Below are 72,089 nucleotides of genomic sequence, written 5' to 3'. Positions count from 1 at the left end.
ATTTTGAGCCTATGTATGTCTCTGTGTGTGAGATGGGTCTCCTGAATACAGCAGACTGATGGGTCTTGACTCTTTATCCAGTTTGCCAGTCTGTGTCTTTTTTTTTTATTTTTTATTTTTTTATTATTTTTATTTTTTTTATTTTTTATTTTTTTTCTTTTCTTTTTTTTTTTTTTATTATTATACTTTAAGTTGTAGGGTACATGTGCATAACGTGCAGGTTTGTTACATATGTATACTTGTGCCATGTTGGTGTGCTGCACCCATCAACTCATCGTTTACATCAGGTATAACTCCCAATGCAATCCCTCCCCCCTACCCCCTCCCCATGATAGGCCCCAGTGTGTGATGTTCCCTTTCCTGAGTCCAAGTGATCTCATTGTTCAGTTCCCACCTATGAGTGAGAACATGCGGTGTTTGGTTTTCTGTTCTTGTGATAGTTTGCTAAGAATGATGGTTTCCAGCTGCAACCATGTCCCTACAAAGGACGCAAACTCATCCTTTTTGATGGCTGCATAGTATTCCATGGTGTATATGTGCCACATTTTCTTAATCCAATCTGTCACTGATGGACATTTGGGTTGATTCCAAGTCTTTGCTATTGTGAATAGTGCCGCAATAAACATACGTGTGCATGTGTCTTTATAGCAGCATAATTTATAATCCTTTGGGTATATACCCAGTAATGGGATGGCTGGGTCATATGGTACATCTAGTTCTAGATCCTTGAGGAATCGCCATACTGTTTTCCATAATGGTTGAACTAGTTTACAATCCCACCAACAGTGTAAAAGTGTTCCTATTTCTCCACATCCTCTCCAGCACCTGTTGTTTCCTGACTTTTTAATGATCGCCATTCTAACTGGTGTGAGATGGTATCTCATTGTGGTTTTGATTTGCATTTCTCTGATGGCCAGTGATGATGAGCATTTTTTCATGTGTCTGTTGGCTGTATGAATGTCTTCTTTTGAGAAATGTCTGTTCATATCCTTTGCCCACTTTTTGATGGGGTTGTTTGTTTTTTTCTTGTAAATTTGTTTGAGTTCTTTGTAGGTTCTGGATATTAGCCCTTTGTCAGATGAGTAGATTGCAAAAATTTTCTCCCATTCTGTAGGTTGCCTGTTCACTCTGGTGGTAGTTTCTTTTGCTGTGCAGAAGCTCTTTAATTTAATGAGATCCCATTTGTCAATTTTGGCTTTTGCTGCCGTTGCTTTTGGTGTTTTAGACATGAAGTCTTTGCCCATGCCTATGTCCTGAATGGTACTACCTAGGTTTTCCTCTAGGATTTTTATGGTATTAGGTCTAACATTTAAGTCTCTAATCCATCTTGAATTAATTTTTGTATAAGGAGTAAGGAAAGGATCCAGTTTCAGCTTTCTACTTATGGCTAGCCAATTTTCCCAACACCATTTATTAAATAGGGAATCCTTTCCCCATTTCTTGTTTCTCTCAGGTTTGTCAAAGATCAGATGGCTGTAGATGTGTGGTGTTATTTCTGAGGACTCTGTTCTGTTCCATTGGTCTATATCTCTGTTTTGGTACCAGTACCATGCTGTTTTGGTTACTGTAGCCTTGTAGTATAGTTTGAAGTCAGGTAGCGTGATGCCTCCAGCTTTGTTCTTTTGACTTAGGATTGTCTTGGAGATGCGGGCTCTTTTTTGGTTCCATATGAACTTTAAAGCAGTTTTTTCCAATTCTGTGAAGAAACTCGTTGGTAGCTTGATGGGGATGGCATTGAATCTATAAATTACCTTGGGCAATATGGCCATTTTCACTATATTGATTCTTCCTATCCATGAGCATGGTATGTTCTTCCATTTGTTTGTGTCCTCTTTGATTTCACTGAGCAGTGGTTTGTAGTTCTCCTTGAAGAGGTCCTTTACATCCCTTGTAAGTTGGATTCCTAGGTATTTGATTCTCTTTGAAGCAATTGTGAATGGAAGTTCATTCCTGATTTGGCTCTCTGTTTGTCTGTTACTGGTGTATAAGAATGCTTGTGATTTTTGCACATTAATTTGGATCCTGAGACTTTGCTGAAGTTGCTTATCAGCTTAAGGAGATTTTGGGCTGAGACAATGGGGTTTTCTAAATATACAATCATGTCATCTGCAAACAGGGACAGTTTGACTTCTTCTTTTCCTAACTGAATACTCTTGATTTCTTTCTCTTGCCTAATTGCCCTAGCCAGAACTTCCAACACTATGTTGAATAGGAGTGGTGAGAGAGGGCATCCCTGTCTTGTGCCAGTTTTCAAAGGGAATTTTTCCAGTTTTTGCCCATTCAGTATGATATTGGCTGTGGGTTTGTCATAAATAGCTGTTATTATTTTGAGGTACGTTCCATCAATACCGAATTTATTGAGCGTTTTTAGCATGAAGGGCTGTTGAATTTTGTCAAAAGCCTTTTCTGCATCAATTGAGATAATCATGTGGTTCTTGTCTTTGGTTCTGTTTATATGCTGGATTATGTTTATTGATTTGCGAATGTTGAACCAGCCTTGCATCCCAGGGATGAAGCCCACTTGATCATGGTGGATAAGCTTTTTGATGTGTTGCTGAATCCGGTTTGCCAGTATTTTATTGAGGATCTTTGCATCGATGTTCATCAGGGATATTGGTCTAAAATTCTCTTTTTTAGTTGTGTCTCTGCCAGGCTTTGGTATCAGGATGATGTTGGCCTCATAAAATGAGTTAGGGAGGATTCCCTCTTTTTCTATTGATTGGAATAGTTTCAGAAGGAATGGTACCAACTCCTCCTTGTACCTCTGGTAGAATTCAGCTGTGAATCCGTCTGGTCCTGGACTTTTTTTGGTTGGTAGGCTATTAATTATTGCCTCAATTTCAGAGCCTGCTATTGGTCTATTCAGGGATTCAACTTCTTCCTGGTTTAGTCTTGGAAGAGTGTAAGTGTCCAGGAAATTATCCATTTCTTCTAGATTTTCCAGTTTATTTGCGTAGAGGTGTTTATAGTATTCTCTGATGGTAGTTTGTATTTCTGTGGGGTCAGTGGTGATATCCCCTTTATCATTTTTTATTGCGTCGATTTGATTCTTCTCTCTTTTCTTCTTTATTAGTCTTACTAGTGGTCTGTCAATTTTGTTGATCTTTTCAAAAAACCAACTCCTGGATTCATTGATTTTTTGGAGAGTTTTTTGTGTCTCTATCTCCTTCAGTTCTGCTCTGATCTTAGTTATTTCTAGCCTTCTGCTAGCTTTCGAATGTGTTTGCTCTTGCTTCTCTAGTTCTTTTAATTGTGATGTTAGAGTGTCAATTTTAGATCTTTCCTGCTTTCTCTTGTGGGCATTTAGTGCTATAAATTTCCCTCTACACACTGCTTTAAATGTGTCCCAGAGATTCTGGTATGTTGTATCTTTGTTCTCATTGGTTTCAAAGAACATCTTTATTTCTGCCTTCATTTCGTTATGTACCCAGTAGTCATTCAGGAGCAGGTTGTTCAGTTTCCATGTAGTTGAGCGGTTTTGATTGAGTTTCTTAGTCCTGAGTTCTAGTTTGATTGCACTGTGGTCTGAGAGACAGTTTGTTATAATTTCTGTTCTTGTACATTTGCTGAGGAGTGCTTTACTTCCAATTACGTGGTCGATTTTGGAGTAAGTACGATGTGGTGCTGAGAAGAATGTATATTCTGTTGATTTGGGGTGGAGAGTTCTATAGATGTCTATTAGGTCTGCTTGCTGCAGAGATGAGTTCAATTCCTGGATATCCTTGTTAACTTTCTGTCTCGTTGATCTGTCTAATGTTGACAGTGGAGTGTTGAAGTCTCCCATTATTATTGTACGGGAGTCTAAGTCTCTTTGTAAGTCTCTAAGGACTTGCTTGATGAATCTGGGTGCTCCTGTATAATTGGAGCATTTAGTCCATTTACATTTAAGGTTAAGATTGTTATGTGTGAACTTGATCCTGCCATTATGATATTAACTGGTTATTTTGCTCGTTAGTTGATGCAGTTTCTTCCTAGCCTCGATGGTCTTTACATTTTGGCATGTTTTTGCAATGGCTGGTACCGGTTGTTCCTTTCCATGTTTAGTGCTTCCTTCAGGGTCTCTTGTAAGGCAGGCCTAGTGGTGACAAAATCTCTAAGCATTTGCTTATCTGTAAAGGATTTTATTTCTCCTTCACTTATGAAACTTAGTTTGGCTGGATATGAAATTCTGGGTTGAAAATTCTTTTCTTTAAGAATGTTGAAAATTGGCCCCCACTCTCTTCTGGCTTGTAGAGTTTCTGCCGAGAGATCTGCTGTTAGTCTGATGGGCTTCCCTTTGTGGGTAACCCGACCTTTCTCTCTGGCTGCCCTTAAGATTTTTTCCTTCATTTCAACTTTGGTGAATCTGGCAATTATGTGTCTTGGAGTTGCTCTTCTCGAGGAGTATCTTTGTGGCGTTCTCTGTATTTCCTGGATTTGAATGTTGGCCTGCCCTACTAGGTTGGGGAAGTTCTCCTGGATGATATCCTGAAGAGTGTTTTCCAACTTGGTTCCATTTTCCCCCTCACTTTCAGGCACCCCAATCAGACGTAGATTTGGTCTTTTTATATAATCCCATATGCAGGCTTTGTTCATTTCTTTTTCTTCTTTTTTCTTTTGGTTTCTCTTCTCGCTTCATTTCATTCATTTGATCCTCAATCGCAGATACTCTTTCTTCCAGTTGATCGAGTCGGTTACTGAAGCTTGTGCATTTGTCACGTATTTCTCGTGTCATGGTTTTCATCTCTTTCATTTCGTTTATGACCTTCTCTGCATTAATTACTCTAGCCATCAATTCTTCCACTTTTTTTTCAAGATTTTTAGTTTCTTTGCGCTGGGTACGTAATTCCTCCTTTAGCTCTGAGAAATTTGATGGACTGAAGCCTTCTTCTCTCATCTCGTCAAAGTCATTCTCCGTCCAGCTTTGATCCGTTGCTGGCGATGAGCTGCGCTCCTTTGCCGGGGGAGATGCGCTCTTATTTTTTGAATTTCCAGCTTTTCTGCCCTGCTTTTTTCCCATCTTTGTGGTTTTATCTGCCTCTGGTCTTTGATGATGGTGATGTACTGATGGGGTTTTGGTGTAGGTGTCCTTCCTGTTTGATAGTTTTCCTTCTAACAGTCAGGACCCTCAGCTGTAGGTCTGTTGGAGATTGCTTGAGGTCCACTCCAGACCCTGTTTGCCTGGGTATCAGCAGCAGAGGCTGCAGAAGATAGAATATTTCTGAACAGCGAGTGTACCTGTCTGATTCTTGCTTTGGAAGCTTCCTCTCAGGGGTGTACTCCACCCTGTGAGGTGTGGGGTGTCAGACTGCCCCTAGTGGGGGATGTCTCCCAGTTAGGCTGCTCAGGGGTCAGGGACCCACTTGAGCAGGGAGTCTGTCCTTTCTCAGATCTCAGCCTCCATGTTGGGAGATCCACTGCTCTCTTCAAAGCTGTCAGACAGAGTCGTTTGCGTCTGCAGAGTTTTCTGCTGTGTTTGTTATTGTTTACTGTGCCCTGTCCCCAGAGGTGGAGTCTACAGAGACAGGCAGGTTTCCTTGAGCTGCTGTGAGCTCCACCCAGTTCGAGCTTCCCAGCGGCTTTGTTTACCTACTTAAGCCTCAGCAATGGCGGGCGCCCCTCCCCCAGCCTCGTTGCTGCCTTGCCGGTAGATCACAGACTGCTGTGCTAGCAATGAGGGAGGCTCCGTGGGTGTGGGACCCTCCCGGCCAGGTGTGGGATATGATCTCCTGGTGTGCCTGTTTGCTTAAAGCGCAGTATTGGGGTGGGAGTTACCCGATTTTCCAGGTGTTGTGTGTCTCAGTTCCCCTGGCTAGGAAAAGGGACTCCCTTCCCCCTTGCGCTTCCCAGGTGAGGCAATGCCTCGCCCTGCTTCAGCTCTCGCTGGTCGGGCTGCAGCAGCTGACCAGCACCGATCGTCCGGCACTCCCCAGTGAGATGAACCCAGTACCTCAGTTGAAAATGCAGAAATCACCGGTCTTCTGTGTCGCTCGCGCTGGGAGTTGGAGACTGGAGCTGTTCCTATTCGGCCATCTTGCTCCGCCCCAAATTATTTCACTTTTTACACTATATGGGATGCTTTCTTCCCAAAACAGTATAATTTTTATAATTTTAGTCATATTTGAAGTGCCCTAAGATAGCTTCTCAATTAATTCCTTTAACACATTTTTTACTAAGCATCTATTATGTGCCAGACACTGTAGAACAGTGTGAAAGACAGACATGGTGTTTGCTCCCAAAAAACTCATGTGTTAGTGAGGACAGTAGGGAATAAATAATACAAATATAATATCATATCAGGAAGTGATAGAAAGAAAAATAAAGCAGATTAAAGAGTGATGACAGAGGCTTACTATTTTAGATAAGCTGGCTAGGCAAGGTCCCTGGCAGGGTGACTGAATTTTAGAATAACTACTCACATATGTATATAATATTTATTAGTTAACTTCTACTCTTAAGATTTTTCAGTATTTCAGCACATCATATTTTTTTATTCCTTTGCCTGATTTAACACAGATATCCTATTTTAAAAGTATTTATGATTCCAGCTTTTCCCATAAACCATATTTTAATGATTTTCTGTTTCGAACCCTTTGGGACAACCTTTTAAAATATATCATATTCCTTAGGTATTTCCATATTGTTAGATACTTAAATTATTTCTAGTTTCTTGCTATTATAGATAACATTGACGTGAACCTCATTTTTAAATAAATCTTCAAAAATGTTTGAAGTATTTCTTAGATTTCCAGAAGTGTGATTTACATATAAAAACTATTTAAAATAATAGTTTAAAATAATTTAAAATATATACATAATGAATCATTTTAAGGAATGAATATTTTCATAACCAAATACCCAATATTGCCTATCTATAAACCATCTGACTATGTCTGTGTAGACATATATGTATTTACCATCTATTTAGCTAGCTATTATTTGTATGACTGCATCAGTCCATCATCTACCTTTACCTATTATTTAAAAAAAATAGGCCAGGCATGGTGGCTCATGCCTGCAATCCCAGCACTTTGGGAGGCCGAGACGGGCGGATCATGAAGTCAGGAGATCGACAGCATCCTGGCTAACACGGTGAAACCCCGTCTCTACTAAAAAATACAAAAAATAAGCCGAGCGTGGTGGCGGGCGCCTGTAGTCCCAGCTACTCGGGAGGCTGAGGCAGGAGAATGGCGTGAACCCGGGAGGCAGAGCTTGCAGTGAGCCGAGATAGCGCCACTGCTCTCCAGCCTGGGCCACAGAGCGAGACTCCGTCTCAAAAAAAAAAAAAAAAAAAAAAAAGAAAGAAAGAAAGAAAGAAAAAGAAAAAAATAAGCTTGCTATGTCACTTGAAGATTTAAGTCTCAACACCTTCCAAATCCCTTAAATTATTTAAATGTTTAGGTATGTAATCCAACGTCTGTAATTTTGGTTCACATTTGATTAAGGAACTGTTTCTCCCAAAGTAATTCTCCTCCCTTATATTTCTTATATTGCTTTGTCAAATAAACATGAGGTTTCTCCACGAATCTTTTTTCAGTAACAATGCTCATTGCTGAGAAGATTTATGCATTGAACACAAAGAGAATAGCTGACCCTTCAGAGACATCTCCTGAAGCTGCCATGGTGAGGGATGAATCGCTGAATAACCACAGCTTGTCGGGGAGGATGCTCTCCACACTGCAGGACTTCACGTTTTTACCCATTGCATATCACTGGCAGGGGCTGCACTTGCATGGATATATTCCATTTGCATATGGAATCTATCATCTCCTTCCCTTAGCAGAGTCTGTACCAGGACAAATACACAGATCACACTTGAAATAGTAGCTTCTTATTTTAACAAATTTAGCTTGTAAACAAATGTGCACCAGGTCTTAATTTCCATTTATTAACTTTTCTACTCCCGCCATTATTATATCTTGAAGTTTCCAGCTTACAAAAAATCTACAATAAAACAATGAATATCTGTATGCCCATCACCTCAATTCACCAATTGTTAGCATTTTGCTACATTTGCTTCTCTATGTATGTGTATATGCACACACACATACATACCAGTATACATACATGTACATGCATGTTAACACATATACATACACATGCATGTATACACATACATATGCACATACAAATGTATACACACATATACATATATAAATGAACATGTGCACACACACCCATATATGTAAACTCATATATAATTAATACATATCCATATATTTAAAAAATGATTTGTAAGTTGTGGACATCATGATCCTTCACCAGGGCTAGGAACAGGATTAGGTGAATGAGGCAAAAAATTTAAGAGGGCAACAAAAAGTCATTAATGTGCATATTTTAGTGCACTGTTTCGAAAAGTCAATGTTAAGGCAAAAAGCCCATGATAGCCAAAATAATAAATTTTTTTTTTTTTTTTTTTTTTTTTTTTTGAGACGGAGTCTCGCGCTGTCACCCAGGCTGGAGTGCAGTGGCCGGATCTCAGCTCACTGCAAGCTCCGCCTCCTGGGTTCACACCATTCTCCTGCCTCAGCCTCCCGAGTAGCTGGGACTACAGGCGTCCGCCACCTCGCCCGGCTAGTTTTTTGTATTTTTTTTTTTAGTAGAGACGGGGTTTCACCATATTAACCAGGATGGTCTCGATCTCCTGACCTCGTGATCCGCCCGTCTCGGCCTCCCAAAGTGCTGGGATTACAGGCTTGAGCCACCGCGCCCAGCCCTATAAATTTTTAAAATAAAGACAGGCTTTTGTTGTTTATGTCCCTGCATTATTGTGCAATGAGAATAGTGTTTCCAATCAGCCCCTGGTTCTGGGATATGTGGCTGCTGGGTTTACGAGGAGTGACAATGCCGTGCAAACAGATTGGGCAACGCAGGCTTTATATATACTCATGTGTTTTGACTGCACAGCTTATATTAACTTTTTATACTTGGTGCAAAACATGCATAAAGGCATACATTTCCCTTTTGGCCTCTTGCTCCCATATGGTTCAGGACAGAGCAGTTCAGTGTGCATCTCCTAAGAACACAGAGATTCTCCTATGGAACTGTGGTGTAGTGATCACACACAGGAGGTTTGACACTGATGCACTACAACTATCCAATATATATCCAGATTTAAGTTCTCACACACGCTTGTGGCATTAATGATATCTTTTCTGTCATGTTCCACTGTTCAGGATCTCTTTGAGGATCACGCATTGAATGTAGTTACCAAGTCTCTTTATTCTCCTTTAATCTAGAAAGCAATGCCATTGGCATTTTTGAAGAGTCCAGCCCCATTGTTATGTGATTATCTCTCAATTTTGATCCACCTGATTTTTTCCTCAAGAATACTGCATAATGTCACATTTTTAAAAACACACATTCTTATTTGAATCTTATTGTACTGCTTGGCAGAGTAGGACTGACTGACTTCTTTCTAAAGCAGTAGAAGCAGAGTATTCCACGTTGTCAGAGCAGATGTATTCCTTTCAGGTGTTAAAGGTTTTGTGCTAGAAAAATTGCCAGCTGAAATAAGAAGAAGCTTCAGCTCCTGGACCAATTTTGACTGATTGGAAGTGACTTTAAAGTTTCCCCCAAGGTCTCAGTGTAACTGAGCATCCCAGCCTCAAAATGCATTTTAAACCTTTTTTTTTTTTCCTGTCTTGCTTTCAGCCTTGAAACATACTTTGAAACTCTTTGTTTCTCTCTTTTCCATGAGGCACTTTTGTGAACAATGCTCACTTATCTGATTATATGCTTGCTTAGAAATTCCAGGGGGCAATTTTGAAACAAAAAAGGCACAGAGACCCAGCAGCAGAATCCTCCTGCTTGGGGGAGTTATGAACAGTTAGCCCACCACTACCGCGCAGAAGTGAGGATGACAAAAACTGGACTTCCGGACTGGCAATTACTCAAGATAGCCATGGGCAAGAGACACACAGAGTTCTTCCCTCCCTTGATATTCCCGTATTTTCCCACACCTTTTTCCTGCATGAATCCCTTCACTCAGCCCAAAAAGTTGGAACGGTCTTTCAAAGGGGAGCCATTATCCAACTGGTAGTGTGTCCATAGTTGGTTCCATATTTGGTTCATAGTTGGTTCCTTCCAGTGGGTTCTTGGTCTTCTGACTTCAAGAATGAAGCCAGGGACCTTTGTGGTGAGTGTTATAGCTCTTAAAGGTGGCATGGACCCAAAGAATGAGCAGTAGCAAGATTTATTGTGAAGAGTGAAAGAACAAAGCTTCCACAGCATGGAAGGGACCCAAGCAGGTTGCCACTGCTGGCTGGAGGTGTTCAGCTTTTATTCCCTTATTTTTCCCCACCCACATCCTGCAGATGGTCCATTTTACAGAGTGCCAATTGGTCCATTTTCAGAGTGCTGATTGGTGCATTTACAATCCTTTAGCTAGACACAGAACACTGATTGGTGCATTTTTACAGAGTGTTGATTGGTGCAATTACAATCCTTTAGCTAGACACAGAGTGCTGATTGGTGCATTTACAATCCTTTGAACACAGAGTGCTGATTGGCGTGTTTTTACAGAGTGCTGATTGGTGCATTTACAATCCTTTAGCTAGACACAGAGTGCTGACTGGTGCATTTTTACAGAGTACTGATTGGTGCATTTACAATCCTTTAGCTAGACACAGAGCGCTGATTAGTGCATTTTTATGGAGTGCTGATTGGTCCTTTTACAATTCTTTAGCTAGACACAAAAGTTCTCCAAGTCCCCACTAGACCCAGGAAGTCCAGCTGGCTTCACCTCTCAGTAGCATTTGGATAAAGTTGATTTCCTTTCACCATACCTCCTGCTTCTTGAGCTTTCAGCTTCTTAGCAGCTGGACTTGAGCCGGCTACACTGGGGAGGAAAGAGTCTCCTAAACCATGCCTGAGGTGTGCCTTGGACAGCTAAGTGAGGGGCGGTGCAGAGGCCCTGGCTAGTGTGAACACTGCTCCTGGTGAGGAATGATTGTGGCCTTATCTTCTGCTGCAGGCAACGATCATTCTGTTTTCTAACCTAACCTGTGCCAATTTCACTGAACATCCAGACACACACGCTGACATGCACCAAGGGGCTGACTAGAAGTTGGTAAGATTGTCTTCTCTTATGGCTGTTGGTAAGCCAACCAATTTCTCCATAATCACAGCTCATACACGTGATTCAACTTTATCCTCATACAAATCCACAAATGCATGAACTTCCCTTGTGAAGAACTGTTGTCAAACAGCTTAAAAATACACCTCACATCCTCCTATTCACTAGTGTTGATCAACATCATAAATAAAGTGAGAAGATTAAAGGCTGATGAATTAATTCCTTCCCAGGTAGTAGGGAAACAATCCGGAAATCTTCTTTATTGTCATTTTGGAACTTAATTTTGAATATGAAAAAGCCTTATCTACTTGAAATTTAATTAAAAGTAAATAAAGAAGCTGCACTACATTTTACTGGGAAGGAAAGGAAATGGTATCCAGTTTCCCCATTGTGCCCTTCTGTTCAACTCCTCATCCAGTCGGTGTTGGGAATCAATTTCTCACTCTCTGCCAAACAAATGTATCATTCTTCAAATCTTTCCTGATGGAGTGGTAAAGAATTTGTATGCTTATGGCCTTCTCAGTTAATTCTGCAAATAGAGATAGAGGGAAGTTTAGTAGTGTTTATACATTTTCAATGAGCAGCTTCTTTTTAAAAAGGGCAATTTGTATTGAGATCATTACAGATTCACATACAGTTGTAAGAAATCACATAGAGATCTCCAGTGCACTTTGCCCAGTTTCCCTCAATGGTGACTTTTTGCAAAACTGTAGTACAATATTGTAACTGGGAAATCAACATTCATGCAGTCTTATTCAATTCCCCAGTTTTACTTGTTCTCATTTCTGTGTGTGTCTTCAGTTTTATACAATTTATTATGTGTGCATAAGTATGCCTTTGACTTAGCATTTCCACTCTTAGGAATCTCTCCTCTAGAAATATTTGCCTATGTGCACAAAGCCACATGTACACAAATATGAACTTTAGTCTTTTTATAGTACTAACAGAAATAATGACATTCTGGTTGCATCATTAGGAGCATAATTAAATACTTCTGGCACAATATGGAATGCTATGCAGCAGTGAATAAAGACAGGAGCATAGCTATAAAAGCTGATATGGAAAGCTCTCACAGACAAAATAAGTGTAAAAAGCATAGAATAATAGAATAATATAGGAGCCAGGTGCGGTGGCTCATGCCTGTAATCCTAGCACTTTGGGAGGCCAAGGCAGGGGGATCATGTGAGGTCAGGAGTTCGAGGCCAGCCTAGCCAACATGGTGAAACCCTGTTTCTACTTACAAAAATTAGCTCGGCGCAGTGGTGCGCTCCTGTAATCCCAGCTACTCGGGAGGCTGAGGCAGGAGAACTGCTTGAGCTCGGGAGGTGAAAGTTGCAGTGAGCCGAGATGATGCCATGGCACTCGAGCCCAGGTGACAAAGCGAGACCCTGTCTCAAAAAAAAGAATAATATAGGTACATTTATGTGGAAAATGTAAATTGATAAATCTGCATACATGTGTATGCATAGAAATGCCTTTAAAAATGTGAATGACACCCCTCAAACTGTTAATAACAGCCACCAAATGTTTTAACTGAGACTCCGTAAATCTAAAACATCTAGTCCTCATCTTTGGCATTAAGACAAATCTGCAATCACTTCACAGCCAGTCTATGCTTGAGACTTAACTCAGAGCCTTCCCCCATGGGGATGAAAAATCCTCTTCCGCCTGGAAGAGAGGAACGGTGGGAGCCTAGAGGTGCCTGTCAGCCTGAAGTAGCACCCAGGGTGTGAGGCAACTGGGCTTATCTGAAAAGACATGGACACAGAGCATCCAAATTTTTTTTTTTTTTTTTTTTTTTTTTTTTTTGAGGTGGAGTCTTGCACTGTCGCCTGGGCTGGAGTCTCGCATTCGCCTGGGCTGGAGTCTCGCATCGTCACCTGGGCTGAAGTGCAGTGGCGTGATCTCAGCTCACTGCAACCTTTGCCTCCTGGGTTCAAGCGATTCTCCTGCCTCAGCCTCCCGAGTAGCTGGGATTACAGGCGCCTGCCACCACGCCCAGCTAATTTTTTTGTATTTTTAGTAGAGACGGGGTTTCACTATGTTAGCCAGGCTGGTCTCAAACTCCTTACTTCGTGATCCGCCCACCTTGGCCTCCCAAAGTGCTGGGATTACAGGCATGAGCCACCACGCCCGGCCCCAAATGTTTTGTATAAGCAAAAACAGCAAAACGTTAACAAAATAAGTTGTAGTAATTCACAATGGAAAGATAGCGGGTCTCCTCCACATCCCAGGCCACCTAGCAATCCATTTTTCCAATTGCAACCGTTCATTATTTACTTAGTTAAAATAAAATGAGTGGAGGAAAGGTGAGGTAGGACATTTAGTGAAGTTCTTGCAACCGAAAGGAACAAAATGGTTCTTTCCAAAGGTACATTTTTTGTAACATATAGACACATTTTCCCATAAGAAACTCCCAGCACAATTGAAAGCACATGTGCAGATGGCCAGGGCGTGCTGTGCATGTTACTGTGCAAGCAATTCAGCAGGGCTGCTGCAAAACCAGCTTTCTCAGCTCTGGGTGCTCGGGCTTGTCTCCATAACAAGCTACCATGTAACAAACAGATCTCAGCAGGGTGAACAACAGTTGCAAAAAGTGAGCTGTTTCCTTCATCCCCACCCTGCTCCCTTCACTCTCAAAAGTTACAAACTGTGAGTTTCCTTCCTGATAAACTCCAAGGCTTCCTCACTGATTGGTCTCAGTTTGGAAAAGGACGTGACATCAGCAACTTCGCAGACTTAGGGCTGGAGGGTTCTTGTGGCCTCTGGCGGGCCTCCAGCCAGTTAGGTAAAGCGTGTGTGTGTGTGTGTGTGTGTGTGTGTGTGTGTACACGAGCGTGTGCCTCTCTGACCACAGGTAGCACTCAGATTACCCTGCCTGCTCTGTTCTTTGCTGCAGACCATTTGACCAGGACGTGTGCAGCTCAGCCAGCCACAGAACTGGAATTTTTCAGGAGCGGGGGAGCATGGAGTTTGGACTTTGCTGAGCAACTGAAGTGGAGCGCAGAGCTTGCTCGCTTAGGAGAGAGCATCATGGATGGCAAACAAGGGGACATGGATGGGAGCAAGCCCGCGGGGCCAAGAGACTCTCCTGACATCAGGCTTCTTTCAAACCCATTGATGAGTGGTGAGTCATAGGGGCAGTGGAATCAGCCCTGGGGAGGTTGGCTAATGTGCTTAGGAGAGGAGGGTTGGGCAGTTTCAGTGGCTCTGTGTGAGGTGTCCATGGGTCTGTTACTGGGCAGATGCCCACAGGTCGCTGATATATATCCTTTACACAGCTGTTCAAAAATGTGTACACTTCTTTCTGCAGAATCCTACATACAACACAAATTCAGTTGTCACAAATTATTCTCCAGTGAAAATTTCAGCTCCCAGGAATCATTCTTTGTGGGTCAGATGCATTATTTATTACATTGGAGGTTTGAAAGTTACTTACAAACAGGAAAATTTTTAATGCTAAAACTTTTTTCTTAATTTGCAAGTCTTAGGTGTTTGGTATTTAGGTGGGGCAGGGTTTATAAATGATGTTCAAACATTGAGCACTGATTGAGTCACTTTCAAAAGAGACAAAAGAGACTTTGTTTTACTTAAACATTGGAGAATCATCTTACAGGTATTCTCATCTGTCAGGTGGTGTCTGTGCTAACGTACAGAATGCCACAAATACACATTTTGGTGAGCATTCAGCAGGTGCTTGTTGGCTAAAAGGATTCTGAAAAATTTGTTTAGGCATTTGCACACAGGTTTTTATACATAATAGTGTATTGGTTAGTAATATACTGGTTAACTCTCCAGCCCCAAGTCTGCAAAGTTGATGCCACATCCTTTCCCAAACTGAGACCAGTCAGTGAGGAAGCCTTGGAGTTTATCAGGAAGGAGACTCAAAGTTCGTAACTTTTGGAGAGCAAAGGGAGCAGGGTGAGGGTGAAGGAAACAGCTCACTTTCTGCAACTGTTGTTCACCCTGTTGAGATCCTTGGGGGCTTGTTATGGTGACAAGCCCCAGCACCCAGGGCTGGGAAAGCTGGTGTTGCCGCAGCCTTGCTGAATTGATGTATTTATTATTTATTAATTTTTTTTTTTAAGACGGAGTCCTGCTCTGTCGCCCGGGCTGGAGTGCAGTGGCGCAATCTTGACTCACTGCAACCTTCGTCTCCTGGGTTCAGGCTTATATAGGCGGAGCACGGTGGTTTACACCTGAAATCCCAGCACTTTGGGAGGCCGAGGCAGGCGGATCGCGAGGTCATGATACCATCCTGGCCAACATGGTGAAACCCCGTTGCTACCTAAAATACAAAAATTAGCTGGGATTACAGGTACCTGTAATCCCACCTACTCGGGAGGCTGAGGCAAGAGAATCGCTTGAACCCGGGAGGCGGAGGTTGCAGTGAGCCGAGATCCCGCCATTGCACTCCAGCCCGTGCGACAGAGTGAGACTCCGTCTCAAAAAAACCAAAACAGGCCGGGCGCGGTGGCTCACGCCTGTAATCCCAGCACTTTGAGAGGCCAAGGCAGGCGGATCACGAGGTCAGGAGATCGAGACCATCCTGGCTAACACGGTGAAACCCCGTCTCTACCAAAGAATAACAAAAAAATTAGCCGGGCGTGGTAGTGGGCGCCTGTAGTCCCAGCTACTCGGGAGGCTGAGGTGGAGCTTGCAGTGAGCCAAGATCGTACCACTGCACTCCAGCCTGAGCCACAGAACGAGACTCCATCTCAAAAAAAAAAAAAAAAGTGTGTAAATATATATACACACACACATACACCTGGTATACTGCCCACAGCACCTGCTGATTAAAGGGGCAGTAAACAGGGAGAGACCCTGAAGTCAGTCAGGGTTTTTGTTTTTGTTTTTTTTTTTTTGAGACGGAGTCTCGCTCTGTTGCCCAGGCTGGAGTGCAGGGGCGCGATCTCGGCTCACTGCCAGCTCCACCTCCCGGGTTCACGCCATTCTCCTGCCTCAGCCTCCCGAGTAGCTGGGACTACAGGTGCCCGCCACCACGCCAGGCTAATGTTTTGTGTGTTTTTAGTAGAGACGGGTTTTCACCGTGTTAGCCAGGATGGTCTGGATCTCCTGACCTCGTGATCCACCGGCCTCGGCCTCCCAAAGTGCTGGGATTACAGGCGTGAGCCACTGTGCCCGGCCTGTTTTGGTTTTTTTGAGACGGAGTCTCACTCTGTCACACGGGCTGGAGTGCAATGGCGGGATCTCGGCTCACTGCAACCTCCGCCTCCCGGGTTCAAGCGATTCTCCTGCCTCAGCTTCCTGAGTAGCTGGGATTATAGGTGCCCGCCACCACGCCCGGCTAATTTTTGTATTTTTAGTAGAGATGGAGTTTCGCCACGTTGGCCAGGCTGGTCTCGAACTCCTGACCTCCGCCTGGGCCTCCCAAAGTGCTAGGATTACAGGCGTGAGCCACCGTGCCCAGCCGTCAGTCAGGGTTTATTAATCTACTATACAGGTACTGAAAGGGTAAAAATGGAAGAAATAAAACACAAAACACCTTCCCTTTGACTGAGCAGACTAGCCTGCTCATTCATTCATTCATTTATCCAATTTCACTTATAAAATGAGCAGAGTACTCAATGGTCAGTGGGATTTAGATCCACAAAGGCAGAACTGAATTCATCAGCAGATGTATTGAGCATGAGTTTGGAGAACTAGGAAAGCAAAAGTGGCACCCAAAATCGCTTTTTACAAAGAATTTCTTTTTCTTTTTTTCTTTTTCTTTTTTTGAAATGGAGTTTCACTCTGTCACCCAGGCTGGAATGCAGTGGAGCAATCTCGGCTCACTGCAAACTCCACCTTCCTATGTTCAAGCGACTCTTCTGCCTCAGCTTCCCGAGTAGCTGGGATTACAGGCGTCTGCCACCACACCCAGCTGATTTTTGTATTTTTAGTAGAGACAGGGTTTCATCATGTTAGCGAGGCTGGTCTTGAACTCCTGACCTCAAGTGATCCGCCTACTTTGGCCTCCCAAAGTGCTGGGATTACAGGTGTGAGCCACCATGCCCAGCCACTTTTTATAACGAATTATATATATATACACACACACACACACACACACACACACATACATACACACACACACGGTTTTTTTTTGACAGAGTCTCGCTCTGTCACCAGGCTGGAGTGCAGTGGCACCAATCTCGGTTCACTGCAACCTTGGCCTCCTGGGTTCAAGCAATTCAAGCAATTCTTCTGCCTCAGGAGGGAGAAGCAGGGACTAGGTGGGACTACAGGCACACGCCTGGCTAATTTTTTTTTTTTTTTGTATTTTAGTAGAGACGGAGTTTCATCATGTTGTCCAGGCTGGTCTCCAACTCCTGAGCTCAGGCAGTCTGCCCGCCTCAGCCTCCCAAAGTGCTAAGATTACAGGTGTGAGCCACAGTGCCCAGCCAATAAATACATTTTTAAAGCAGCAAACCAATCATTATGGGAAAGAATCAGTAATTTGGTTGATTTCTGCACTGTTATTTTATAGCTAAGTATTGTATTTATTTTTGTTTCCACATGGGAGAGAGGCACCAGCCACTTTTCACTGTTGAGGGTTTCTTTTTCTTCTTCTTTTTTTTTTTTTTTTTGAGACGGAGTCTCGCTCTGTCGCCCAGGCTGGAGTGCAGTGGCGTGATCTCGGCTCACTGCAAGCTCTACCTCCTGGGTTCATGCCATTCTCCTGCCTCAGCCTCCCAATAGCTGGGACTACAGGCTCCCACCACCACGCCCAGCTAATTTTTTGTATTTTTAGTAGAGTCGGGGTTTCTCTGTGTTAGCCAGGATGGTCTCGATCTCCTGACCTCGTGATCCACCCGCCTCGTCCTCCCAAAGTGCTGGGATTACAGGCCTGAGCCAACTGTTCAGTGTTTCTAAATGTCCTAATCCAACCTTGGTGGGGTCAGGGTGGGTGAGTGGGAATGGGCAGGTGTTATACTCAAAGGCATGGTGCTTGTAAAGTGAACACGTTGTTACAGCTAGAGTGCAAAATGTGAAGGTCTTAGGGAGTCTAGTGAGAACAGGTTTGAAGAGATGGAGTGGCAGATACAGATTTAAGAGCTAAGTGCAGGAGGTTAGGCTTCATGAGGCAGGGAATTGAGAGCCATTGGTGGTTCTAGCGCAGAGACCTGGTAATAAGGCTGTAGGTGAATTAACTTGGTAGCCACAGCTGGGATAGATTGTGTTGGAATCGTGGGAGATTGTTGCATTCATCCAGTGGTTCTCAAGTTCTCTTGTGCCTCTACATCACCTGGAGAGCTTATTAAAATGCAGATAATGCAGCTTTTGGCTGGGTGCGGTGGCTCACACCTGTAATCCCAGCATTTTGGGAGGCTGAGGTGGTCGGATCACTTGAGGTCAGGAGTTTGAGACTAGCCTATCCAACATGAAGAAACCCCATCTCTACTAAAAATACAAAAATTTGGCTGGGTGCGGTGGCTCACACCTGTAATCCCAGCACTTTGGGAGGCCGAGGTATGCGAATCACCTGAAGTCGGGAGTTTGAGACCAGCCTGACCAACATGCAGAAACCCAGTCTTTACTAAAAATACAAAATTAGTTGGGCATGGTGGTGCATGCCTGTAATCCCAGCTACCCAGGAGGCTGAGGCAGGAGAGTCGCTTGAACCTGGGAGGCAGAGGTTGTGGTGAGCCGAGATCACACCATTGCACTCCAACCTGGGCAACAAGAGTGAAACTCTGTCTCAAAAAAAAAAAAAAAAAAAAAAAAAAACAATTAGCTGGGTGTGTTGGCACATGCCTATAGTCCCAGCTACTTAGGAGGCCGAGGCAAGAGAGTCACTTGAACCTGGGAGGCAGAGGTTGTGGTGAGCCGAGATCACACCATTGCACTCCAACCTGGGCAACAAGAGTGAAACTCTGTCTCAAAAAAAAAAAAAATTAGCTGGGTGTGTTGGCACATGCCTATAGTCCCAGCTACTTAGGAGGCCGAGGCAGGAGAATTGCTTGAACCTGGGAGGCAGAGGTTGCAGTGAGCCGAGATCATGCCACTGTACTCCAGCCTGGGCAACACAGATGATGCAGCTTTTGATGAAGTGGTAGGCCTGGGGTGGAGGCCTAGGAATCTGCATTCATAACAAACTCCCAGGTGACACGGATGGTACTGGTCAGGGACCATACTTTGAGAACCACTGCACTAATCCAAGCATGAAACTTACATTTGGATCGAACTTTGGAAATGACAGAGAAAGGGCGATGATTTCAAAGGAGAGAGAAATCAGGGTATGCTGCTTGATTAAATGTTGGAACTAACAGGGAGAAGGCAGGCAAAATTATAAGGTTCTCAAGCCCAAAGTAATGTCAGATAAGCTAGATAAGAAGGAAGTTGGAAAGGAAGTTGCCTTGGATGCAGGATGAGGAGGGGAGGATACAGAGTTCTGTTTTGGACATGACAGTACCAACAATGATGTCCAGTGCACAGTATGATGACATGGGACTGAGACTTAGGAATGATCACAGGTTATAAGCCAGAGACCTCAGAATGTTCTACAGAGGGGCTGTGGTTGAAACCTAGGGAAGGGAGAAATTGTCTGATGGCCAAGAGCTGAGAGTCAACCAAGGATGGAACCCTGGGACAGGCCTCCAGTTGATGAAGTAGGACCAGTAAGTTGGACAGAGAAGCAGAAAGAGATTCTGGATGTTGTAATTACACAGGTACTAAGGGAAGAGAAGTTTTCAAAGAAGTAGAAGTCACAAGGGTAGGTGCCTGGATACTTTTGGTCTCTTACTTTCTGTTGTGAATCTGACTGGCAAATTGCCACTCACCTTCTACACCCAGCTGAGCCATTGCCCCCATGAAACCCTCCTAGACTTTCTGCCTCTCCCTACTCAAGTCATTCTCCATCTGCTTTGCATCAGTCCTGCCCCTTGGGTAAAACCTCCATTGTAGTTGGTTGCTTTTGTTTATGCTTCTGAGGTCTTAACCTTGGTGAAGTGTGGAATGCAGAACACTCAGAATGCTGTTTTCAAATAGCTTGCCAAGAAACTCAGCTCAGGTGAAGCATGTCCCTTCGCACAAGGCCAAGTTAGAGGGAAAATAGAGCCCAGGTGTGGATTGTCTGGCTGCTCCCACCTCCGCCTGCAGGCGTTTTTCTGCCCACTTCCCTGGGGTAGGGAGGGAGGAAAGGTTATGAATGAAGATGGGCAACCAACTCTTTATAGAGATTTGTTTAATGTTAGACTCTCCTGTCCAAGGAGCAGGGAAAGAATGCCTTTCTTTTTTCCTGAAAGTAGCTTGTTAGGAGCTGAATTGTGTCCCCTGAAAAGATACATGGTTAAATTCTCAACCCTCTGTGCCTCAGAATGCGACCTTCTTAGTTAAGATTAGTTAAGATGAGGTCATAAGTAGGGTAGGATGGACCTTAATCCAACATGACCGGAGTCCCGGTAAGAAAAGGAGAGGAGACACATGGAGAATGCTATGTGACAACAGAGGCAGAGATAGGAGTGAAGCACCTAGAAACCAAGGAACACCAAGGACTGATGGCCACTGCCAGAAGCTAGAAGAGGCAAGGAAGGATTTTTTTTCCCTAGAGCCTTTGGATAGAGTATGGCACTGTCCACACCTTGATTTCAGACTTCTATCCCACTGCTAGCCTCTAGGACTCTGTGACAACAAATTTCTGTTGTTTTAAGCCACGCAGTTTGTGGTGTTTTGTTGTGGTATCCCTAAGAAACTAATTTACACCTACTCATGGAAACTTGGGAAAATACATTGAAAGATAAACTAACCACCCATAATTCCACCAAGCAGGTCACCGCTGTTGCCAGTGTTAGTGTCTTATCTTTTGGGATTTTGCCTGGAGACTGACACCTGTAGAGGTATTTCTATCCTTGCAAAATTGAGCCCACCCTGTAGAGAGTATTCACATTTAAACAGAAGACAAGCTGGAACAGGTATTGAAAGAAAACAATTGTATTGTGTTATGGTGAATTTTTAGATATTGGGGCACCTCAGGAGGGATGAGTTTTCTGGGGGGAAAACCTGCCTTTGAGACAGGATGGGAAGGCAGCTTTATATTGAGAGAGAGAAGAGAGAGGGAGACAGGAAAGAGGAGAGAGAGAAGAGAGAGAAGAAAGAGGAGAGGAGGGGCTGGATGACGGAACTGGAGAAAGAACTGCAGTGGACAGGCCTGACTTGCCCAGGAGTTGCCTCAGTGGGCCTTTCTGTTTGTTTCTGACTGTAAGCCTCTTGTTTCTTTTTCTCCTCTTTTCTGGTTTGTCCTGGGATCAAACCAAGGTCCACAATAATTGTGAACACAGCACCCAGATCCTTTCCAGGTTCTGGCAGGTTGGTTCATGCCACTGAATCCACCCTTATTGCGTCCTGAAGACTGAAGGCAAATACTCCTGTCCCCTCAGAGCAACCCAAAATCTCCTTGACTTTGCAAAACGTTTCTCAGGATGAGTAGATTTATGCTACTGCCCAGCATTCACTGGGGTTCTCAGAACATCAGTAATAGCTATTTTCAGAATGTACCAATTAGTGCATCTTAAATCTCTTTTGAAATAACAGAAATGAAAAAAAAATGTTCCACAAATTACAATAAAAATGAAATGGCAGCCTCCCTAATGTGCTCCACGTTTGATGAGGGTACAATTTAAAAGATAAGTTTAATGGCATTACTTGGAGGACTTGTGGAGTGGTTTCATTACAAGAGCTCCCTGCCCCATTTTACCCATAAGCCACAGCACCGGATCCATGGCATTGTCAGTGACCTCATTTCACATGTATTTTTTTGGCAGTAAAACCAATAGACCTTGGCTGAACCAGTGTTGGGAAAGAGCCTTTAATATACGCCAAGGACTTGGATAATGTGTTACATACACCTAATGGCCCTCGAGTATCAAAGACTTGGGTGGGGTCCGTGGAAAAGGATGTCGTGACCTTGAGTCTCCCCTTCATGAATTGGACAGTCTCCTACTATGAGAATTGTCCATGTTCTGGCAGGAAAATAGGTCCCCTTTCCTGCTTGTTTTCTGCCCTTTCCAGCTGCCAGTTAGCAGGAAAGCAAGGGCAACTGCTTTGGGGTTTAACTGGGCATGTGTTGAGCCTACAGCTCGTTGCCTGCTTGGGATGTGGGCTCTGGAAAACCATGAAGGAAGAAGCATTTCCCAGGTCCACCAGACAGACCCTCATTTGGATCCCTAAAGAGACATGTCTCACTCAGCTATCTTTTCAGTGTTTTCCAGAGTGAAAGAGTGTGTGTGGACTAATCCATGTTGCAAATTACGGTGTTTGCTAATACACACACACATACACACAATCTATGCTCTCTGAATGTTAGAAAAATGTTAAAGTAGGCCAGGCGCAGTGGCTCATGCCTATAATCCCAGCACTTTGGGAGGCTGAGGCGCATGGATCACTTGAGGTCAGGAGTTGGAGACCAGTCTCACCAACATGGTGAAACCCTGTCTCTACTACAATTACAAAAATCAGCTGAGTGTGATGGTGTGCACCTGTAGTCCCAGTTACTTGAGAGGCTGAGGCAGGAGAACCACTTGAACCTGGGAGGCGGAGGTTGCAGTGAGCCAAGATTGCCCCACTGTCTCCAGCCTGGGTGACAAAGTGAGACTCTGTCTCGAAAAACAAACAAAACATTACACACAAAGAAAAATGTTAAATTACTCATTGTCACTATTGTACATTTTCACATAATCACTCATTTGTTCTGAGACCTGCTGAGGTCAAAGTCCTTGTATAAATTTGAGACGGATTTTGGTTTTACAGGGACTCATGTTTTTCTTCTGGGCAGGAGCATAGGTATACCATGACAGGCCTAAAAAACCCTGAACTGAAATGACTTTAAGTTAGAAGGGGAAGGCTCATATACTGCTGATGGGAATATAATGTAGTACAGCCACTTTGGAAAATAGTCTCAAAACAAACATTGTGTTACCATATCATACAGCAGTTCTTTTAGGTGTATATGCAGGAGAATTGAAAACATACATCTGCTCAAAAACTTGTACATGAATGTTTGTAGCAGCATTATTAATAATAGCCAAGAAGTAGAAATGACACAAATTTCTGTCAACTGATGAATGAATAAATAAAATGTGACTTATCCATACAATGGAATTATTTGACCAAAAAAAAAAAAAAAAAAAAAAGGAATGAAGTACTGGTACATGCTACAACATGAATGAAACTTTGAAACATTATGCTAAATAAAAGAAGCCAGTTGCAAAGCACCACATACTGTATGGTTTCATTTATGTGAAATGTCCAGAATAGGCAAATCCATAGTGACAGAAACTAGATCCATGGTTGCCAGGGGCTGGGGGAAGTAGAACTGTGGAGTGACTGCTAAATGGGCACAGTTTCTTTTTGGGGTGATGAAAATGTTCTAAAATTGATTGTGGCATTGGTTGTGCATAGCTCTGAATATACTGAAAACTGCTGAATTGTACACATTAAATGGGTGTATTGTATGGTATGCGAATTATATCTCAATACAGCTGCTTGCTAGATAGCTAGCTAGAGATATTCACATTGTCAGCCCCTCACTATGTGTACCAGGACAACACTCTCCTTCTGAAAGACACAAGCTGTCTGTGCTCTGTAAGCACTACATTCTGCAGAGGTGCAAACTCAGATAGCCTGTTCTCTTGGAGAAGTATGTACTTCTTTAGTTGCCCCAAATAGAGTAATGGTCCCATAATGAATGAGTAGAAAGTAAGACCATTTGTGGCTACACTTGATAAGTGCATCATTTTTATGAAATCTAAACACTTACAAATTAGGACCCAATTTACCTGCCTGGCTGTTTAGGCTGTCGACACTCGTAATCTTAGGGAGCTTTAAGAGAGGTTGGGAAATGTGGCCGCTGTATTTCTTAGCAGCTGAGCACTTGGAAAAAAAGTGGATTAATCATCATACATGTGGTGATCCATCAGGATACATTTGCAAATCTATTGAAAACTGATTTTCAAAACCTTTCTCAATTTGTGGCTCTTTGTTCTCATTCAAGATTTTGTGTGAATGGTATTTGGCATTATCAGCACCCACAGGGTGGAATTAGTTGTCCTTTCAATTCTAATTTGGAGATCAATCTTTCCATATCTGCAGTCCGAATTTTAGCTTCCAAGCCCTAGAATCAGCAGTATTATTCCAGAAATAATTAGGAACATCAGAGAATGCTGTGAGGACATTGAGTATCTATCAAGTGTAAGGTTTTGACGGTTGGAAAAGCCATTTCACTTAAGATGTACTTTGTCTCAAGCACCTTAGTGACCCCAGAAGGAAAGCATTGGATGGGCACTATGTAGATGGGCTCATTTGTCTTCCTTTTATGTACCAAATGCCTAATGAATCCATCTGGAAGAATGGTCATTTGCTTACTAATACAGATTTTCCAGGGCACTGATGGCTTCAGGTGGCAGACGGGCCTCATGTGTTCAGTACAGAGTGTTAAGCCAACATGTGTTAAGTACAAAGGATACTTCATAGCCTTTCATTTTGCAAGGTAGAGACAGTAAGTACCCTCCTTCTCCAGGTCTTCTCAGCTTTTAGGAGCTATTAGCTACCACGCAAGGCATAACTGGCACCAGACCTTTCTACCTTGTTTGTATGTAGTGTGTTTGCCGAAGCAGGTGGAGCTGGAGCTGAAGCAGGTTCAGGCACGCCTCCCTCACATTTCTACTGGAAATCAGATGAAGCTTGAGATGAGAAAAGATCAGGTCTATGCCTCACTCGGTCATATTCATATTCAATTATAAAGAGAGAGGAAAGCATTTAATGGGTTGGGATTGGGTTTTCAGGCCTCTTTCCTGAGAATTTGTTTTCCTTCTATGTGGTTGTAGAATAAATTTGGCTATTTTATTTTATTTTATTGAGACAGAGTCTCACTGTGTTGCCCAGGCTGGAGTGCAGTGGCATGACCTTGGCTCACCGCAACCTCCACCTCCCGGGTTCAACCGATTCTCCTGCCTCAGCCTCCCGAGTAGCTGGGATTATAGGCGTGAGCCACCACACCCAGCTAATTTTTACATTTTTGGTAGAGATGGTGTTTCACCATGTTGGCCAAGCTGGTCTCGAACTCCTGATCTCAGGTGATCCGCCCACCTCAGCCTCCAAAAGTGCTGGGATTGCAGGTGTGGAGCCACCGCGCCCGGTGTAAATTTGCTATTTTAAATAGCAGTGATGATGAGGTGTAATCAAGACTGTCTATTTAGTGTTAGGGCAGGATAATAATAGTAGCTAGTATGTATTGAGCCATGGTAAGTACAGGTTGAGCATCCCTTCTCTGAAATCCTTGGGACCAGAAGCGTTTCCAATTTTTTCAGATGTTGGAATATTTGCATATACAATAATGACTTACCTTGTGGATTGTACTCAAGTCTAAACACGAAATTCATTTATGTTTCATATACACCTTACACACATAACCTGAAGGTAATTTTATATGGTATTTTAAATAAGTTTGTGCATGAAACAAAGTTTTGACTGCAACCCATCACATGTCACATGTGGAATTTTCCACTTGTGGCATCATGTTAGCACTCAGGAAGCTTTGGATTTTGGAGCATTTTGGATTTGGGAGTTTTGGGTTAAGGATGCTCAACCTGCATATTATATATTAGGGATGCTCAACTTGTAACTTTACAGAGAAGGAAACTGGGGCACTGGGCCTTTCCTGGGACCCACAGGTCAGAAAAGGTGAAGCGGGTCTGAATTAAGAGCTTTCTTTAACCACCTTGGCATGCTGCGTTTGGGGGTAAATAATGTCCCTGTTTCAAGGTGAGACTGAGCACTGATTTGTGCTTAATATTACGACAGGAGATAATCTATAAATAGATATGGTTCTGTTTAGATTTCATTCCAAACCTAATGGTGCATGTAATTACATGATTACTGCTATTAATACAGGACACTGTTTGCTGAGATGCCAAAGTCTGTATTTCATGCAGGAAACTAGACCGGCAGCTACAGCTTAACACACTAATGCTGGTAATTAGTGAAGCTCTTGCTTAACTAAATGGGCCATTTGCCTTTGAAACCAGTGTGTAAATAGAAATACAGTAATCTGTCATCCCAGTCCACCTCGTTTCTCCTTAGTTTGAGGACTGGCTGTAGTTCTTTCCCAAGCTCTCCAGACATTGTTCAAACAAACTGTGCACAAAAAAATATTAATAAAGAAGAGAAATGCTGAATTCCTAATGGGAATTTTGGTTGAGTGAATCCAATGTCTCCATCCAGGGACTATTAGGCTCTTATTGATGGGCAAGGATAAGCCTCTGGGTCTAAGTGCATTAGCAGGATATAACCCATTCCTCCCTTTCCATACAGATGCTGTGTCTGATTGGTCTCCTATGCATGAAGCTGCAATCTACGGACATCAGCTGTCTCTGAGGAACCTCATCAGCCAGGTAGCTTTTTGAAAATATAATACAAAAGAAACCTATCAAAATATTAAAACAAATGTGTGACATAATAACATGGGAACTTTTAAATTAATTCATTAAATAGAAGACCTCATGGCGATTCTAATAACTACTATAATTTCTAAATAGGATGAGTATATATTTTGAGATACTTTTGTCTATGACAATTGTAATACAATAGAAAATATCTGTAATTTCTATTGGAGATAACCCTACATACTACTATTACTACTGTGGTTTGTTGTCTACATTCTGAATTGAAGGATATGCTAAGTTTCAGATAGAGCTGAGTGAGAATAAATGTGCTTTAAAAAATCCAATTTCATAGACCTATCTAGAGTAAGAAATCCTCCTATAAGAAAATAATTTCTAAAGAAAAATTTCATACTATTCTAAGCCACTATCTTAAGCCATTTTTGGTAGCAGCAGCCTATTATAAATAGATTATAACACTAATTCTAGCTAAAAGAAGTTAGGCTACTTCCCAGATAAAATTAGAAATTTACCCTATTTTGATAGCACGAAAAATGATCACTGCAGCTTTTATGTATCACTTGTTAAATTGGACAGGTACTCATTTGCATTCAGTATTTATGTGTTTATGAAACATCAGCCAGAACCATCTCCAAGTTGTATCCCATTATTTGTGTAAGATGTCTTTTTAGAGCCCCAGTTTCTGCTTTCATAAAATGAGTATTCTGATACCTACCTAGGTCAGTCCACCCCATAACTCAATAACAAACCACCCCAAAACTCAGTGACATGATAACAGTAACCATTATTTCTTGCTGATGTGTGTTTGTGTCAGCTCATCAAGGCTGGGCCTGGCTGGGCTTGGCTCCCAGCTGTGGGTTGGGTGTAGCCCTGCTGCACATCTCTTTCATCCTTCTTGGACCACTGGCTACCTGAGGAATTATTTTCTCTTGGCAAAACGCTGGAGCACAGCAGGGCAAGCCCAACCATGCAAGAATACTTCCAATCTGTCCATGTCACATCGGCTAACATCCCACTGGTCAAGTCACATGACCACATCCAAACTCAAGAATCAAGAGAAGTACATTTTGTCAACTAAGAGTAGTTGACGACTGAAAATAAATATATTAAAGTTAAGCCATTCGATCTTTTTTTTTTTTTTTCAAAACTAAGAACTGACTGTGGACTGGACACAGTGAAGTAATGGGTTAATTACCTTATGATATTATATGACTCAGACTTGTTAATAATTTAGACAAACCACAGTTAATCTGAGGTAAAACTGTAGCTTGATGATGAACTATAAATGAGTTTCTAACTTTGTAGAAGGAACCTTTCTGTAATGTGAGTATGTGGTGAAAACTTTTTGTTTTGTGTTACCAATAGCTGTGTTGTTGTATTTCATTTACCTGGATTTATGTACAAACACCTAAATGCTGGTTTTATTACTATTATTATTATTATTATTTTTTTTTTGAGATAGGGTTTCGCTCTTGTTCCCCAGTCGGGAGTGCAGTGGCGCGATCTCGGCTCACTGCAACCTCCGCCTCCCGGGTTCAAGCAATTCTGCCTCAGCCTCCCGAGTAGCTGGGCCTACAGGCATGTGCCACCACGCCCGGCTAATTTCGTATTTTTTTTTTTTTTTTGAGACGGAGTCTTGCTCTGTCGCCCAGGCTGGAGTGCAGTGGCCAGATCTCAGCTCACTGCAAGCTCCACCTCCTGGGTTCACACCATTCTCCTGCCTCAGCCTCCCGAGTAGCTGGGACTACAGGTACCCGCCACCTTGCCCAGCTAGTTTTTTTGTATTTTTTAGTATAGACGGGGTTTCACTGTGTTAGCCAGGATGGTCTCGATCTCCTGACCTCGTGATCCGCCCGTCTCGGCCTCCCAAAGTGCTGGGATTACAGGCTTGAGCCACCACGCCCGGCCAATTTTGTATTTTTAGTAGAGACGAGGTTTCACCATGTTGGTCAGGCTGGTCTCGAACTGCTGACCTCAGGTAATCCATCAGCCTTAGCCTCCCAAAGTGCTGGGATTACAGGCATGAGCCACCGTGCCTGGTCTAAATGCCGGTTTAAAAATGGTAGTCGTGCTGGAGGAGCATGCGCATTTTCTATTGGTTGTTTCCTATTGGTTGCCTTTTGCCCAAGTTCTGTACCTCAGCCTGTCTTTCCCCCCACTTGTGTCTGATACACTTGCATGATTTTTGCTTCATGTGACAATCATACCCCTCTTGTGGCATTGACAAAACTACTTTTTCTAAGTGTGATGACTGAGAAAATAAGGTATTTTCTCTTGCCAATTGGACATTTAATCTTAGGTACGAATAGTAAAGTAAGAAATGACATATTCTTTTCTTTGATCAAGACAAGACTTGGCAAATTTTTTTCAGTAAAGGACCAGATAGTAAATATTTTAGGCTTTGTGAACCATGCAGTCTCTGTTGGAAGTACCTAACTCTGCTGTTTAGCAGAAAAGCAGTTGTAGACAGTATGTAAATGAATGGGCATGGCTGTGTTCTGGTAAAACTTTGCTTATGGATGCTGAAATTTGAATTTCATAAAATTTTCATGTGTCACAAAATATTCCTTTGATTTCTTTTAAACCATTAAAAATGTAGAAACCATTCCTAGCTGCTGTGCTGTACAGAAGCAGGTTGTGGTCTAGATTTGACTCTGTAGGCTGTTGTTTACTGACCCTTTTGTCAAAACTATGATAGAGCTAGGAAATCTACGAAAAAAAATTAAATGTCAGGAAAAGGAGGGTTTTTTTGAGGAAAAAAAGTTGGGTGAAACTGGTATTTTTATTACAAATATTATTAAATCCTATGTGCTACTAAATACTTACATTTAAAGAGCAATTATATTAGTTAATAGGTGCATTTCAATTTCCTAAATAAAGTACATTTAGGCTTCCTAAAAGGTACATGCAGTCTATTTCTTTTCCCTTGCAGTTTCATAATTTCCTTTTAATTGTCCCACAAGATAGAGACACTTGTGAATATGTTAAAATTTAATAATTGCTTCTTAAAACTTAGCAATTCGGGCCACGCTGACTTTAAAAAAATTGAGAAATTTCATAAACAAACATAAAAGAACTTAAACACGTGTGCAGTTGAGCAAAAAGTGATGATGATGAGAGTATTGCCATGTGACTGCCTCCCCAGGTCAGGAAATGGAAAAATAGCACATTGCCGGCTCCTCCAAAGAGTCACCCATCCCTCCCCTTACCATGCTTTCTAGAACACAATCCTGTCCTCTTCCACAGGATTAACCATTATCCCAATTTCCTTGTTTTCTTTATGGTTTTACTTTATATATTATGTCTTCTGAAACAATATGGGGTAGTTTTGCCTAATTTTGAACTTTAAATTGATGTAATCATTCAGTGTGTATGCTTTTGGATTTTGCTTCTTTTGCTCAACATTATTTTTGCAAGCATCACCCTGGTAGTGCTTGCCATTATAATTTGTTGGGTGTAATCTTTCTGCTGAAAGATTATACCAAAGTTTATTAATTCAGTTCATTGTTGATGGACATTTGGTTTGTTTGCAGTTTCTATTATGACCAATGCTGTTGTGAATATTCTTGTATATGTATCTAGATGTATATATATCTAAGAGTCAGATGGCTGAGGCATAGGCGTAGGCATTGTCAGCTCTAATAGATACAGTCAAACTGTTTTCCTGAGTGGTTATACCATATTACACTCCTACCAGTCGTGTGGCAGGTTTTTTTTAAAGTCAATATAAACATCTTAGTGTACCATCTGACTTTGAGCCAGGTCAACTTTGTCATAGTACTGGAATGGTGGCTGAAAAACAGCCCCGGGGCACTGTCGCTTTGCACCCCTTACTCTATTTCCCCTCCTTCAGGGGTGGCTTGTGAACATCATCACGGCAGATCATGTCTCCCCACTCCATGAAGCCTGTCTCGGAGGTCATCCCTCTTGTGTAAAGATTTTATTAAAGCATGGAGCTCAGGTAAGGGCAGCTGAAACAACATCTTAGAAACCAAGAATGAAAAATGACTATGTATATCCCTACTGAATAGCTTCCAGCACTTTTGATTAGGCTGATTTGAAATATGAAGACAGTTGTTTTTTAAGAAAATTATGTTCATCAGACTTGTTTGCTTTAGTGATAGGTGGATGCAATACTAAATTTTTAGTCGTGCTTACAGTCTATATCATTTTCTTTATCACACACTACTAATAGTTGTTAGACTTCTGTCTTCATTGTTATGGCTGGAAGGTAATGAAATATTGTGGAAAGCACACATTTGCCTGGGGTGGCTAGGATGTCTGAGGAGACAGAAAATCTATGTGGTCATTCACCCTTTGGCTGGCAACTTGGACTTGTTCACATGGTAGCAGGGATTGCAAGAGCAGCAAAAATGGACCTGTTTGGTGTTAGGTAACTGAATGGTGGGGTGGGGGATATTATGGGCTTGCTATCTTCTGGCAACAGCAAATGCAAAGTCCCAGAAGTGATCGTGAGCAATTTTTGTATCTTGAAGTCATTCCTTATGGCAGGAGAGTAGAGTAGGTGAGAGGATTCAGAACCGGAAGCAACCCTGTCCATGCCAAAAAAAGAACGGGCTTTGTCCCAAGATTAGTAAAGAGCCAGAGGTGAGTGCATTGCCAGATTTATATTTGGGCTAAGAAAACATTGAAAACTTGGAAACAGGGAAAGTGGCAAGGTGAAGCAAGAGACACCTAGGGTACAAACTTGAAAGAGGTGCTCGTTCTCAGGCTCCTGCACTATTTGTGTGATTCCAAAAATGAATATGTCCTTAAATTTTTTACCGTGGGCAACTTTGTGCCTCACTCTAGTCCTGGCCCTGCTTGGAAGTAGAGTTTGAGAATGAATTCATTGTCTTCACAATATCATTGCTTAAAAGAGTCACCAAATAATCATTTAATGATACACAAGAATGTGTCTGTGCTTGGCTTTTCTATTCACTGTGTAATTATAGCCCAAACACTGTGAAGTTAGACATTAACTTCTAAATTTGTCTGATTTCCAACATTAGAAAAGATAGCCTCAAAGATTATAGTTTTATGACCCTATAGGACATTAACCAGTTTTTATATTTTTATTTTTTTTATATTTGTACTCTGTCGCCCAGGCTGGAGTACAGTGGCATGATCTCAGCTCCCTGCAACCTCCACCTCCCGGGTTCAAGTGATTCTCCTGCCTCAGCCTCCTGAGTAGCTGGGATGACAGGCACACGCCACCACACTTGGCTCATTTTTGTATTTTTAGTAGAGACGGGGTTTCATCATGTTGCTCAGGTTGGTCTTGAACTTCTGACCTCAGGTGACCTGCCCACCTTGGCCTCCCAAAGTGCTGGGATTACAGGTGTGAGCCACCGTGCCCGGCTGAGTTTTGTATCTATTAGCAAATATATTTCAGCAGTCTGTTGACTATGTAAATTTTTCTTTTCTTTTTCTTTTTTTTTTTTTTGAGACGGAGTCTCGCTCTGTCGCCCAGGCTGGAGTGCAGTGGTATGATGTGGGCTCACTGCAACCTCCGCCTCCCGGGTTCAAGCAATCCTCCTGAGTAGCTGGGACTACAGGCACATGCTGCCATGCTCGGCTAATTTTTTGTATTTTAATGGAGACTGAGTTTCACCGTGTTGCCCAGGCTGGTCTTGAACTCCTGAGCTCAGGCAGTCCACCTGCCTCGGCCTTCCAAAGTGCTGAGATTACAGGCATGAGCCACAGCGACTGGCCAAATATTTTTTTGAGCCAGCCTTACCATCTTACTGGTTCCCTCATTAATGAATGAGTTGAATAAAATCTTTGGTATGTGTTAATTCTATATTTGTATGAAAGTCAAGTTTTTAAAAATTTTCTAAATTATACTTTAAGAATTACAGTTAACAATTTCAACAATTTCCTCACAGCAGCAAGAGTAATCCTCTTGCACCCGTTAAGAAATTGAACTGGTGTGGGATGGGTCTAGGAAAGAAGTTTAAAATAGGGATTAGTTTGTAAGCGACTGAAATTATCCTAACTAGTTTCAAAGTTCATGTTCCTGGGGAGGGCATGGAAGAGATAAAACATTGAGTAACATTTTTGATGCTTTATAGCCACTCCCTAATTCCATTTTTCACAAAAACCTGTGGAATTTGGTACTTTTTTCTCCATTTTATAGCTGAGGAATTTAAGGCTCAGAGAAGTTAAATAACATGTTCAGAGTGGTGGACCCTACTTTTGAACCCAAAACATCCCCCTTCCTGTCTTCATCCTGGAGCTTCTTTTTCCAGGTGAATGGTGTGACAACAGACTGGCACACTCCACTGTTTAATGCTTGTGTCAGCGGCAGCCGGGATTGTGTGAATTTGCTTCTGCAGCACGGAGCCAGCGTTCAACCTGAGAGTGATCTGGCATCCCCCATCCATGAAGCTGCCAGGAGAGGTAAATCTGTTGAGAATTTTCTTTTAAAACCCACTCCTTCAAGGGACATCTTACTGCTGAAAGAAGGAAAGAAAAGGAGGTATATTTTAGAGCAGTAGTTCTCAAAATGGAGTCCCAGGACTGGAAGCATCAGCATGACCTGGCTGCAAATACAGATTCTTGAGCCCCACTCCAGCCCCATGAATCAGTAACTCTGGGCACGGGGCTCAGCACCTGTGTTTTGTTTAATAAGCCCTCGGGCTGCTTTCTGGTGCACTGGAAGTTTGAGTGCCTCCCTTTTAGAGCATTTTGAATGTTTTTCACTGCTGTATTACTGGAACAGGGCTTGGCACACAGTAGACTATCCATTAATATTTGTGGAATCCGTTGTTATACCCATGATCTTATATAAATCAAGTTATTTCATGAAACAAATTATAGTCTTCTATTTCAGGGCCTTAAAGAACATTGTCTCAGTGACACTTAAGTTTGCCAAATGAAATAAGCTTTCAATTTTTGAAACTATAAGATGTTGTATACAGTTTGGGATAATTCTTTTCATTAAAGCTATACTTTTTCTGATAGTCTTAGCTCATAAAATCACAAGTTTTTATTTTCTCAAATTTGTCATCATCATAATGACCATACCTTGCTAGAGGGCTTTCTGTTTCTCCAGTGGCTTTCACAGAATGGCTTCCCATTTGACTGGACCAACCCACTTATAATGATCTCCCAAAGCGTTGATATTTATTTATTGAGAACATCCTAACTCATCATATTTGCTACATACATAGAACTGAAATATAGCAAGAGAAACGTAGAGGAGCAATGTCCAAAATACGACATTCCGGACCAAGGAAGTGTGATTCAGCTTTTGCTTAGTTTTTCAGGTTGGGCCCTGCTCATGTTGGATTTGGCAGCTTCTTCTAAGCCTTGCCTATACCCGCTGTGGCCTATTTCTCCCCGGCCTGCCTTTGGAGAGGTTGTAAATTTCCTTCCCTGTCCTGTGGCCCACACTGTGACATTTATTCTTGAGGTCCACCTTCAGGTCCTGTTCCTCCATCTCTCTCCCCAACTCTGACTTCAGTTTGTCTGCTTAGACTTTTTTATTTTATTTTATTTTATTTTATTTTATTTTATTTATTTGTTTATTTTTTATTATTATACTTTAAGTTCTAGGGTATATGTGCACAACGTGCAGATTTGTTACATATGGACTAACTACAAAGCCAGAAACAATTGAAAAAGGTGGATGGTTGCTGGTTGGTTACCATGGCTAGTAAACTCAAATGGAGTTTCACCCGTAGTTGCAGATTGCATCCTGTGGTCAAACCATTAACTGATAGCAGTGTTTAAAATCACTCCTGGCCGGGCGCGGTGGCTCACGCCTGTAATCCCAGCACTTTGGAAGGCCGAGGCGGGTGGATCACAAGGTCAGGAGATCGAGACCATCCTGGCTAACACGGTGAAACCCCGTCTCTACTAAAAATAGAAAAAAATTAGCCTGGCGTGGTGGCGGGCGCCTGTAGTCCCACCTACTCAGAAGGCTGAGGCGGGAGAACGGCGTGAACCCAGAAGGTGGAGCTTGCAGTGAGCCGAGATCGCGCCACTGCACTCCGGCATGGGCGACAGAGCCAGACTCCGTCTCAAACAAAATAAATAAATAAAATAAAAAAATCACTCCTGATTTGGCCGGGCCTGGTGGGTCATGCCTGTAATCCCAGCACTTTGGGAGGCCTAGGTGGGCGGATTGCCTGATCTCAGGAGTTTGAGACCAGCCTGGGCAACATGGTGAAACCCGGTCTTTAATAAAAATACAGAAAAATTAGCCGGGCGTGGTGGCGGGCGCCTGTAGTGCCAGCTACTTGGGAGCCTGAGGCAGGAGAATGGCGTGAACCCGGGAGGCGGAGCTTGCAGTGAGCCGAGATTGCGCCCCTGCACTCCAGCCTGGGCAACAGAGCGAGACTCTGTCTCTAAAACAAAGTAAAATAAAATCACTCCTGATTCTAATTAAAGGGAATTGCTTTTGGTCCTCTGGATAAACTGCTGCCAAATTTAATGCAAAATGGGGATGGCATTGTCTTTCTAGCTAAGGGAACTTGTAACTGTTTTTCTCCTGCTTTGGGCTGCAGGCCACACGGAGTGTGTCGACTCTCTCATAGCTTATGGGAGCAACATTGACCATAAGATCAGCCACCTGGGCACTCCACTCTATTTGGCTTGTGAAAACCAACAGAGAGCCTGTGTCAAGAAGCTTCTGGAGTCAGGTAAAGCAAAAAGCAAACCAAAACAAGAAAAGAAAATGAAAAGTAAATTAAATGTATTTTAAACGTCTTACTGCTGTAGGAGAGAAATTAGTGTGGGCAATGGAGTTGGACAAGGTCAGGGTTCATATTGACTGTGTTCCCTTGGGGAATTATTTCACACTGTTTGAACTTCAGTTCTCTCACTCCTAATGAGGATGAGGATGATGATGATGCCTCTTCTCAGGGTGGTCCTCAATGATTATTGGTTTCTCCTCCCTTTCCTCTGTCTCCCTACATTTGGCCAGTCACATTATTAAGCCCTGCATCACTTGCGAAGCTGTTGGATTAGTGTTGAATCTTCCTATTTGGGACCTTCACCAGTTCTCTTTGGTTTAAATACTGAACTTGCCCCATTGCAAATACTATATTTTCCTTGAAAAGGCCTATGTACCCTTATTTCTTTTCACCTCCCTGCTGTTGTCCAGCCCCCTTCTCAACACCTGGAACACCATTTCATCACCTCTTTAATTATCTGAGTCCTGTTTATTCTTTAAGGCTTCAGTAATCTGTTTCCCAATGAATGTTGTTATAGTCCTTATTGCCTCCTACTCATCTGGCAGGCATTGCTGTGAATTAAGAGATTCAGTCTCTTGTCTCTCCCCCACCGCCCACCCCACCTCTGCCACTCTGGGCAGATTTTAAGCTTCTAGCCTGGAAGGGGCCATGTTTGGTATCCCTCACAAAGTCAAGAACAATACAAGATCAGATCAGTTAACATTTGTTGAGTGGACAGAGATTTTCATTTTACCAGAGAGATGGCAGCTCAGGCAAAGCCACATGTTCCCACATGTCACAGTGAAAGCCAGGATCTAGGCTGGGGTGGGGATTTGTTAAGAGTGTAGGAGTGGAACTGGGTGGGGACAGTCCTAGAAATCCACCTTACTCCTGAAGGGGAGGACTTTGCCACCTCCCCTGTGATCTTGGGATTGGCCAGTCCAATCCAGGGGATACCCCCATGAGTTGGTTGCTTTTCAGAGTCCAAATCACCAGTCCCAAGTGCCCAGTTTTACACCCTGTGGCAGCTGCACACCAGGTGAATTTGGCTGCTTGGTGTAGGCTGGATTTTACCATCTAGCCTCTCCCTCAGGCCGTACTGGCTAATACTTAGGTTCCATTAATAATAATGTGGAGCTTTTACGTCGCTAGGATTTTTCTTATATGCGTGATGCCTATGTACAGTGCTGAAAGGCAAATGTTTAACTTTCTGTGCTATGTCGCTCATGCTATACATTCAGTAACATTATCAGATGGGATTTTCCCCACATTATAAAATGGAATCAAATCATCTCCCATTTTTCCAGGATTGCTGTGCTCCATATGGATCCCCTCTTGTGAGGAAATTTTGGGGCTCAGGGCTTTGAAAAGGGGGATGGTTGGATTCTGCTCCTTGCTGACTCTTTTTTCTTCTTGTGACTGTTTAGGAGCGGACGTGAACCAAGGGAAAGGTCAGGATTCCCCACTTCATGCAGTGGCCAGGACCGCCAGTGAAGAGCTGGCCTGCCTGCTCATGGATTTTGGAGCAGACACCCAGGCCAAGAATGCTGAAGGCAAACGTCCTGTGGAGCTGGTGCCTCCAGACAGCCCTTTGGCCCGGCTCTTCTTGGAGAGAGAAGGTGCTTCTTTGCCAAAACCTAAGCCCTAATCTGTTGACACCCCTTGAGGCTCTAGTGAAAGGCAGGTATTTGGCAATTTCTGGCTCCCAATCCTATACAAAGATCATTCTCTGCCATCACCAAGTCTGGGGAAGTTGAGATAATTCAATATTCAATGAGATACAGTACTGGTCACAGTACAGTACTAACTCCTGCTATTTAGCATATTGGATACAGATTTTGGGGATGATCGAATATTCATTATGGGGTAGGCCAGTTTTTTAAAAATTAAGATACTGTTTTAAAATTTTAGTATTACATTTATTTAAAACATGCTTTAGAATGAGGCAGCAGAGGACTCTTTGGGGTTGCATGAGGCCCCAGGATATCTTGCTGCACCACAGATGGGCCAGACTACTGGACACTTGGTTTCTGGGCTTAAAATGCAGCTCTTTAAGAGTTTAGGGTTCACACCAATCCAAAGACATTTACTACTATAAATTAGCCAATGAGAAGTCCACACTTCTCTACAAGTAAGAACTGAGACTCCCAACTCAAACAGTGAAATATTGTGGTTGAGCGGTGTGTATGGAAGTAGGGCTTTGAGGCCTGGGCTGGGCTGGGGAACAGAGACACCTCAAGTTGGGGAGCCACCCTATTGCAATCTTCATGGGCTCAGAGGCAGCTGAGCAATCAGCTCAGTGCTGCTTTTCTTACTGGAGTGTGGACTCTGAACTCTTAGGGATTCTGGGACTTCGAAGCAGGCCTTCCTACCAGAAGGATTCTGATGTTATACAATCTAGTTACTTTCTCCCCACATGATGAGCAGTAGGGTTGGCCTTGGGCAGAACTGTACAGTGGGCTAAGGAATCCTTCTTCCTCCTACTCTCACTGCCCCAGGGTGCTTGCAGTCAAGTCCCTGCCTAGGGACATGCCGAACAAGGCCTATGCTCCAGAGCAGGGCTGGGCAGGTAGAAAAGACTGACTCCAGGCACAAGGAACAGTCCAGTAGAGGCCCCTTTCAGTTAAGCAGTGGGATGATCACGGAACAGTTCTATCTGCATTTTAATAATTACTTGTTTTGAAAAAGTTGTGTGTCTACAAGGCCCATAAAAAAACCTTAATTTTTAAAAAATCAGAATAAAAAATGAATAGAACAATGTGGATTGTAATCATGTTTATACCAACACAGTTGTGAAATAGAATGTTTAATTGTTTTAATTGAGAAAGGGATTCACAAAGACAAAAGTGCCTCAGGTCCCCCTCAGTCATAATGTAGGGCATATGTTAATGTAGGAGGTATATGTCCCCTCCTCCATCAAACAACCTCATAGCATTCTCAGATCGCCTCCCCTGGCTTTTCCCTTCTGCTTCGTTTCCCAAAGCCTTTCCTAGAGACAGTAATTACTTTCATTTTGAATTTATGTTTTGCATGGTGACAGTGTGGCCAATGATCCCACTAGTTTATGAGATGTCATTTGCTGCTGGAGAGAATCACCACTTGTTTTGCCTCCATGAGTCACTTTTGGGGTTTTGGTATAGTCACCTCTCAGAGGGCTTGGAGCCCACAGGAAATGGGGCCAGGCAAGTGCAGAAAACTAGACCTGTGGATTGCTCACTGCAGTTTCTGTCTCTGGGTGCCCCTAAATTCATTTGCTTCACTCTGCCTGTTTCTCTCTTTCCTGGGGAAGGGAATTTATTCCGTTACTGTCCTCTTTCAATGGTATGGCAACATGAGAATGTTGGTAAAACCCAACCATGTTCTGAATTTGGGCTTTGCGTGGGTGGTAGGAAAGGTAAGATTTTCCCTTTTTCTGAGAAAAGGGAAAAGATTTCAAGAATATTACTACCTCACCCTTGATAAGCATCTAAGGCAGTGTTTGCTCAATTAAAACCTAGAAATGACTGTCAGCCCAGCACGACCGCAGCCCCCATCCCCCTCACCCAGTACACTGGCTTTAAAACATCAATGGTGGTTGCTGGCCGGGCGCGGTGGCTCGCTCATGCCTGTAATCTCCACACTTTGGGAGGCCGAGGTGGGTGCATCACGAGGTCAGGAGATAGAGACCATCCTGGCTAACACGGTGAAACTCCGTTTCTAGTAAAAATACAAAAAAATTAGCCGGGTGTGGTGGTGGGCGCCTGTAGTCCCAGGTACTCAGGAGACTGAGGCAGGAGAAAGGTGTGAACCTGGGAGGTGGAGCTTGCAGTGAACCGAGATCACGCCACTGCACTCCAGCCTGGGCAACACAGCAAGACTGTGTCTCAAAAACGAAAACAAAAAACATCAATGGTTGTTGCTGGGGGAAAAAAGAAATTAAGGCCCAAAGGAATATGACGATTCATAAATATACAATTAGCTGGTTTTATTATCGAGCAAAGCAAACCCCTTGAATGTTTGCAGGTGCCAGCGAGTGAGTGCAAATCTGTAGTGGGTTTTCAGCTCTGTGTCTATGGACTTGAAGCTACAGTTGTTTTACATTGTCTTTCTTGTAGTAAACAGTTAGCAGCATTCAGTTGGCATCAGTAGTTATTAATACACTGAGTTTCCTGTGACATCCTGCTTTTCTTAATTCTCTATCAGGTCTGCTCTGAGATCTGGTTATTTGTAATGCTTTATCAGTACCTCCTACGGTTGCCTCTGACAGCGTTTCTAGCACAGATGATCAGTCACATCTTTCAACATTCCTTAGTGAGGTTAGATTAGGTTCAGTTTCCCCACAGTGTGGTTTTTGCTGCTCATTAATATATATGCCTTGAGAACACTGGGAAGCCATTCATTATTATATGCTTTGAGTATACTGGGCATAATCTCATAGGTGCCTTACTCCAACAGGGCCCTTCTGTTAGGGCCTGGTTTAAAATACTGCAAGTATTTTTTTGATTGTATATGTGTCGAGTTCCATCTCTCCTTGTTCTCCATCACCTTGAGAGATAAGTTAACTCAGTTGATCCTGTAGTTGGTGGTGATGCTATAGGAAAATAGACACCACAGTATCCTTTTGGCTGTATTCTCAACCCTGACCGCACACTCAGATGACCTTGGGCAACTGCCTTTAGAAAATCCGGATGCTTGGGCTTCACCCAACAATAATTGAAGCAACATCTCTGGTTGGGGGGACTCAGCGTCCATGTGGTTGAATGTGCCCCCACCCCAGGTGAGTCTGAAGTGCTACCTGGATTGAGGGCTATGGCTTTATGGAGTTCTTGAGGGTATATAGTTTTGCTTTTTAAAAAATAACCAGAAGAAGATTCCCATTACAATTTGATGCAGGAACGGGGGCGGGCTGGGGGGAAGTGGGCATGGAAAATCATTCCCCATCCTTTTGCCCTATAACGGGGTTTCTCAACCTTGATGCTATTGACATTTTGGATCAGTTGGGGGCTGTCCTGTGTACTTGGGGATATTTAGAAGCATCATTGGCCTCTCCCATTAGATGCCAGTAGCACCCTTCCTCAAGTTTTGGCAACCAAAAATGTCTCCAGATACTGCCAAATGTCCCCTGAAGAGCAAAATGATCTCCTCCTTTCCTTCCCTGAGCTGCCTCCCAGTTGTGAACCACTGTCGTAAAATGTAAACTGTTGAGTGTTCCCTAAGCAAGGTTTGTGCTAGCTAGTTGACTTTTCACCTGTGAATTGAAGCATTGGAATAGCTCTGAATACAGAATATAAAAACAAACATGACTTAACATACTCTTAGGATTCACTGTGAGCTCATTATATTTGAATACCTTAAATTGCTCAAGTTATAAAAATGTTTGCATCTAGAAATACGCCCTTATTTTTAAAGGTAAAAGATAACAATACCATTAAACATAACTTTATTTTTATTATTGGAATTTTTGTGTAGCTGTGTAATTCCCAAGTTAGCTTACTTAAGCCTCCATTAGTGAGGCTAAGCTTTAAATTTCTTTCACTCTGCTCTAAATTAAAACGTAACAAGCTTATTTCAATTAGCTACCAGAAAAGAAAGAACATAGACTAAAAATGCCTTCTACAAAAATATCCCAGAAAATGATCTTAAGTAGTTCAATATTATTTCCTTGTAACAATGTTCTATCTTGTATGCTTTTTTTTTTTTTTTTTTAAAAAAGGAGAAGTCTTAGATCAATAACACCGCTGTGTGACTTGTCTTACGATCTTTCTCCAGGGCCCCCTTCTTTGATGCAGTTATGCCGCCTTAGAATTCGGAAGTGCTTTGGAATCCAGCAGCATCATAAGATAACCAAACTCGTCCTCCCAGAGGATCTGAAACAGTTTCTCCTACATCTTTAAATGCATCGAGGGAATGGATTCACAAACGACGTGAAAACATTATTGAGTGTTGTAGCCACTAGAATTTTAAAATCAAGTTGGGTTTATAGAGTTTGACTAGTTTTTTTCGATTAGATTTGTATTTGTTATAAACTTGTTTATAGAGTTTGACTAATTTTTTTGATTCAATTTGTATTTGTTAAACTCTGAGGCCAGAGTTGAAACACACTGCATACGTTTCTACTATTAGTTAGAAGGCCTGAAGACTTTTTTCCCTGCTTGGAGAGTGTCATAAGTTATTGTTTTGCATATCTACTGCATGCCAAGCACATTCTGCATCATCTAATTTAGCCCTCACAGCAACTGGGTCAAGATGTTCAGTTTTCCAGAGCAAGGATAGAGGGGTCAGATTCAAATACAGGTTTTCTGATGTTAACTTAGGTGATGATTTGATCGAGGCAGGATTTTCCAGCATCACTATCCTTGTTCCATCTCTGCTCTATGGGAATGAGAATAAAGAAATGTATTTCTTGGCTTGTCTAATTTGTTTTAACCTTCCCTGTTCTTAGGACAGAACCACTACTGTCCTAGCATAGTATGGGGGCCAGTTCTTTTTTTCAACCAAAACACTATACATATTAAGCATATTCTCGAATCTTGCTGCTTAATACAGTAGCCACTAGTTCGGTGGTTCTCCACTGGAGTTAATTTTGTTACCCAGGGATGTTCGATACCTGGAGACATTTTGTTTGTCACAACTGAGGGAAGGGGGTGCTACAGGCATCTAGTGAGCAGAGGTCTAGAATGCTGCTAAGCCTCTTAGAATGTATAGGACAGCCCCACCACAAAGAACTTTCCAGTCCAAAATGTTAATACTGTAGTGCCCAGGTTGAGAAACACTGCTGTAGCCATGTGCCTATTTAAAAACATAAATTAATTAAAATTAGGTAAAATTTAAAATCCAGTTTCTCGGTGTCATTAGCCACATTTCACGTGCAAAATATGCACAAATGTAGTGGCTACTGTATTGAACAGTGCAGGTACAGATTGCGGAAGAAAGTTCCATTGCTCCATCATTGAACAGATTTCTATTGAACAGTGTTCTTTGGAGGCACGATGAATGGATTTTTTTACTGCCTTTCAGTTTCAGATTTACAGGAACACTGTGATATAATTTAGTAATGATGGCTGTAGTTTCAGTTACTTCTCTGAGAGATGAATTTGGGGCTCCATTGCATCAATCGAAAGAAAGAAAGTATTGTAACTCCTTATGTCAAATCCTTACCTGTAAGATTACATATGGTCTAGATGATCTCTAAATCTATTTCCAATATAGTTTTTCTGTAATTTTAAATTCAATTTGCTGTATGAAAGACTCCAGAATATTAGTCTAAAATGCACAGCTGGTTTCCCAGCAGATGGCACTGTTGTCACATAGTCACTTAAGCGAAAGGTTTGCTCCTCATAAATGACCCATCATAAAATGGTTTACAACATAAGCTCTGGAAATTTCCATTCAAGAATGAAAACTTTGTAGTGATAGATTCCACTGACACCGGGTTTCCTTCTCTTCCTATGTACACAATAATTCAAATGTGACTACAGAACTTTACCTCCTACTTTTTTTACAGAACTTCACCTCCTACTTTTAAAAAATTCTTCATCTGATCATGTTTACATGTATTGCTTAGGATTTGTGCCATTAATTAACATCAACATCCTGCCACTAGGAAATTCTTTTAGTTCATTTGCTTAGAAAATATGTGATGAACTCCCATGTCTGTACCAGGCACTATTCTAGGCACCAGGGTGGTAAGGAACAAGACAGGTAAAGAGATTTGATTTCTTGGATGTTATACTCTGGTCAGAGTCATTTGCTAAGGGGTGAGGAGCTGTAGACATTTTGCTATGGTTTTCTTTTTGAAAGCACCAGTTTAGAAAATAACATGGTTTCTCATAAAATGTATCAGACGCTTGCTTATGTTAATCTTCCCTCAGTCAAATCCACTGAGTTTAACCCAGAACTGTAACAATTATTAGAACAGCATTTTTTTCTTCTTAGATAGTCCAGACAATCAATTTGCAAGTCCATATAATAGATGGTCATCCCTACAGATGGGAAAAATACCATTACCACTTCACTCATGGCAATTTAGGAAAATTTCAAAAGACTTCACTTAGCCATGCTCAAAAAGAATATTATATTTAAATACAGAATCTGTTATGAGTCTAGATGTGGTTCTATTTATAAGTGGCATATACCTTTGAATGCTTTATCATTTCAACCTGGCAAAACCTCATACATTCTATCATCAAAGCTGGTTAAGTGGCATTGAATAGACCCTACCTTTATGAATGATGGACATAAACTCATGAACCCATCTTTTTTAAATGATCATTTTGTCTGTTTTTAGATTGCAAACAACACATTTATTGTCAACCAATCTCATTGTCATTGTACTACATATTACTTGCTTTTATTCAGTACACGTGCTGGCTACTTGGTGCCCATCGCTAGCACAATTCATGTTACGATGAAAGAGGAAGGCAAGAGGAAGGGACCAGGAAAGGATGGCTTATTTCTTCAGGGTTTGTAATGGGGCTAATTGACATGGGCTGATACTCCATGTACCGGGTCGCAGTGGCCAGCCATTAAGTAGACATTAGGGGCTCAGAAATGAGGGTCTTAAGATGTGCTCAGCTGTCTACTCTGGAGCATGAGGTTTCCACCTTCATAATATGATAAAAGCCCAGCATTAGGGCTTCAGCCTCAGACCAGGCCAGCATCAAAACCAACTAAATAATAGCTCCCATTCTAGAGGGCTTGCTGAAAGCCAGGCATGATGCATTCATGATTTATAAACCTTCCCTCAAACCCTTAACAGTTCTTATCCTGATTTTATAGATTGGGGTACAGAGGGGTTAAGGAACTTAACATAGTCAGTAGGTGGTGAAATAATGCCAATTGATTATCTCATAATTTCTGTAGGTCAGAATTTCAGGGATGGGATGGCCGCATTCTCGGCTCTGCGGGGGTCTCACACGGCTGCAATCAAGGTGTTGGGGCTCAGAGGTCTTCTGAGCTCACTGGTTGTTGGCAGAATTCAGTTCCTTGCAGTTGTAGGACTGAGGTCTCTTTTCCTGCTAGTTGTCAGCCGAGATGGTTCTTATCATCCAGAGACCACCCACAGTTTTGTGTCATGTGGCCCTTTTTTTCTGTTAGACGTAGTCTAGAGGGTTGTTTTTTTTTTTTTTTTTTTTTTTTTTTTTTTTGTGAGTAAAGAACAGGAACAGCCAGGGCTTCCTATGTCTTGCTTCCATCCTGCCCTTCAGGGTGTTTGGACTGGGAGACTAAGGAAGTCAGTCTCAGGATTGGTTCTGTCTTGGGCTCTTCTGGATGAGAAACATGGCCAAAATCCTTGGCAGGGTCCTCTCAGTCTAGAAAAGGGTTCAATTTTCATGCTATCGCCTCTATGTGTGATAAAGGAGAAGAATGTGCTACTACCTGATATACCCTCCAAGACCTTTTGACTCCTTCGAGTGTATAAATTCTCACTGATTTGACAAGATTGATTTTCTACCCTTTACTTTGCAAAATCCATTGTGAGACCGAAGTAAGTAAAATTGATTCCTGCTCACTTCCTTTCCCACCCAAGGCCTCTTTACTCATTCCTTGAAGATACGAGATTTTCTAACTTTCAATGCCCTTTTGAAAAGCTTGGGGTTTTTTTAATACTGTAAAAATCAGATGGATCTACAGGCCTGTGTGGGAATTTTAATGTGATATTCTAAGTGTTGATGTGTCATTCATTCCAGAAGACACCTCTGTTGTGTCACACTTGACAGCCTAAATATTTATATTGTAAATGTTGAGCTATGACCATGGAAACTGGGGATAGTATAGTATCACCCTGATTTTCATTCAATTCACATTTTGTGCATTTTGCTTAAGAATGTGCTTCAGAAAGTCAGTGGTAGAAATTTACTCCTCTGAGTTGCATTGTACAGAATCAAATGTAGCGGGTCTGCATTTTACTTTGCAGCATAAGGTTTAAAGAATGTCCTTTTTAGTTCTCTAAAGAGAATTTAATTGATCCTTAACCACCATCAACCTGGGCTGGAAATTCAACATTAATCACAATATGGACTCCACTGAAGGGTTAAGCGGAGATACCACGGGGTTGTGTTGCCCAGAACATATAAAAAGGGCCCTCTCATCTTAGGTCCAGGGGGCCACAAATGATGTTTGTAGTCTAGACCCATGTGGTTCTTTGGAGGCAGGAGGCTCCGAGGCAACCATGTAACGTAATGTTCAGGCTGGGGCTGGGAGCCCTAGTGCCTGAGACCCAGCCTTCCTACAGAGACCCTGTAGCCATTCCCTCTTAATGCTGTGCCACCTCTCCAACACAAGCTATTATGTGGGAAGAGGACATGAGCACCAGCGTCTGGGACCCATTCCCAAATCCCAGATCCCCTTTAGTCTTGGAGAATTAAAGTCTCTCCATGTTAGCAAATTCCACCCTAGGTCTCCAAGTGCTCTCCATCTTCCGGTCCTGGGAAAATCTAGCATGATTCCCTCGGTGAGTTTCAGAAATGCAAGCCAAGAAAGTGGGCACTCATCACAGAAGGCACTTGCCTCTGGGGAACCATAACCTTCAACTCTGCAGCACAAATGTTCCTGAGCTCAGGGAAATACAAGCTTGGATAATTTCTATTCGCCAACAAAACAGAAAAAGTGATTATAGGGAGGTGACTTTGGAGGTTGGAGGATAAGAAAGATGTAAAGTAATTGACTCCAAGAGTGGGAAAGTTAACTTTACTAGATAAACATGGTAGGCTTGTTAGGTATGTTGAGTGCCCACTTGAGCACTGTGGTCATGCTTGTTTTCATCCAGCCATATTTAGTGCTCAGGTACAGCTGTAGCATGGGTAAAGAACTGGGAAAGAGGAACAATGGAGTCAAGGGGAGTATCCAAGAGTATGACTGCTGTCTAACCTGTGCAAGGAGAGATAGGAGGACTTGCTAGGGCAGGGCTAGTGGATGGTGAAAAAGTGATAGGGCCAATGGACTGGAGGTTCTAGTGGTCTCAGTGAGTCAAAGAACTATTGATGTCTGGGGTACTAGAGTGAGTGAATTAGAGAGAGAGAGGGCTTGAAGGTTAGTGAGAGGCTCGAAATCAAGATTTTAGAGGTAGTTTGGTTATTGGAGATGGCAGACTCTAAGAGAAAGTGGGTGGATTAAATGAAGTAGATGAAAATATCATTGGAAGTGAAGACTTCAAGGGACAGAGATGCCAGGATACAGGGTGAATTGTCTTCGCTATGAGTGGAAAAGTTGTCAAGAGCAATGACAAGCATCAATGATTAAAAGGAAGATAGAAATGACTTTTATCCAAAAGACAGACAATAACAATTTCTGGCAAGGATGTGGAGAAAAGGGAACCCTCATACGCTGCTGGTAGGAATGTAAATTAGTGTAACCACTATGGAGAACAGTTTGGAGGTTTCCCAGAAAACTAAAAATAGAGCTACTATATGATCCAACAATCCCATTCCTAGGTATATAACCCAAAAGAAAAGAAATCAGGATATAAAAGAGATATCTGCACTCCCATATATATTGCAGCACCATTCATAATAGCCAATATTTGGAAGCAACTTAAGTGTCCATCAACAGATGAATGAATAAAGAAAATGTGGTACATACACAATGGAGTACTATTCAGCCATAAAAAACCGAGATCCTGTCATTTGCAACAATATGGTTGGATCTAATAACCAGACATTTCTTTTCTTTTTTTTTTTGAGACAGAGTCTCACTCCGTCGCCCAGGCTGGAGTGCAGTGGCACGATCTCGGCTCACTGTAACCTCTGCCTCCTGGTAATAACCAGACATTTCTTGATGACCACATCAAGGAGGGGTGGGGGGTTGTATCCTCTGATGGTATGTATTTTAAAAAACCTAGATGCTTGACAGAGAAGAGCAAGAAATGATCTAAAACAGAGGTTGGCAAACAATGGTTAGCAGACGGAATCCATCTTGACACCTGTTTTCGTAAATAAAACTTTATTGGCAATTGGCTACACCTACTAATTTACATATTGTCTATGGCTGCTTCAGCATGTCAGAAGAGTTGAGAGGTTGTCACAGAGAGCAGGTGGCCTGAATAACTTAAATTATTTACTATCTGGACCCCAATCTATAATTAGCAATGAAGAACAAAACATTAACCTCACAGTGAGAAGTAAGCACAATTAATATAACATTAACTTTTATTGCCACACGAATGTCAAATGCTTCTGCTCCTTTTAGTCTGGGTCTAAATAATCAGATAATCAGATCAAACATTTTGGCTCAATTGATTTTTTTCACAGTCAATCTATTCATTGGATGGCTGAAATGACAGAATGGCTGCTTGTTTTACACACACACACACACACATATACATATATACACACACACATATACATATATATACACACACACATACATATACATATATATACACACATATACACACATATACATATACATATACACACACATATACATATACACACACATACATATACATATATACACACACATATACATATATACACACACATATACATATATACACACACATATACATATATACACATATACATATACATATATACACACACATATACATATACATATACATATATACACACATATACATATATACACACATACATATACATATATACACACATATACATATACATATATATACACACACATATACATATACATATATACACACACACACATACACATACACATATACATATACATATATATATATATATTCTTTTGAGCCTAAGCCAACTTACATGATTGATTTAGAGGTAAATTTCATAATGTGCAGATCCAGAGAACCATTCATTTAAAAAGTAAACTGCACACTATGGCACTATTCTCTGGTTTGTTATGGTACTGAGTAAAGATGCTAGTGGATCTGTCTTCCATGACTGATTTCCTATTCAGTCTTACCTTGTTCCCTGTTGTTAGTCTTGAGAATATGAAACCGTCCTACATTGCTTTGCCCACTGTCTAATGAGGCAAGCATAGACAGCACTCCCAGGGTAGTCAATCGGTATGCTTATCAGCGGTCATTGATGTTTCTTCTTTGGAAAATTTGAATCAAGCAATACAAAGACTCAGAGAATGGACAACTGAGTCGGATAAGTGGTAGGACACCAGAGTAAGTATGCATGTATGTGTATTGTTAAGCTTCCTGAAACTATCTTCTTCATTCCTGCTTTTCCTGGAACCTGTACAGCTTACTCTTCCATGAGATCTTTATCCTTTTACTTAACCTAACTTGAGTAGATTCTATTCGTTAGAATCTAATGATTACTAAGAGCATGTGAGTGTCCAGTTCTTGGTCATAAGGGGGTCTATTGGCTTGTGTCTTCCAGGATTTCAGATAAGATGTGTTCCCCAGGTCAGCAGTCCTTCATGCCACTTGTCATAAGGAGAAGAGACTATGGAGAGAGCAGCATAGATGCAAATCAGCCTTTACTCGTTGGAAGATCGTTGCTGGCAGGAACCTAAATGAAACAGAGCCAACAGGTACCGTCCTCTTCCAGTATCCTCGGGGAATTGGTTCCAGGATCACTGTTGGATACTAAAATCCACAGATGCTCAAGTCCCTGACATAAAATGATACAGGATTTTCATATAACCTAGGCACATCCTCCCATGTACTTTAAATCATCTCTAGATTACTTAAAATACTTAATACAATATAAATACTACATAAATAGTTATTATACTGTATTTTTAATTGTTACGTGTTAACTGTTTTTTTTCAATATTTTTGAAATCTCTGGATGCAGAACCCATGAATATGGAGGGCCGACGCTATACAGTCTGCAACAGATACACTTTTCTAGTTTTAATGGAAAGGACTAACACCCAAATAGCAAGGGTAGCTGGAGTCATTTGCCACCCAAGGATAGTCTAGATATTCTCTCAGACAAAGCTAAGAGTAATCATTTGAGATGAAAATGGTTTCCTTTGAATATTTTTATTAACTAGAGCATCACCTTGGTGGTTTTCCTCCCTGCATTTTCCAGAACTGACATTAACTGTGGTGTTTGTAGAAATGTAATTCAAATGTGACTGTTATCAGTTATATTCTGGACCTAACTGCTGGTGATTTAAAAAAATTTAAAAAACGTTTCCTGCACAGCCCCTAGCTACCAACAGTTAGTGATGTAAGCAGTCCCTGTTGTGCCTTTTGGTTCATTAATAAGCTCTTCTGATCCAATCGCTGCCTGTGTTAGTTGGGTTTAGTGAAAATGTACTCTGTACTCTGGGGATTTAGCAGCAGACAAGAGGAAGAACCAAACGTGTGCCAGTACCAGCTACAGGGAAGACACTACACCAGGGATCTGGAAAGACTTTGACCAGTGGGAATCTTGATTTGTCAGTTTCCAAGGCTTTAAATATACTCTTTCCCTTGCCTGGTCAATGATGACATTGTTCACTCTGATTAATGAATAAGCAGTTCTCTGTCTTTAGCTCAATAATCTGTGGATTGAAGGCAGCTGCTCTACTGTGGCTCCCCACCAGTGGCAGTGATGCTAAATTGGTTGTTCAATGATGCTGGCAGATAATTTTCCTTGAGCTGCGAATTTCTGTGTCTCATGTGATTTCCACTCTAGGTCAGGACTGGAGACAGCTACTTTGAGAGAAAAACTTGGGCTTGATGTGAGACTTCCAACTGTACTGTGCTGAAAGAAGTCATTAAAACAAACAGCTTTTTCTGTAAACTTTCATCTTCTTAGGCTTGTCATAGAGGGCAAAGGTCTCTTTTTAAGTGGAGTGTCATGGAATAATGAGCTTCTCTGAATTAGTTTGTTAGTCACAAGAAGAATGACTCAGAAATCAGTGAGGACGCTTGTTTCCCCCAATGAGAATAACAGAACAATATATGATATATAGCTGCTTTCAATATAGAAAGCACTTCATCACATACTTTACCTGACCACCAGAGGCAACATAATGACATTTTGTCATGGACACTAGTCGTTGAGTAGTGGTGTGCTGGTAAAATGTTTAACATCCAAATCTCCAGTACAAAATTACAAGCACTTGGTTTGTAGTGTTTGCCAATTTCTGTGGTGTAGAAATGCCTACAATGGCCAATTTCAAGCTACCAACATGACATAATCGAAGGCAAAATTTGGGAACAAATTTGCACAACCAGCTTTTAAGAGCCAATACCATGGACTCCAGTCATGACTGCCTTCTGGGGACAGTTAGACTATGTACAATGAGGCTGGATTTTGTTAATTGCTTCAGAAGAATACCAGCTTGTGGGGAGAGTTAAGGGAGATGTTTTGATGATGTCCCTCACACAAAGGTGTGCCTCACTTTTATAGCTTAAACACAAGCTAAGGATAAAGTTTCTTATTTATTTATTTATCTATTTATTTATTTAGTTATTCATTCAGATGGAATCTCATGCTCTCCCCAGGCTGGAGTGCAATGGCGCGATCTTGGTTCACTGCAACCTCTGCCTCCCAGGTTCAAGCGATTCTCCTGCCTCAGCCACCCAAGTAGCTGGGATTACAGGCATGCACCACCAGACTCAGCTAATTTTTGTATTTTTAGTAGAGATGGTGTTTCACCATGTTGGCCAGGCTGGTCACAAACTCCAAGCTGTATAATTTGATGAGACTTCATTTGACCACTCTAGGTAAATTGTGTGTGACTGACTACTATTTCAGTTTTTTATTGTGACAGTACAGAATTGTTGAAAGAAGCTGGTATTCGGGAGGGGGTGTGGCATGTTAGTGAAAAGATCTTGCTTCTATACCCAACTCTTCCAATTACTGGTTATTTTACTCTTGGGAAAATTATTTACCACCTGTCCCCTTCCCTTCCTTCCCAACAGCTTATGAAAACAACCGGCCAGCAGCTTCTTCCCAACCAACTCAACAGCAAACCTGTAGCATTGTGTGGCCAGGTGCCATGACTCACGCCTGTAATCCCAGTACTTTTGGAGGCTGAGGCAGGAGGTTCGTTTGAGTCCAGGAGTTCAAGACCTAGAGCATTGTGTATTTTGCTTTTCATCTTCTCTACTCTCCTTCTGGGAGTTTAAACAATAGGACACTGATTGGAAGACAGAAACAAGATGTTAGCAAACTCAGGAAACCTGGAGCAAACAGTCGCCTCTGAAAGGAGTTCACTGCTTTGACATTGGAAATGGGATTTTCCCATTTCAAAAAATGAATATAATTTGATCATTGACATCACTAATCACTTTTGAATTTGCTAATCTTTTAAATACAATTCAAAGCAGTTGTTCCCAAAATGTAAAATCACACACAGAAATTGGAAAAATACTGATTCCCCAGGCCATAGACTTGATGATTTAGAATCCCAATCAGGGTGGGGAGTGGAGAGGAAAGGCAGACTCTATATTTAAAAAAATTCCTCAGATTACCCTGATACAGATAAATCTTAGGAAATCATTACTCTAGAGCAAAGAAGGACTTGGTTATTATTCAACAGGGTAGCACTCAAAGTTAAACTGTATTTTCCAGACTATCAGTCCAAATGGAGGCTTCGACAGAGTTGTGTTTTCAGTGATAAGAAGCCAAATCTCTGTATCAGTGGTCCATCGAAGCAGCTTACCATCACATTTTGAGATCCCCCAAACTCACTGCTAGTGTCCCTGACTGAAAACCCCTGTGGTGCTTGCCAATTGCCAGTCATTCTGTTCTCTCAGCCCTCAAGCAAAGTCCCTGAAAAAACAAGTGCTTCTGAAAGTATTAGAGGACCTGAGAGAGATACCATACCTGGGTGACTCTGATTACCTTCAGAGGCTGAAATAACCGTCAGAAAGAGAAGCTCTTAGCCACTTGCCACCCTTCATGGACATCAGTTTTTGGTCTTGAGTCAATGTAGATTAGGTGCATCAATTCCTGCTGCAGCTGACCATCAGTTAACATCTCTGTTCCTTATGATAACTGACTTGAGTATAATCAGCAGGTGAACACACGCTCTATCATTGTCCATCTTTCTAAGCTTCTGTGTATTGATTTTCAGTCTCAGAGCTGGGCCAAAACAGCCTTGAACTCAAAGCGATTTTTCGACTCTGCATTTTTCTTGAATTCATTCATTTATCCATCACATATTTGCTATTGTACAGACAATGAAGATAATGCAGTAAAAAAAAAAAAAAAAAAAAATTAAGCCAGAAACCCTGCTGTCATGGAGTCTCCCAGTGAGACAATAATAGAAATAATAAGCAAAGTAACAAATACATATGTAATATGATGAACAAAATAAGCAAGTAAAAATATAATATGTCAGGTGGTTATAGGTGCCACAGAGACAAGTAACCTAGAGACAAGGAGGAGGAAGAGTTGGGGGTAGGGATTGTGCACTAATGATGGTGGCAGTGAAACAGCACTTGATTGCTAAAAAAATACTCACAGGACCCTAAATGACAGTGCTTAAATATCTGGAGTTTATTACAGGAAAGGGATACAATTGAGAAAGAGCCTTAATATAAGGCTATACATCACAGCCAAGGGCTACCTGGTAACAAGGGATTGGAGAGATCAAGAGTAGGACTGTCTTCCCTCCATAAGGGCCCTGGTAGGATGCACTCTTGCTTTCTGATCAGCAGCCAGTATCTCCTTGAACCTGGAAACCCAAAATGGAGTTTTGACTGAAGATTTTTTTTTTCTTTTTTGAGACGATGTCTCGCTCTGTGGCCCAAGCTGGAGTGCAGTGGCACAACCTCGGCTCACTGCAACCTCCACCTCTCAGGTTCAAGCGATTCTCCTGCCTCAGCCTCCCGAGTAGCTGGGACTACAGGCATGCGCCACCACGTCCAGCTAATTTTTGTGTTTTTAGTAGAGACGGGGTTTCACTATGTTGGCCAGGCTGGTCTTGAACTCCTGACCTTGTGATCTGCCTGCCTCGGCCTCCCAAAGTGCTGGGATTACTGACTGGAAATTTTTAAAGAACATATTTATTTTGCTGGCTACATATACATACTCTGCTATGTAAACAGCCTAAGCAGCAGAGACCTCTGAGGGGTGGGGGCGGGGGGGCTCACCCTGACCAGGTGCAGATCACCAATCTCATTGTTATCAATGAACAATGCTGACAAGCTGGTACAAACCTCCCCAAACTCCTCATACCCATGGTTACACGGCAGCACTGTTAACCAATGGGTTTCATGCCTTGGCCAGGAATCAGTGCCATATAGATACAGGTGCATTTCTTATTTCAACAGAGTAACTTAGGCCAATTCTATAAGTGTTGCAATTAACTCTCACAGCACAGATTGCAATTCCGAGTAGCAAATTCTGAATTCTAAATTGCAATTCTAAATAGCAGGTCAAAATCTCAAGGTGGTGACAAAGACAGCTACACAGAAAGTTAAACGAAGCTTTTTTTTTTTCTTTCAGGCAGGGAGATCAGTAAAAAAAAAAAACAACTGAGTTTCTATTAGCTGTTGCAAACATATGTGCAAGGTCTCCAGGATAACAGCTGGTATCTTGAGAAATTGAATTTTCCAGTGCCAGGTAAGGTTGATGAAGTATTAGCTCCTGAATGGAATATATCATATAAGATTTGACAAGCCTGAATTAATACTCAATGTTCTCCAAAGGAGTAGGAAATGATTGGAGAGCAATCAGGGAGTGTTCTCAAAGAGGCCCTGAAGAACGTGAAAGCAGATAAATAGGAAAATGCACCCCATTAGCAGGTCACAAATGGACTGGAATTGGCTTGTCATTGCTGAGAGTAAAATGAAAGCTGAAGGAGATGTGTGAACACAGCACAGAACCCATACCAATGCTGATTTTTTTCCTCTCAGGTACCCAGAGAAATGTGTTTAGTGATTGGCTATTCAAAAATGCATTTGCCCAAAGGCCTTATTCAAATAAAGGAAAAGGGCCTGCTTGATCATGCCCCCTATGCTGAGAAATATGAGACCCATAGTTCTGTTTTAGTTGTTAATTTGGACTCCAACCACATCTGACAGTGGTCTAAGTTCAATGCTTACAACCAACATTTAACCACGCAGCCTTTTTTCCACTCTGTACACTATAATGGAATCGTCTAGGGTTCTCTTGGGCTCACTCAATTCTTGAGTCTGCAGTGGTCTTTATCTGAGGGCTACTCGGCCCCTTCCCAGGGGACATTTGACAATATCTGGGGATACTTTCAGTTGTTACAACTGGAGGGTGCTTCTGGCATCTACTGCGTAGAGGCTGGAGATGCTGCTAAACATCTTACAATGTACAGGATAGCCCGTGACAAAGAATGATCTATCTGGCCCAGAAAGTGAGTAGTGCTAAGAATGAGAAGCTCCACTGTAAAGGATGGTGCACATAACTGCATAGGAGTGTCAGGCTCGCAGAGATGAGGGTCTTTACGGAGGATCCGAAGTGGCCAGGTAGAGAACGGAGGAAAAGGTATGCCATTTTGTCTCCTCTGACACATTTTCAAACACAACTCTGCTCTGCATTTCAGATCGTTTCATGGAAATGACTCGTTTCTTTCCTGATTTCATCTTCCTTGTGGATACAAAAGGGGCAGCCAAGATCAGGGAAGGTTTACAGCAAGGCTCTGCAACACCTGGAAAAGCATCCACCCACATTTGGAGCTCCTGTGTTCGAATAATCTTACACTAAAATGTCAATATGTTATCAATTAATATTCATGTATTACATTTCAATCGTAGTATATTGTATGCACTAATATATGTCCTCCTCCTCCTAATTAGTATTATTTTTAGCTCCTGTTCAAATAAGGAACTTGAATGAGTCCTAACTCGTGTCGTGGACTGGCTGGGTGATAAAAGAGTTTTCAAACAACATTCTAACCCTGACCTAGTCAAGATTAGAGTTGCTCTGTCTTTCCCTATGGAAAGGAAAAGCCATGGAAGGACAATGAAAATGAATGCAAGAGAAATAAAGAAGCATGACTCACAGAGTCGTGGGATATGGGAATAGTATTCACACAGGACCTACAGTGGATTGAGAAGTAGGACAAACTTGTAATGAGTGGCCATCCTTAATCACCTCTGGTGGTGCCTTTTACCTACATAGAATCCATGGCCCATTTGTCTAACTATCTTGTGCTCTATTGGCTGCTAATTACTTCTGCTTTGACATTTGTTAATGAAAGCCCAGGATATTTCCTAGCAAATTGCAGGTTCTAGAAAATAGAACATTCTCAAGACACAGAGGAATGGCTTCCAAATGTCATATTTTTGCAGGTTGGAAGAACAGATATTGGGATTCAGATGGACATTTAGAGGCTCTGTTAATCACCGCCTAGGCTGTTCCCTGCCTCTGTTCGCTTATGCAATATGCTTCAGTCTTGCACCACATATTTTATAATCCAGAAATCCCTAGGTAGTCTTATCCAGCCCCATGATGTAAATGCTACCTGTATATCAATGACTCTCAAACATAAGAACAGAGAAGTGACAATCTGATTTAGCTATCATCAATATCATAATCAAACAGCAACTCGGCTTGAGTTTGAAATTTGATCATTTTTGGTTGAGAAAAAAAGGTAGGTGAGGAAGTGAAGATGGCCATTATCTCAAGAAGAAACCAGTAGTGAAGTTCAGGGGAAGGGAAGCTCTTGGCTGACTCTTAAGGAAGGTGCCCGTAATACCGGCATCACACCGGCTTGGCCTACCTCTGATTTCAGCTGCTGCTGAGATGGACAGTTCCTTGCAAATCTAGACTCAGTTTGCACTTACAAGGCCCCACCTCAAGCACACACCTTTCTGCATGCTGCTTCAAGGTCTCTTCTGACATCTCAGAAGCTTGCTAGGCCCTTGTGTGAGCACAGAACAAAAATATGAGGGAAGTACCCCTAGAAATACCCCCGCAATAGGGGAAAGGAACCAATGTAGAAATACTTCAACTTCCCATCTTGAGGGTGGCCATTTTTCTGCTTCTCTGGTGGAATGGAGCTCCCATTCAGTACAGCAGTGACTTCAATAATGCATCCTGAGATGGACTTTCCCTTCTTCCCTGTCCTACTCTTTCCACTCACTCATTCATGCCTCATTGCTACTGCCAAATGCTTTTGTTTGGATCTTGTCATAACCAGTGCTGGCTCTGCAATTTTGGCACATTAGAGTTTTACTAAGCATGTTCACATACTGTGCCACAGGCCCTCTGTGGACACTGAGTAATATCCCAGCTCTTTTAAGATCTCCCCTGTACTACAGGTACTGAAAGAGTGGAAACTAAAATACATCTCCCAAATGCCTTGTCATCAGGGTTCCAGTTTCATTCTGTTGATGAGGGTACAATTTAAAAGGCTATTATTTTCCAGTGGTAGTTGGAGGCAGGTGACAGGGGCTGCAGATGGACCCCTGAAATTTGCCTATTTCAGCACTGCATGCTTCTGAGGCCATTGGTGGCAATTCCTGTGACTCCTGTACTTTTTGATGAATTTCCCTGATTTTCTCTCCTCCAACCCTCCCAGGAGTTGTGTAAGTTTCTAATTCCCTACGACAAATTTCTTCCTGCTCAAAATACCTAGAGTGGTTTCTGTTTTTATGGCCAAATCCTGATTGATATACATATGTTATCTGATTTTATTGAGAGAAAAAGTCTAAGAATTAAATTTGACTTGCAAATGTTGATGGTTAACAGTTGAGGGGAAGATAACAAGATCCAGCTCAGGTAACAAAGCAGAGGTATTTTGAGAGATGTTAGGAAAATGAAGGAAACAGATTACATTGAATGTCAAGATGAAAATCATTTCAAGAGAAGGGGGATCTTGATGATGAATATTATGTTGTCTCCCAAGAGGTGCCAGCCTGTATCAAGCTGATGGATATAAAACAGTGAAGGTTTAAAAGTCAAGGAATTGGAGCCCTCCATAAGTCCTTGCAGGTGAATGAAGGAGGAAAGAAGAATCAACTGTGGAAACCTCATTAACATGCATGTAGTGACTGTGTTATCCGACTTCTCATGGGCACTGATGCAGTGAAACTAGGAATTTGTGTACTGTGTGGTGCTGTGAAGTGAAAAGTACAATTTACTACACAAATTAAGAATTCTGGGTTATACAGCAGTTCATAAATCTATCATATAATGCTTCCTTGACAGATTGGGAAGGTAGCAGCTTAAAATCTAGTAGTTTTAAAGCTCTTCAGGTTAACTGGAGAAAGGGGTGAAAGCTTCTGTTTTCCCATTTGTTGGAGTAAAATACTATATGAGTCCAGATGTTTGAGTCATATAAAGAGTATGTTTCCATAGTAGCCAATTGTTTGACATTCTCTATATAAAGCTTTTTAAATTGCATTGTTCACCCAAGATTTGAGGCAGAATTCTTAAGCCAATGATCCTTATTTAAAATCTATTATTTTGGTAAAATGTTGAGGGCAAACTTACGTACTGCACTTCAATAAAAGGCATGTGTATTAATCAGGGTTCTCCTGAGAAACAGAACTAATAGGATGGATGTATAGACTGATAGATAAATGATTGATAGGTAGATAGATTGATGATAGATTAATTGACAGACAGATTTTTCATAAGAAATTGGCTCATATGATTGTAGAGGCTGAAAAGTTTCAAGATCTGCAGTCAGCAAGCCCAAACTCAGGAAGAGTTCCTGTTTTAGTTGCCAGAGGTATATTGACCCTATTTTCAAGAATTTCCTATTCCTCAAAGAGAAACAGACATTTAAGACAGTGTGCATTGCAATACAAGAGATATAGACAGGATGCAGAGGGAGCATAGACAAGGCATTGGAGGGAACTGGAGATGGCTTGTTGGAATCAATGACACCCAATCTGTGTCTTTTTAAAATTTATATTATTTTATTTTTTAGTGTTTGTGGGTACATAGTAGGTGTATATATAAGCACACCTGATCTGTGTCTTAAAGAACCAGCAACATTTTACTAGAAGGAGAAGAGAATACAGAAGGTATGTCAAATGACAGAGGCATGAAAGAGAAGGGCACATTCAATAAATTACAATTAGTTATCACAAGGATTAAAAGGCATAATGCATTTAAGCACTAATGAAATAACAGCTTCACACACCAATATCTGGCATTCAGTAAATGCTAACCCTGGTCTACCTCTCCCCTTTCCTTTATTGTTGCTGCATATTGTTTGAGGAGACCAGGAGGTTTTCAATGTCAGACAATATGTGGATAACAGAGAAGTACTTCCATGTATTTCACTACTCTTAAAGAAATCATTTCTGCCTTGTAGAAGCTGTACCTTAACAGATGTTTCAGAGTGAATTTATATTCATCATATCAAGCATTGCCTTGCAATGTGGGATGCTTTTCAAAAGCCTCTTTTGGGTGAACAGATTGTGTTGCTGCTGAGGGAATTCACAGGAATGAGGCAATCACTGTAATTCAAACAATTTCTCCTCATTTAAGAGCACCAATTGTTTATATTAGTACTGACATGATCGATTTATGAAGCATCTTAGCACAGTTGTCTCTGAAATTTTGGGCTGTCAAATGGTCATCAGAACTGGGTTGACTCTAATTGTAAACAAGATCTTTCTGATCTCTTCATCAAAACCTTTACTGAATAACTACCATGTTTGGACTCACTTGGATGGCTTTTATGTGATACCACAACCTAAGAAAAATATGGCAAAACTTCCTATTCACCAAGCAGCATTATTAAAATGCCTGTCATACTATGCTGGCAATAGGAATAAATAAGACCCCTCCCCAAGCAAACAATTCTCAGTCTAGTAGGGGAGAAAGATGCATAAACAAATGTGTATGTGCACCCACAAGTGATATTCTCCCTAAACTGTAAACTGGGTTAATACCTTAGCTTTGATTTTCATACACCGGACTGTTACAGTGGGTGCTATGTCTGCTTCACAAACATTGCATTTTAAAAAATGCATCATTATAAGAAAGTAATGAATTCTTTGCAGCTCAGTAAGGTGATAAAGCTATTTGTAACAACTTCTTGATAATCCATCAGACGCCTAATTTAACTTTCACTTTTCCTTCTCATATTCTTTATTCAGAAACTTACTGTGTGTTGAATGAAGTCCAACTCAGGCTGTTTTTTATGATACTGTTGAATGACACATTAGGATAGTGATCACTTGAGCGGCCAAGGCATGCCTAGAAATTTGCACCTGACTTTCTAGAGAACAATGGAAAGAAGTGTACAATGATCTAATTGTGTTGCATAAACATTATTTCAGCAGTTGGATAGTTGGTAGATAAGAAGGAATGAATAAAACTGGAGGGAGAAAGTCTAGTTAGGAGATGATGGCATTAATTCTACTGAAAAATGATGAGGTCCTGATCCACGCCTGTAACAATGGGGTGGAGCAGAGGGGATGGATGTGAAGGAGGAAATGTTAAAGAGGTAGAATAAGCATGCTGGTGGAAACTGGACATTGAGTAAGAAGGAGATGAAGTAGACTAGGATGACACCCAAGTTTCTGACTCAAGTTCCTGTCTAGATGCTGATTCTATAAATCAGAATGGACTTATGGGAGAAGGAGTTTCTTTTGCATTGGTGGGTTGGGGAGGGATAATTAGTAGTCTTTTGGATATGTAGAATAGAAAGTTTCTGAGATATTAGCAGTCAGATGGTGATTTGGCACTGAATGTCAAGAAGGCCTGGCAATAGATGATAGGAAAAGTCATGAGTTTGAGAATTCCAGAGAGTATATGCAGCATGAGAAGGGAACAACAAACTGAAGGATCTTTTGATGATTTTATTCATGTCCCTGATTTTATGATTTTGAAGGGCTCAGTTCTCTCTCTCTCTTTCTGTCTCTCCTCCGTGTAGTCTTATCCAGCCCTGTGATGTAAGTGCCACCTGTATACCAACGACTCTAAAACATAAGAACTGAGAAGTGATCATCTGATTTGGCTATCATAAATATGATAATCAAAAAGCAACTCAGCTTCATTGAGTTTGAAATTTGATCATGGTGTATTGAGAAAAAAATGGTAGGTGAGGAAGTGGAGATGGCCATTATCTCAAGAAGAAACCAGTGATGAAGTTCAGGGGAAGGGAAGCTCTTGCCTGATCCTTAAGGAAGATGCCCCTAGTGCCTGCATCACACCCCTAATACCTGCTTGGCCTACCTCAGATTTCAGCTGCTGCTGAGGTAGACTGTTCCTTGCAAATCTAGAGCCAGCTTGCACTTACAAGGCCCCAACTCAAGCACATACCTTTCTGCATGCTGCTTCAAGGTTTCTTCTGACACCCTAGAAGCTCACTAGGCCTTCATATGAACACAGACCAAAAATATGAGGGAGGTACCCCCAGTAAACTACCCCACAATGGGGGAAGGGAGTTAATGTAGAAATATTTCAACCTCCCATCTTGAAGGTGGTCTTTTTTTTTTTTTTTTTTTTTTTTCTGCTTCTCTGGTGGAATGAAGCCTCCATTTAGTAGAGTAGTGACTTCAATAATGCATCCTGATATGGGCTTTTCCTCCTTCCCTTTCCTACTTTCCTACTTTTGTTACTCACTCTTTCATTGTTTTCTGGTATCGCCTCTCAAGCTGTCTCAGGCTCTTACTTTGGGGCAATCCAATTGAGACATCTCATTCTGACTCCTGATAGCTTCACCTGAACTTCATCCTAATTAAGCCAGATGTCCAGGTTTCATCTTTTAGCAACATGGTTCATTGTCCAAATGGAAGGGTGTAGTGAGTAACTTCAGAGGACATTTGAGCATCTGCCCACTGACCAGTAAAGGAGCGCATGCTTTTCCAGAAGGCAAGAGACAGGAGTAGTTGGTACTAGGTCTTGGCTTCAGAATTCTTCATTCTGCAAACCCTGACCCTGTAATGACACTTCATGGGACACAGCACCAGTTACAAGTGTCCCTATTCCTAAAATGCCGCACCCAGGGTGCTTCATCTAATCTTTCAGAGAAAATCTACTTCCCCAAAGTAGAATAAGATTATTAATTCCTGGTAAATATTAACCAGCCCTAATAGTTCATATTCCCTAGAGTATTTAATTTTTAGTATTATTCTTAAGGAAGGAAAGTGATAGTGGTGGAAATTTTAATTTATTTTTAGCACTCTTTGTCAGCTATAAGTTAAATCTAACAAGTAGTCATTTATTCATTCATTCAAATTTTCAACAAACATTGATTAAGTTCCTTCTTTTTATAAGACAACATGTTGGCTACACAAAGATGAACAGAACATAGCCCCTGTTTCAAGGGACTCATAGCCTAGTGGGTGTGTTTGAAAGGTCACACAAAGCATGAGTGAATCCTCACATTGCTTACAAAGTGGTGGATAGGAAAAAACAGTATGTGGGTTTTCTTTTAAACTCACTATTTATTTACTAAAATAAAAGAAGCAGCCGGGCGCAGTGGCTCATGTCTGTAATCCCAGCACTTTGGGAGGCTGGGGTGGGTGGATCACCTGAGGTCAGGAGTTCAAGACCATCTTGGCCAACATGGTGAAACTCTGTCTCTACTAAAAATACAAAAGTAGCCAGGCATGGTGGTGCGAGCCTGTTATCCCAGCTACTCGGGAAGCTGAGGCAGGAGAATCACTTGAACTGGGGAGGCAGAGGTTGCAGTGAGTTGAGAAGGTGCCATTGCACTCCAGCTTGGGCAACAAGAGTGAAACTCCATCTCAAAATAATAATAATAATGATAATAATAATAAATTAGCTGGGCGTGGTGGCACAGGCCTGTAATCCCAGCTACTTGGGAGGCCGAAGCAGGAGAATTGCTTGAACCTGGGAGGTGGAGGTTGCAGTGAGCTGAGATCACGACATTGCACTCCAGCCTGGGTGACAGAGCGAGACTCCTTCTCAAAAATAAAATAAAATAAAATAAAATAAAATAAAATAAAATAAGCTAATGTCTATTGAGTGCTTGCCATGCCAAACACTGTTTTAAGTACTTTACATGAATTAATTCATCCAATCCAAATCATAACCCTAAAAGAGGATATTGTCCCATTACACAGATGTAGAAACTAAGGACTAGTTGAGTAAGTTGACCAAGGTCACATAGCAAATAAGTGGCAGAACTGAAATTTGAACTCAGCATTGCTCCATAGCCCAAATATTTAACTGTAATTTTATACTACTAATCTTTCTACCTTTCTATAGCTCTATCTCTTCTAGCCATACATCCCATCCATTCATTCATCCATCTATCTACTATCCATTAATCTACTCATCCATACACCTACTTACCCATTCAGACATCCATCCATCTATTCAACCATCACTATTTTATTCCAAAAGAGGAATTAAAGATGTTCACAAAGAAATAAGTAGGTAACTATATGATATCCAAAGCCCCATGAAAGATATTTTGGTTGAAGGGATGAGGAAATTTGTTGTAAAACTTGAAATATAGTATGATTTTGAAAATCCAGGGTCAAGTGAAGAATAAAAGGGAACATTTCCAGCAAAGATGATCAAGGATCAATATATGTGTGAAATGAAGACATTGTTGTGGATTACTCTGATGCTGGTGATGATAAAGATGATTAATAAGATAAAACTTCATACTTTTTCTTATTTTGTTCTTACAACTACCCTGTTAAATAAAATGAAAGTGCTATATAAGCAGTAGAGTCTTTTCAAATGTAAGGTATTATTATAGAGGGGGGTGCAGGGACACTTCCTTTGTCTTATACATCTCTAAGACTAAGTACTATTAGGTCTTGAACCAGAGATTGACTAAAAAATTAAGTAGCTGCCAAGGCTGATTTGAGTGTGGCTGGGTATTTGATTATATTTTGCTGTTTCTGCATTTCTGGTAAAAGTGTAACTGTGGAGCCTGGTTTGTTAATCTGTACACATGTGGTCTGCAGCTGCAGTTTAAATAAAACCCATTTATTCCTTGTTTCTTGCCAAAATGGAGCTGTAGCATCTTTTTGAGTCCAGTGAAAATATAAACAGACTCCTCCCAGAAGGCTCCAGTTTGTCACGTCATCAAACAACAGCCCCCTGGTGCCTTTCTCCTTGTTACCAACTGCCCACACAACAGAGTCACCTAGGGCAGGTCTCCTTCCCTTTTTGTACCATTGAGTTACAAGATTTCACTTCTCTGCTCGTCTTTTTCCAGCCCCAGAGTGAAGGGATTGAGATAATGAGTTTTGACTCTTCTGGGTTACTCTACCTGGCCATTTTATCACAGCCTTCAAAGTTCTGGGCTTTGGATTTGCTACAGGATCCATAACATTGTAACAGACTCTTCTATGTACACTCTGTGGGTGACAAGACCTCACCTGAATGCTCCTCTCTGTTGAGAATATTGTGTCCTAGCATATGGATTAACTATGGTTGGATTTCCAACTAGCACAATCTTTTAAGCCACCTGGAGGACGCCTGAGATTCCTAGTCCTGAGCCTATAGCTCACCATTAAGGCTCAACATGGTCCCAGTGGCCTGCAGGGGGTTGTGGTAGAGAGAGAATAGATTGATTCATTTCTGTTCTGTGGCAAGGATCATGCCAACATCAGCAGTTGCAACCCATTTTAGTGAAGTTTTTAAGTCTTTGGATAGCTCCTTCCAGTTTGCAGGCTTATGGTCATGATCAGCTGGTAATGAAAAGACATTTTTTGAACGAGCTGTATGTGTTATAGACTGAACAACTTCCCTTGAAAACCTCTGCTCTCTGGGAACATGGCTACACTACTTCCAAGCATTCTTTGAGGTTCATTGTGGTCACATGACTATGTGTGACCAGTGGAATGCAGACAGAAGTAGGAAAGGCCACATCTAGCCCGGGCTCATGAAAACCTCCACTGTGTTCCTCCATATTCTTTCTCATCTGGAAGTTTAGAAAGGAGCACACCCTGTGGAGGACACTTTGGGAACTACACACTGAAGACAGTGCAGCCACAAGATTAAAGAAATCTGGGCCCTGAATTACCACTTTGAGAAAAGTTGCATGCTGATTACACTGCACTGAAACTCTGTGTAAGAAATAAACCATTACTATGTTAGGCCACAAAATTTGGAGGTGTATCTGTTAAAGTAGCAGATGGTATGAGGGACTGGATGTTTTGTAGGAATTGATGCTTTGAGGGAATTCTGCTATAGGAGAAAGGTAGACAAAACAAAAGGGGATTCCATGACTAGGGAGTTCCATGTGAATGGTTTACACACCCACCAGTGTACCACAATACTACCAGAGGATGTGTCACAAATTCAAGTCCCTGAGATCTGCCCATGAGACAGTACCATTAGTAGAGTTGGGAAGAAGCACAGGAATATGCATTTTAAACATTAGCCTACATGATTTGATTCAACTGGACCAGGCAGTGTATTTTGAGAAATGGAGAGAACATGATCTTGCACAATGGTTACGATATGTTTATCAAATGAATAATTAAATGAGCAAGGGGCTGGGCGCGGTGGCTCAATCCTGTAATCCCAGCACTTTGGGAGGCCGAGATGGGCAGATCACGAGGTCAGGAGATCAAGACCATCCTGGCTAACCCGGTGAAACCCGTCTCTACTAAAAAAACTAGCCGGGCGAGGTGGCGGGCGCCTGTAGTCCCAGCTACTCGGGAGGCTGAGGCAGGAGAATGGCGGGAACCCGGGAGGCGGAGCTTGCAGTGAGCTGAGATCCGGCCACTGCACTCCAGCCTGGGCGACAGAGCGAGACTCCGTCTCAGAAAATAAATAAATAAATAAATAAATAAATAAATAAATAAATAAGCAAGGAACAGGGGAAGAGAAAGCAAAAATGAAATTACAAATGGGGAGACATCAGAGAAAAAGCAAATAGCAGAGCAAATCCTGGCTCTGAGGCACATTAGAAGGTGGCAACATTTTGTCACAGGTGGCTGGGGCTGATGATGGTAGATGAGGCATATGGAGTGTGCTCCTGAGCTTGCTAGCCCTAATTTCCCACGGGAAGTCCTCTTTTTTGAGGAGCTTGCCTTTCATCAGGCATTTTATGTACATCCTGCTGTCACCGTCCGCTTACAAGCTGCTCCTCTGCTAGAGGCATTTTCATGGCTAATGGCATTGACTTTATTTGAGATTCTCCGGGCAACAGAAAACAGAGAACACCATGTAGACAAATTTTAAATCAGTTGCCACACTTCAGCTTTTTCTCATTTGCTGCACAAAATTTAATTTAAGCCAAAGAGGTGAGATTTATCTGGTCCTGCAACCTCTTTATCTTGCTTTCCTTATGCCCAGGTAATAAGGCTTTGCTTTGCTACAATGAGTATCATTTTGTAATCCACCCAGGGCCCTGATGGTGCCAATGGCCAACCAGGATCAGGCAAAGAGCAGAGAAGGGGTTAACATTGATAGCTAAGGGGTCAGGATGAAAAGCACCTTGAGTAATAAGAGCAGATGCCCCTTAGAGACTAGAAGTGATAAAGAGATAAATATCGGGGCATGAGGATGGAGAACATGAAGATAACATATCAGGTGGACTAACAACTCCAGCAAGCTACTTGACTGCTGCTACTTGACTGCCTGCAGGTATTGCACTATCTGCACCTTCTTGATCAGGTTGTCTTAAAGGTTTTGCATGTCCTCTGTCAATGTTCTAATAAGTTCCCTTCAAAATGAAATGCCCATATGTCCAAATGTCCAATAAAGTTTATTGGACTGTTAGTCATTGACATTGTATCTTTAAGAGTCTGCGTTGTGCCAGTGTTTTGGGTGAGCAGTTCTCCAGGAATGTCAACTACAATAAATCTTCATTTTTTAAAACATTATAATAGAAATATTGTCATTGTGATGTCATATCAAGTCATTATAACAAGGACTATGATTTATGGAACACTCAATGTGTAGTTCATACCGTACAAAGTACTTTACATATGTTGCCTTATTCAATTCTAACAACAACTTTGTGAGATCAAGACCTTGACTCAACCAGGTTAGAGTCAAGGAAACTGAATCTTAAAGAAGCAAGAAACATTTCCAAGGTCTCAAACCTAGTAAACAGCAGAGCTGGTGTCTGAACCTAAGCCTGAAGAGCTTCAGTATCAACAATTTTTTAAAAATATTTTTTTTCAGCTAACTTTTTTTGGAGGGGCTATAATGAACCTTTATACAGATAATATCCTTTAATCTTCCCAACAGACCCAGGGAGCAGGTATTATTATCCCCCACCTTTTTTTGATGGAGGAAATAGGGGCAGAGAGATTAGATGCCTTGCCCAAGATCATACGACTCTTAAGTAAGACAGAGCTGTGATATGTTGATCTCACGAGTTTCCGGCTGGCCTTTTAACGGCTATTCTCTGCTGTTTGTCTTGTAAGTCAAGCTGCAAATTGGAGCTTCCTTCAGTCTTCACTGTCCCCACCTGTCAACCTGTTAGATGCGCCATTTGAGGGAGGGCGTCCTTTATTATTTAAAACTCTAGTCAGAAAGTTGTTGATACTTCTGGAGTTGTAAGGCTCTAGGGAGCTTCTGTGAGGGGCCTGGGAGATTAATTTGGTGGAAATGCTGGCAAAAGAGAAAGTGAAATGGTGGATGCTTCAGAGATCTAAAATAAATTGCAGTTTGTGTGTATTTCCTTCTCATAACACTCCTGGGGGTTGAATAAAGAAAAGCTATCAGATGCTGGCCCCAGCCCCAGTGCTGTCCCAGGAGCGATAAAAAGCCCTATCTGAACTGAGGCCAGGTATTTTCTGAAAAAGGAACTCAGGCGTGTATAGAAATACATATGCAACTGGCATCAAATGGGGGAAATGTTTAATCTGCCTTTTGAATAGATTAACAGTTGGCTTCAAGAAGGTGCTTCTGACTTTTGGCTGCATAGACCAGGAGGAGAGGCTGTGCTACATAATGAGGATTAGGACCAAGGGGGAATTAATTGTGTATCTGCAATTAGTACAAAACAGCCATAAAATTATTTCCAGAAAGAGCCAGACTTCCTCATGTCAAACAGGAATTGAAAAAATCAGCCACATAGACCTTTCCTAACATTGTTGGAAAGTGTTTGCTTTCAAAAGTAGAATGGCATAGAGCTGGGCCACCCAGTACAGTGGCTACTAGCCCCACATGGCTATGGGGCACTTGAAATGTGGCCAGTTCAAATTGAGATGTGCTGTAAGAATAAAAAGACATACTGATTTCAAAGACTTACTAGGAAGAAAAAGCCAAATATCTTTTTGGTAATTTTTCAATACTGATTACATATCAACATGATAATATTTTGAATATATATGGCTAAATAAAATGTGTCATGAAAATTAATTTTACCTGTTTACTTTTGCTTTTTGAAATGTGACTACTAGAAAATTTGAAATTACCTATGTGGCTCACATTCTATTTCTGTTGGAAGACAGTGCTCTTGCTCTAGAATCTGAGCATGAGCTTTGAGGTACAACAATATTGGCTTGAAAGTATCTATGCCATTCACTTACTGTATAATTCTGGCAGAAAAACACTTTCTGAGCTTGTTTCCATTTATGTAAAATGGGCAAACTAATACCTACACTTCAGGGTTATGATGGTAAAGGAATGAGCATATGGAAAGCTGCTGGCAGCATAGCCCGCACTGGATAAACATTAATTATTTTTCTTACTTGCTCTCTTGCCACATATTTTCAAAAACGGGAGGGAAGTGACTTTGAATTTTGGTTTCTATAAACTAGCAAACCTAGCAAACTATCACTGAAATGCAAAGAAAAATAAAGGTATTCTTGGATATGCAGAGACTCCTCGAGTCTCTTTGAAATGACTATCCAAAGAAGAGTGCCAAGAGAATAAACATGTAAGGAGAGAGAGAGAGAGGGAGGTGGATTAAGAATAGCAGTAGTAAACAAAACTCCAGAAAAAGTTCTTAAGTTATTAATTGTTGTACATGATTATAGATGCAAAAGAGAAATAATAATAACAGTACAGTTTTGGTTCTAAAATCCTAGGTGTTACATGGAAGATAAAAAAGAGAAAAGGAGAGAAGTGAGAGCTGTCTTGTTCAGTAAGAGGATTTAGATACTGATTAACTTTGAATGCAAGTAAAATATTATAACTTAAAATATAATTTTGTTAAAAATGTAATAGTATCAACTAGTACAATAGAAAATGATGATTAGCTTTAGATTACTATAGGAAAGTTAAATTGAACAAAAAAGAGTCAATCAACAGAACAGTAGTCAAGGAAGTAAAAAGAGAAAACCAAAAGAAGTCCTTGTAAATAGAAAGAATGAACTAAGAAGGTATGAATAAATTTAAGAATATTAATAATCATATTAAATGTCAGTGCTTTAAGTACACCTTTAAAAAAAGAAAAAACTCAGATGGTTAAAAAAATTTAAAACTCCAGCAGTTTGCTGTTTACAAGAAATAACCATAAAATAAAATAATGGAATAGTGAAAAAGGAAAGGATTGAAAAGATGTATAATAAAATGCTAAAATGAAAGAAAAAGGACAAAAGAAAGAAAGGGAAGGAATATTAATATTATTAAAATAAAAGTGAAGGTCAATAGTTGTGAAAGAGAAAAATAGTTCATATTGACATAGATACATTTCTTTAAGATGATATGAGAGCTGTGAACAACAGATCTTTGAAATGTACAAAGGCAAAACTAATGGAAATACAGAGTAATAGACAAATCCCAAAACATATTGAGAAAATTTAATATAATTTCCCAGAAACTGACATCAAAAATACAAAAGCATTGGTATGTAGAGTTTCTAATTACACATTTATGAAGCTTAACTGTATATATTTTCATAATCAACAAACCAAAGATAATATTCTTTCCAAACATGCATGACAACAAATTCTCCAAAACAGAAATAACAGGCCATATTTTCTGATCACAATGCAACAAAATTAGAAATTAAAGACAAAATATAAGCTAAAGTAACCAAAATTATTCTTGTGATGAAGAAGAAAACAGAACAAATTATAAGGTCACTCAAGGTCAGTGATGGCCCTACAAAAAACACAAAGCATGCAGGGTGTGGCCATAGAAAGGCTTGAAGAAAAATATACAGTTATAAATACATTTCTTAGAGAAGCAGCGAGGATGAAATTAGCATTGAAATCCAAAGCTCAATAAAAGAACAATGGGAAAAACCTAAATGAAGTAGAAATAATAAATTTCAAAGATAAAGTAGATATTAATGGTATTGTTCTATAAGATACAGAGATGATCAATAGAGCATAATCCTCAGTATTTTAAAATACTCCCCAATTGTCTATCCTTTGACAAGTCTGATGTTAAGAAAAATTAAGAAGACATAAATAGATAATCTTAAAGATTTAAAAACAGGATATAATATGAGACACAAAGGAAATTTCCATCAAGAGAAGATTCAATATACAACTTTGTATTAACACCTTTTAAAATTTAGATGAAATTAAAGAGTTTTTAGAATATATGAATTCCCAAAATTGACTCAAGAAGATGTGTCAAAATGAAATAAAATAGGCTGGGCGCGGTGGCTCATGTCTGTAATTCCAGCACTTTGGGAGGCTGAGGTGGCGGATCACGAGGTCAAGAGATCGAGACCATTCTGGCCAACGTGGTGAAACCCCATCTCTACTAAAAAAAAAATACAAAAATTAGCTGGGCATGGTGGCACGCGCCTGTAGTCCCAGCGACTCAGGAGGTGGAGGCAGGAGAATCGCTCGAACCTGGGAGGCGGAGGTTGCAGTGAGCCGAGATCGCTCCACTGCACTCCAGCCTGGTTAGAGAGCAAGACTCCATCTCAAAAAAGAAAAAAAGTAAATAAATAGAAGAAAAGAAATGCAATAATAATCAACAGAATAAATTAAAATGATATTCAAAGGTCTATACCCAGAAATAGTCCACACTCAGGTGCCATTTTTTGAGCGTTTTTTCCAGAACCTTCAGGTTCAGTTAGCTACCATGCTTTGTGAACTATTGCAGAGCATATAAAAGTATGAAAAGCTACCAGACTCACTTTTTGAGGCTAATATTATACTGATAGAAAAATCAGAAAACTATCACCCCTCACGCGCGCGCGCGCGCGCACACACACACACACACACACACACACACGGCCAACCTAACATATAAGCTTGTATGCAGAAGTCCTAAGTAAATTTGACATTTGAAATCCAGAAGTGTATTACATCAGCACTGCAAAATTATTAAGTAGGGCTTATCCAAGTAATGCAAGGGTGTTTAGAATTCGGACATTGATAAATGTTTTCTTTTGTCTTGTTTTGCTTTGTTTTAGATGGAGTCTCACTCTTTCGCCCAGGCTGGAGTCCTGTGGCAAGATCTCTGCTCACTGCAAGCTCCACCTCCCGGGTTCACGCCGTTCTCTTGACTCAGCCTCCCGAGTAGCTGGGACTACAGGCGCCCGCCACCTCACTCGGCTAGTTTTTTGTGTTTTTAGTAGAGATGGGGTTTCACCGTGTTAGTCAGGATGGTCTCGATCTTCTGACCTTGTGATCCACCCACCTCGGCCTCCCAAAGTGATGGGATTACAGGCGTGAACCACCGCGCCCGGCCTGATAAATGTTACTTATGATAGCAACACATTAAAGGAGTCAAACTTAATCATCTCATGCATACTAAACAAAATCACTTGATAATTAAACGTAAAACTGATTTATCCTGTACTTTTTAGAGAAATGTAAGAAGCATTTTTATCAAATCCGGGGAGGATACAAAATGTCAAAATTGCCAAAGCAGGAAGATAGGGAAAAGACACAAGAGGGGTAAATACAGAAAGAAGGGAGAAAAATATCTTTGCCTGAAGATAATACTGTTTGCTGCTTTGAAAATCCAATAGATTTCTCTGGAAATGATTAAGATTATGAAGAATGCTCATATAATTAAGAAGCTATGAAAACACAAACATTAACAGTCTTCTTGTACTATCAACAACTTGAAAATGAAATTTTTAAAAGATTGTGCTCATAACACAAGCAACAATAAAGAATACACTTAAGGCCGGGGCGATGGCTCACGCCTGTAATCCCAGCACTTTGGGAGGCCAAGGTGGGCGGATCACGAGATCAGGAGTTCGAAACCAGCCTGACCAACATGGTGAAACCCCGTCTCTGCTAAAAATACAAAAATTAGCCAAGCATGGTGGCGTCTGCCTGTAGTCCCAGCTACTGGGGAGGCTCAGGCAGGAGAATCGCTTGAACCTGGGAGGCAGAGGTTGCAGTGAGTTGAGAAGGCGCCATTGCACTCCAGCCTGGGATACAGACGGAGACTCTGGCTCAAAAAAAAAAAAAAAACCACTTAAAAAAAAAAACCAGGACTAACCCTAATACAATTTATAAGTCTTAGATGAAGAAAATTTAAAGAGAAATCTTTCCTGAAGGATATTAAATAATATCTGAATGAAGTTATATCATGTTTCTGGACGATAAAACTCAATGTTGTAAAGATGTAAGCTTTGCCAAATTCATTTATAAGTTCAGCACTTTCCAACTCAAAATTCCAACATGAACTTTTAAAAGGTAGTTGACAATCGAACCCCATAATTCATATAGAATAGAAAATGTATAAAAAAAGAGCCAAGAGAGTTTTTAAAAGAAATATTGAAGATAACTAGCCATATTAAAAACAAAATATTTTATACTATGTAAAGCTACAAGACTTCAAACAAAATTGATGATACTTAAACAGAGATGGATTAATAGAACAGAAAAGGGAATTCAGGAACTGAGGCGTGTTTATTTATAACTGGTAGATAACTAAATTTACTCGGTGAAGATGAACTAATCAGAAAACAAAATTAACAAAATTTGCCATCTACATGAAGAAATCAATATGTTAAATTCCTAGCTCACACAATGTTATTTTTATATATTTATTTAAATTATTTATGGGCCAGGCACAGTGGCTCATGCCTGTAATCCTAGCACTTTGGGAGGCCAAGGCAGGCGGATTGCTTGAGCTCAGGAGTTTGAGACCATCTTGGCCAACATGGCGAAACCCTGTCTCTACTAAAAATACAAAAATCAGCCAGGCGTGGTGGTGTGTGCCTGTGGTGCCAGCTACTTGGGGGACTGAGGTGGGAAGATTGCTTGAACCCAGAAGAAGGAGGCTGCAGTGAGCTGAGATCATGGCACTGCACTCCAGCCTGAGTGACAAAGTGAGACCTTGTCTCAAACAAATAAACAAATAAGCAAAAATGTATTTATTTATT

The 72,089-nt window shown here is 41.4% G+C and overlaps 1 protein-coding gene across 6 annotated transcripts; it reads left to right on the top strand.

Annotated features, from left to right (window-relative positions):
* The first annotated feature begins 13,941 nt into the window (after window positions 1–13,941).
* On the top strand, window positions 13,942–41,527 carry ASB9 (ankyrin repeat and SOCS box containing 9). Of its 6 annotated transcripts, none has more exons than XM_015443672.3 (7): window positions 13,942–14,183; window positions 26,363–26,442; window positions 30,305–30,412; window positions 32,703–32,853; window positions 34,965–35,099; window positions 36,560–36,751; window positions 40,881–41,527. In XM_015443672.3, the coding sequence occupies exons 1-7, from the start codon at window positions 14,090–14,092 to the stop codon at window positions 41,003–41,005; spliced, it is 885 nt and encodes a 294-aa protein (XP_015299158.2). In that variant the 5' UTR covers window positions 13,942–14,089; the 3' UTR covers window positions 41,006–41,527. The 6 variants fall into 6 exon arrangements, with proteins under 6 accessions (XP_015299158.2, XP_045239527.2, XP_065393847.1 ...); XM_045383592.2 differs by having other exon boundaries at window positions 36,560–36,812; XM_065537775.2 differs by having other exon boundaries at window positions 36,560–36,816.
* The last annotated feature ends 30,562 nt before the right edge of the window (window positions 41,528–72,089 follow it).

The sequence above is a fragment of the Macaca fascicularis genome, chromosome X (assembly GCF_037993035.2).
Source record: "Macaca fascicularis isolate 582-1 chromosome X, T2T-MFA8v1.1".
Classification (NCBI taxonomy): Eukaryota; Metazoa; Chordata; class Mammalia; order Primates; family Cercopithecidae; genus Macaca; species Macaca fascicularis.
This window is presented reverse-complemented; position numbering and strand designations above follow the sequence as displayed.

Coding starts and splice junctions, on each gene's coding strand:
- ASB9 (XM_015443672.3), top strand. CDS start 14,090: ATGGATGGCAAACAAGGGGACATGGATGGGAGCAAGCCCGCGGGGCCA. Junction 32,854..34,964: donor CCATGAAGCTGCCAGGAGAG/GTAAATCTGTTG, acceptor TTTGGGCTGCAG/GCCACACGGAGTGTGTCGAC. Junction 36,752..40,880: donor GCTCTTCTTGGAGAGAGAAG/GTGCTTCTTTGC, acceptor ATCTTTCTCCAG/GGCCCCCTTCTTTGATGCAG.